Genomic DNA, 72,089 nt, shown 5'->3' on the forward strand with positions numbered 1-72,089 from the left:
AATAATCTGTATTGTTTGATGGCCCGAAATGAGAAACTAGGGTCCAGACCTTGCCCCGTGACTTTGTATAAACACACATGTTCAAGTTCATTCGTACTAGGAATTATTTGGGAAAGATCTTTCATGCTCAAACTGCCTCCTGCCCGCTCCCAAGATTTATCAAAAATACTTGATAGAAATGCAGAGACAATACATCTTGCTATAAACAGAGTTAGGCTATGAAGAGAGGTCAGTCCAGTTAACAGGTCTTGGTATACGGCCTTCTTCCGAACTCCGTTAGCAAAAACAGTCCTTTTTTTTATTCAGGACCGAAGGTAGAATGAAATATTATTTTTAATTATCAATCGAAAGGTAACACAATTTATCTTCTACTGTTGTCTATAGCTATATGTATATTTGCTTTTAAATTGAAAAATGGCTAAAAGAAACTCAAACATTCAAACTTCGTTCTAAATAGACCTGTTGAAGGTTTTCCAATATATTCTCTATAAACACTACTGGATAACTACCGGATTCTTCTTAAATCCTCTTTCAGCTAGTTGTGACTGTTTTCTCGGAACTTGAGTCATTAGATGGCTTAATTTCTGGCTCATTAATACAGACCCATGGAGCATATTCTTTCAGTGCCAATCTAAACCTACAATAAAGATTAAATTAGTGTATTTTTCCTACTAATAGTAACTGTTGAAAAAAAACATTTACTTCACGGACAAACAGGTGCGCACACGCACATGCCAGAGAATCTGGGCATATGCCAGTTTTTATGTTTATAGGTATGACTAGAAAATACCTCGTATAATAACGTCAAACTGCAAATTTTACTCTAAACCTTGATTTCATATGTGTCTGATTTTCAGTTTCGTAACGTATAATAAGGCTCATTTTATTGGAAATTGAAAGTTCAAGATCCTTTTTAAAAGTCAAAAGGGAGTGAAGGGCTACTAGCCCCCTACCCTTTTTACCCCGAATCCATCCAGTTGAGTTTTTGAGATAGCCATTTTGTTAAAATAAGTCAAACGATCAGGTAGCAACAAATCCAGGGTTAACACAACCCCCCCCCCCCATAGCCCGGGGGAAAGTGTTGTATGTTATGCCCTGGTCGAATACAAGGTTTTTACGCGTAGATTTTAAAAATAGTTCAAAGATTAGACAAGCCCGACGAACAGCCCCACTCAAAAAACTTATCGACGAGATTTTGTTCCAAAATTTAAGGAGGCTGACTCTTGGCACTCCCTGCATACCCCAGCCAAAAAAAATTAATCACGACATTTTATTCCTAAAATTACAGGGAACTCATCCCTGCCTCTCCCTGACCCAACACCCCCCCCCCAAAAAAAAACAACAACAAATTATTAACGATATTTTATTCCGAATCTTATATGAGGTGAATTCTGGTCCTTTATGGTCACCCCCCTTCCCCGAAAAAGATATCAATGATAATTTGGGGGAGCTTTAGCACTTTAAGAAAACAAATGACATTACAAATATATTATTTTGTACTTATTGCAACATAGAAAATAACAATAAAAATTGCAGTAAAATAAAACTTTGAACTGGTACATTTTCACCAATTAATATCATTATACATCAAATATTAAGTTCAGTTAATCTTTCAAAGACTGTTCAAGATAAATATAGTTAGTAGTATCTCTATAATACATACCATCATGACCATATCCAAACTTACTACTGGAGTTGCTAATCCGTCGTATACCTATAATGCGTTCGATCACAAGCCCATCTTGGTGTACTATTGTAGCTGCTAACCCATCGTAGACCTATAATACCTCGAATCATAGCCCTATCCTGGTTTACTATTGGAGTTGCTAACCTCTCGTATCCTTTTAGTACGTCGGTCACAGCCCTATCCTTGTGTTAATATTGGTGTTACTAACCCTCGTATAGCCTCTCTACGTTTTGCAAGAGCCCTATCCTGGTGTACTATTTGAGTTACTAACCATTCCTATAAACTTAATATGTCCTGTGAGAGCCTTATCGCACTATTTCTTTCACAATCGTAGTCTTTCTCAGCTTCCGGCTATAAGAACATTTCCAAGAAAAAATTCATGCCAACACTATTTTCTCGGTAAAACAGTACAACAAATACTACAAAAGCCTGTACCATTGTGTAATCTCAACTTCCAGTGATGGAAACATTTGGATGCTAAACATTTAATCAAAGTCATAGACGGTACAATTCTTAACTACTGTTATTGATGACACCATATTTTCTTTTCCAACGACACATTTTTAGTTCCTAAGCAGTTTTTTCATTGATTTTAGGGAGTTTATGTATGGTGTAAGATTCGAACAGGAGACCCAAGATTTCCAGTAGTAAAATGGTGACATATTAGTCGACTGACTAAACCGGTCCTTGATGATATTAAGTTTTTAGAAATAGATTCGAGGCAATCAATATATTGTTTCCGAGGGCTAGCCAACTGGTGTTAAGCAGCACTATATCGTAACATGTTAATTGCACAATCGATTTATCAATTGGAGTTCGATATATAATAAATGCGATCAGTGATTTAGTTTCCGGGTGCCTTTTTTGTCATCATTCCGAAAATAATCAAACCAGAGTGATTTGAGAACTGACAAGCATATTATTTTGATTGTCTATGAAGCTTTTTACAATCTCCAAAAATTGTACTGACTACAAATGGTCAGGTATCATTCTTTATAGTCTAATGGTCCTGAGCACACCGGTTTTCAATATATTGGGGCTTGTGCATGAGTTTAGGTCCCACATATTTCCATCTAGGACCCCGTGTCCCCCTCTAGCGTTTTCATTACAATTTCTCCCAACTTTTGTTCCCCCTAATTTTTCTTTAGACGTTGAATTAATTTTTTAATCACAATGCCTCGCTGTTTGCACTAAGAGGTGAAACCAAAACCAGAGGAGTTATTGAGAATTTACTATCTGTAAATGTTTTTTTCTCAGCTCTTTAGGCTGAGAGGTGAAACCAAGACCAGTGAATTTTTTTTTAGATTTTTCATGGGCCAGAGTTTATTTTTATTAGTGAAATCCTAATAGCATGGAAAAAACTACTAAATGCCTCGTCGTTCGCGCTAACAGGTGAAACTATGACCAGAGAAGTTTTTGAGATTTTTCATAGGTCAGAGTTTTTAACATTCAAATACCATGAGAAAGAATGAATATTTAATGCCTCGCTGTTTACACTAAGATGTGAAAAAAGAACCAGCAGAGGTTTTTGAAATTATTCTTAGGCCAGGGATTATTTTTCTTAATGACATTCTATTAGCATGGAAAAGAACGACTATTGAATTCCTCACTGTTTACACTAAAAGTTGAAACCATGACCAGAGGAGTTTTTTGAGATCTTTCATATGCCAGAGTTTATTTTTCTTAATAACATACTAATAGGGTGGAAAAGAACAGCTATTGAATGTATTGTTGTTTAAACTAAGAAGTGAAATCAAGACCAGAGGAGATTTTGAAATTTTTCATAGTCAGTCTTTGACATTCTAATACCATGAGAAAATGGTATTATTCAAAAGAACATTCAAAAAACAACTTTTGAATGCCTAGCTGTTTGCGTAAAGAGCTGAAACCAATACCAGTGGGTTTTTTTGAGGTTTTTCATAGAGCAAAGTTTTTCCTTAATGATATTCTAATCTGGATTGCAGAGTATATTTTCAATGACATTCTATTACCATGGAAAAGAACGAAAATATTCCTAAAGAAGAGAAATGTTCAACATCTGGTCTAATATTATTTCAAATATATTTGATTTTTAAGCTAAAAAATAGTTTTGAATATTTTTGGTCGCGACATCAAACTCGTCACTCTCGTCCTTGCTGCTGTCATATATTAATTTATAGTCATAAATGGCATCATATTTATTTTAATACCCAAGTGCTACAATCTTTAGTTACTAAAGTTGTAGACGGCAACGCAACTGATTTTTCACTCAGGCTAAATTATGTTAACTGATTTTGAGTTAGGTTCGTTTGGGCTCAGTAAGCGTGCACGCTTAGTGAGCGTAATGTAAGCACGAATAATAAGCGCTCAGTAAGCGTGATGCTGTGAACAAAAAATATCAATCTATTTGTTAGCTTAAAAATCTAATTTATTTTGAATAAATGCAGATTAGAATTTGAACATTTCTCTTCTTTGGGAAAATTCTCGATTTTCTCCTTGGTAATAGGATGCCATTAATATAAAATAAACTCTGGCCTATGACAAATCTCAAAAATTACTCTGGTCTTGGTTTCATATCCTAGCGTAAACAGCGTGGCAATAAGCAGAGGTTTACTTCTTTGCATGCGGAACAGTTTCTGCTCCTTTTTAATCTTAATGTAGCTCTTTACTTCATAGTTGAATTAACGTAAAATAAAAGATGTGTCCCATTTTTGCATCTTAGAAGCTGCTCAGGTCTTAGATTTTCCTCTTAGCGTAACCAGCAAGGCATTTAATAGTCTTTCTTTCTCATAGTATTAGACAGCCATTAAGAAAAATAAACTCTGGCCTATCCAAAATCTTAAAACACTACTCATGTTTTGGTTTGACCTCTTAGCATAAACAGCTAGGCATTCACGATTCGTTCTCTCTTTGGTATTAGGGTTGCCGAAAATCCTGATCTATGGAAAATCTGAAAAGTCTTCTGGTCTTTATTCCGCCTCTTAGCGTAAGCCCTAAGGCAATCAATAGTGGTTCTTTTCCGTGCTACTAGAATGCCATCAAGAAAAATAAACACTGACCTATGAAAAATATAAGGAACAAACTCATTTGGTCTTGGTTTCACCTCTTAGCGTAAACAACGACGGATTTAATAGTCGTTCTTTCCCATGCTTTTAGAATGCCATTAAAAAAACAAGCTTTAGCCTCTAAGAAATCCCAAAAAACTCCTCCGGTCTTGGTTGCAACTCGTAGCGTAAATAGTTATGCATTCAATAGTCAACGGAACAACTTCTGTTCATTTTGGTTATAATTTAGCTCCTTATTTTATACTTGAATAAACGGAAAATAAAAGACATGTCCTGTTGTTGCATCTCTGAAGTATGAACAATTTCATAAACTTGACTGGTCCTGGTTTTCACCTCTTAACGTGAACACCAAGGTACGAAATAGTTGTTCTTTCCCATGATATAAGAATATCAATAAGAAAAATAAACTCCTGTCTTATGGTCTTGCTTTCACCTCTTACCGTAAATAATGAGGTATTCAATAGTCATTCTCTTCCGTGGTATTAGAATGAAATTAAGAAAATAAACGCTCGAATATGGAGAATCACAAAAATTACCCTAGTCTTGGTTTCACCTTTTAGTGTGAACCGCTAGGCATTCAATATGTGCTCTTTCAAATAGTATTAGAATGTCATTAAGATTAAACTCTTGCATATAAAAATTCTCAAAAACTCTTTTGGTCTGGGTTTCACCTCTTCGCGCAAGCAACGAGGCATCCAACAGTCGTCCTTTTCCATGCTGTCTGAATGCCACGAAGAAAATTCAATCTTGGCTCATGAAAACACTTAAAAAAAGACCTCTGGTCTTGTTTTCCTCTCTCAGCCTAAATAGCTATGCACTCAATTGTCGTTCATCCCCATGGCATGGAATGTTAATAAGAAAAAACTCTGACATATGAAAAATCTGAAAAACTCTTCTGGTTTTGGTTTCCCCTCTTAGCGTAAACAGTAAGGCATTCAATAGTAATTCTTTTCCATGTTATTAGAATGTTATCAAGAAAATATAGTCATATATAGAATAGCTCCTGTTCGTTTTTAGCCGCAATTTAACTCCTTACTTTATACTTGAATAAATGAAAAAATAATATAAGTGTTCCACGGTTGCATCTCCGACAAAGGAAAAACTCCCAAAGCTCCTATGATCTTCTTTTCACCTCATAACCTAAACAGTGAGGAATCCAATAGTAGTTCTTTCCCAGGGTATTAGAATGCAATTAAGAAAAATGCCATTTCTTAATATCATTGTAAATTTTTTCGAACTTTCACTCTCATTAAGAAAGCAACGCTGACCTAAGAAAAAATCTCATTAACTCTCCAAGTCTTGGTTTGCCTCTTAGGGTGAACAGCGAGGCGTTCTATAGTCGTTCTTTTCCATGCTTTTAGAATGTCATTAAGAAAAATAAAATCTGGTCGATGAAAATTCACAAAAGCTCATCTTGTCTTGGTTTTACCTCTTAGTGTAAACAGTGAGACATTTAAAAGTCTTTCTTTTCAATGCTACTAGAGTTTCACTAAGAAACATAAACGCTGGCCTTTGAAAAATATGAAAAAAACTCCGCTGGTCTTGGTTTCACCTCTTAGCGTAAACATCGGGGCATTCAATAGTTACTCTTTTTCAGGGTATTAAAAAGTCATTAAAAAAACTCTGACCTATGAAAACTCATAAACTCCTCTAGTGTTGGTTTCACCCCTTAACTTAAACTTTTGTAACTCAAACTCGTAAAAATTAAAAAAATATCAATAGTTCGAATAATTTGAACTCCAAGATCAACATTAAATTTCTTCTTCACAACCTTTTGATTGGCTTGTTCTTTAATAAATATTTCAATTAATAATAATGTGTATTGTTACTGTATGGTGTGTTCAAGAGGAAGATCAGCATAGTTTTATCTTTATCTGGAATAAAATCTTGAATATCTTGAGATTAAAAGTCGAACTGTTCTTATCTAACGTTCAGCCAATGCTGCCTTTATAAGACTAATACTGACCCAACACCTAGTTAGTGGGGGCGCTTCGCGCCAAGCCCCAAGCCCCCCCACCCGCGCGCGTAAGTTGTTACGCACCAATGTAGTTGTGTCCCACCTGTGAATATATATATATATATATATATATATATATATATATATATATATATATATATATATATATATATATATATATATATATATATATATATATATATATATATGTGTGTTTTTAACTACGTAAAACTTCCGAATATACAACATTCTTTGCTGTCACGTTGTCTGTGCACATAAATAGATTGTCAGGTTTACCGAATCTTGAACATGCAATATATAATTGTCCATGTGAAAAACAATCCGTATTCAGATCTATACGTCATTATTCTAATGATTGCCCTTGAGCTTTGTTGATGGTGATTGCTAATCGAACATTCCCTGCGTCCCCATCGTCATTTATATATCCACCCTATGCCCCCCAGCGTCCCCGTTGTAATTGTGTCCCTGTGTTGCGGTCGTCATTTATATTCCATGTGTCCCGGTCGTCATTTGTGTACCGGTGTTCCGGTATGTAATTTCTCTTTGAGTGTCCCGGTCGTCATTTATATTCCCTGTGTCCCGGTCGATGTCAATGATACAATATTGTAATATTTCAATAGAACCAATTTTACATGCGAATTAACAAATTCACTTTCCCGATCTGTTTGAACTTCCCCGCAAGAATCTTTTTCAAATATATATTCAGATGCTCTAGCAAATTCATCGCCTCTCTTTTTGAACGCAGTGGAATAGCATAAACATAGCTGCTAAAACAGTGATATCAAGTAAAATATACTTGAATGGTTTATTGGGACGTCATTGAATCAAACATTTCGTGGTAACGAACTGTAGTAAGGAGTGACCCCGCTAAATAGTAAACGAAACTCTAAAAAACAGAATTTCAATGCTAGAAGATATATCAAAAGAATTGAATTTTTATGCTGATTTTAAATATATAAGTTTCATCAAATTTAGACTTTGTCACCAAAAGTTACGAGCCTGACAAAATTTGCCTTATTTTGGAAAATAGGGGGTAACACCCCCTAAAAGTCATGGGTTCTTAACGAAAATCACACCATCGCATTCAGCGTATCAGAGAACCCTATAGAAAAATTTCAAGGTCCAATCTACTAAAATGTGGAATTTTGTATTTTTTGCCAGAAGACAAACCAGGGGTGCGTGTTTATTTGTTTGTTTTTTTTCCCAGGGGTCATCGTATCGACCAAATGATCCTAGAGTGTTGCAAGAGGATTCATTCTAACGGAAATGAAAAGTTCTAGTGCCTTTTTTAAGTGACCAAAAATTGGAGGGCACCAAGGCCCCCTCCCACGCTCATTTTTCCCCAAAGTCAACGGATCAAAATTTTGAGATAGCCAACTTAACCCCTACAGTCTCTGGGGGAGGGGCTGCAAGTTACAAACTTTGACCAATGTTTATAAACAGTAATAGTTACTGGGAAGTGTACCTACGTTATCAGGGGGATTTTTTCGGTTTGGGTGTGGGGTTCAGGGGAGGGGGCTATATGGGAGGATCTTTCCTTGGAGGAATATTTCATGGGGGAAGAGAAATTCAATGAAAAGGTGCAGGATTTTCTAGCATTACTATTAAAAAACAGAACAATGAAAACATAAACATGAAAAAGTTTTTTCAATTGAAAGTAAGGAGAGGCATTAAAACTCAAAACGAACAGAGATTATTACGCATATGAGTGGTTCTAAAAATACTTTAGCATAAAGAGCGAGGTATTTAGGAGGAGATAATTACTTCGCTCTTTATGCTAAAATTTTTTTAAGTAATTTCAACTATTTATTCTACGGCCTTTCTGATTCAGGGGTCATTCTTAAAGAATTGGGACAAAACAAGATTTAGTGCGAAGAGCGAGGTATTAACGAGGGGACCAACCCCCTCATATATATAATCAAAAATATAAGAATATAAAAGTTTGTTACGTAAGTTAATTCTTAAGTTAGGTATATTTTTTACTAAGAAAAACGTTCGTTAAAAATTAAAAGATCTAGTTGCCTTTTTAAGTAACCGAAAAATTGGAGGGCAACTAGGCCTCCTTCCCCACCCCTTATTTCTCAAAATCGTCTGATCAAAACTAAGAGAAAGCCATTTAGCCAAAAAAAAGAATTAATATGCAAATTTCATTTTAATAATTTATGTACGGAGAGCCAAAATCAGACATGCATTAATTCAAAAACTTTCAGAAATTAAATAAAAAAACAAGTTTTTTGAGATGAAAGTAAGGAGCGACATTAAAACTTAAAACGAACAGAAATTACTCCGTATATGAAAGGGGCTTTTCCTCCTCGACACCCCGCTCCTTGCGCTAAAGTTTGATTCTTTCTCGCAACTCTACTTTTTAAAACAATTAAAAACTTTAGCGTAAAGAGCGGGGTGTCGAGGAGGAAAAGCCCCTTTCATATACGGAGTAATTTCTGTTCGTTTTAAGTTTTAATGTCGTTCCTTACTTTCATTTCAAAAAACTTGTTTTTTCATTTAATTTCATGTAGAGTCAAAAGAGTTGCTTGTAAAATATGCAATGGGAAATAGGCTTTAGCTCTTTTTTATAGTGACTACTGCGGACTCTATGATCTCGATGAAGACTGTAACAGAGTCCATTCTGTCGATACTCTGTCACCAACTACTTTTCAACTCCAGTGACTTGAGCAAGTATGGTGGGGGATTTCAAACTTTTCGCTTCTCCAAATAAGTTCATAAACTTGTTTCAAAACTTGAGCCATTTTGAACGTAAACACGGTGTGAAGTGCCCACCAAACTTTTGCATACTAAATGTGATGGAAAGACACTTTTGTTTAATACTTTTTAACTCACTCCTCCCCCCCACTTGGCTTGCTATCCAAAAACGATATATTATTTTATATTTCTCCGTATTCCTTTAATCGATTTAAAATGTGTTTATTCCCAATAAAACTTTTTGGAAAATTTGATGACTTTAAAAATTTATGCAAATGGATATCAAAGGATTCAATCCTTTTACAATTCGCAATTAAATCTGATACCAAATCGACTAAATTCTAACGCTTGTCGTGGAGTATAACATCATTCTTACTATCATCAAGTTGTACAAGTTCATTTTCAGTGAGATAAGTCAAGAGTCTTTTACTTTGCTCACTATACGATTGAGGCACTAGGTCTACAACACTTGCTAAACCTCTAGATAATTTTTTTTCTTTTTTGGCTCTTTCAAAGTTTCAGAACATTCTGAATATGATGGTTGATCAATGACATTTACTTTGAGCCGTCTTTCAACTAGAGTACATGTTTGTCGACACTTTAAAGGACATGTTGCATCAGCATTAATTTTTCCTAATCGGCCATGATTATTAAGATTATCTTCAACGTGATCTGAGTGAAACAGCAAGTTTTATTGGCGTCATTTGTAAGGTTTAGCCATCTAGAGAATAGTGTTTACAAGGCCCAAGGTTATTGGCAGTAACAATGACAAGAAACTAACACTCGCTTGAAGCTGTTTCCATTTAAATTCTTTTCCTTTCTTTTGGAAATGTAGGACACATAAAAGTGAACGATCTTGCTTTGTCTTCTGCCTAACACCTTCTGATGGTTGAAAATTACCCATGGTTCAGATAGGAGATTAAAATTGTCAATACCGTATTTGAATATAGCTTTCCTAAGTCGCAGTTTTGATTACCTAAGACGGAAAATAATTGTCTGTTTTCATGTATTTTATTCAATGTCTTGATGATGACTAATGACCTTTTTCACTAAACGGTAACTTTATTATGAAAAATATCAGTGACCACACGCAAATCCTCGGGTATGTTTTGATTGATATTCAATAGAATATATTCATAGGGTTTACTTGTAGTCATTATATGCCGAAAGTAAAAAATTTTGGTTCACCGGGAGATATTTGTATTCGTAAAGCTATAGGAGAGCTTAAATCCTGAACAACCCTATAGATGATATATTAAGAACAATACAATGTAAGTGTTCTCATACGTTTACTCTGATAAGAGAGATTGTGGAGAACAACGGTTACGGAAACTTTTTTCATGATAAGACCGGACCGTAAGTAACGGCAATATCTCTGAGACAATTTTTACATTGGCTAAGTTAGATACTCAATAATCAATCACGACTTTGGTGCAATAATATTAAACACGTCAAGAATCCGTATAAATCTTACGTCTTTATTTGATCATAGGACTCTTATCACACACTATAGCAATAATAGATATTTTCGGGCGTTAAAAACATTTTATCGCTATTTTGATTTATCTTCGTTAAAACTGTTGTTTCACAAGACATTGAAGGTCCGCAAAGAAATTTTCCGAATGGGGTTTGAAATTTTCGCTGAAATTCTCTTCTCACTGTCAAAGTGTAACTAACCGAAATTAACCTCAATCTGTCGAAAAAAACTCAAAAACAGAAGACATTGTTTATTTCGCACATAAAAATACACTGAAAATTTAAATATATGTGTATATATGGCTCTATGAATCTTTATGACCTTAAGTCTGTTGGCCAGCATCCAACTCATCCACTGTTGGCAAGCATCAAACTGTTGGCAAGCATCCAGCCGACACTCATAACCCCCCTCACTATGATCTATAAATTTAATATCGAACATTACCATATACACGTGTGTAGGGCGTAGCCTTCTTCACATTTCAGATATTATGATATTCTAAAGAGTCTTAAAAACTTACTAAAGGGGAGATTGTGTCGATTGTTAGGTCTCCAAAAGAGTCCATCAGCAGATCCTTGATAAAGGCTGGTTCATCATCAATGGATACCTTAAAAGGAATAAAGCATTTTTATTCCCTAGAAACAATTATGATTTTAAGCCGTAAAAAGAATATTAATCTAAGGACCAGCAGCATTGGCCAGGCCTACCCGTTATTATGCTAAAAAAAGATTTGTTATTTTAATTATATCTTTTAGGACCGGTAATAGCAGAGTTCGTTACGACTCTTTATTAATCTGATAAGAATGGTTTATTTTTATTGCTATGAAAAACTTATTGGTAATGCCCTCAAACTCCCCTTCTTAGAAGGCAAAGTTTCCAACACTAGAATGCATTATTTCTAGAAGTATGAAGATCCTAGTTATTTCCTTTTTTTATTAACCTGAAAAGAGTGTCTTACTTTTAGCTATTTTTTTCTTAGGACCGCCAAGAGCAACATAGACAAGGGCCCTACAGTAAATTAAAAAAAAATATTTTATCAGTCTTGGAGGGTTGTGGTTGCTCAGATTCTTCAGAACTAGCATCCCAGGGGCGCGTTATTATGCTGAAAAGGAATATTAATCTAATACCCTCAATTCTCCCTTTTAGAGGCAAGAGTAAAACTTTGTACTAAAATACAGTTCCTATACTTAGGCTTTTTTGCAATAAAAGTATACTGGGTAGCGCCCTCAAATCCCCCTCCTTTCGACAGTCTAATTTTACAATATTAGAAGTAGGATCTTAAGACATGTTATCTTCAAAACATTGCTAATAGCCAAAAGGATGGTGATAAGTTGATTTCCCTTAAGACTTAGGGGGTCCTCAAAGCTATCAAAAAGGTTTATGTAGTAAATAAAGGAATGTGCTAATTTTTAAGGATGGAGGATAGCATCACTGTTCTTAATAACCTCTAGAAAAATTTAACTTTTAGCAAAAGTCTGTCAAAGCTTGAAAATAATGAATTGTTTTTAGGATAAGGCAATTGCATTAAACCCCCACTCAGAGCTGGCGAACAAGATCCCCCTACATCCTAGTTATTCATTACCTCCCATGCCGTAAAATCATTAAGTTTTTGACGCTAATTAATAAGCTTTACAAAGAATATCAAAGAATTTTACACTTACATTAAGATTGATAGCTCCACCTTGGTTGGGAGTAGAAGACACAAGATCTTTACCATGGGGCTGGAGGAGCAGAGAAGGCTAATAACTTTACTTCCATGGGGGAGGGTAGAATCCTCAAAACTATCGAAAATGTTTATATAGCAAAAATATAGAAACGTGTTACTTTTTAAGGACGGAGGATAGCATCACTGTTCTTAATAACCCCTAGGAAAATTTAGCTTTTAGCGAAAATCCTTTCAAAGATTGAAAAGAATGGATTGTTTTTTGGATTGGGCAATAGAATTGGGCTCCCTCTCAAATCTGAAGAACAAGACCCCCATACAACTTAGTTATCCCCCCTCCCACGGCGTAGAATCAATAAGTTTTTAACGCTAATAAATAAGCTTTACAAAGATATCAAAGAATTTTACGCCAAGGTGGAGCTCCACCTTGGTTGGGAGTAGAAGACCCAATATCTTTACCATGGGGTTGGGGGAGCATAGAAAGTCTAACAACTTTACTTCCATGGGGGAAGGTAGAATTGTCTACATATTCACCTTCCGTCGGTTCCGCAGGTCTTGACAGCCTGACATAAACAATTACCAAAGGTCTGGAAGGGGCCATGGACGTGCCACCAGTTTTGCCATGTATAAGGTCCATCTTCAGAGTTTGCAGAGTGGTTTCATCACAGGCCCTTGGTATTTTTGGAGGAGGGAGACATTGATCGAAACTTTCCTTTAACAGAAATAATATTTTACTTTTCCATGGAGTGAAAAAAATACATAATATTTTCAACATGTAACCACTTAGTTTTAACTCATTGTACCCCTACCCAACTGAAAAGTGGGGGGGAGGTGGAAGGGAGGGTAAATAAGTAGTAATGATATGGGACTATGGATGGAGAATGATGTGTGAACCTCTTTCCTTTATGAGGAACTTAAACTTCCTTAACCTTAGTAAGGCAAAAAAATTTGAGTAAGGGAAAATCATTGATCGTAAAGTTGTGTTTTTATTCCTGCTATAAAATTGCAAGGAAGTATTCTTCACGGATATTTCGTTCTTGAGCTTCTAGAAGCTCATGGATAGGTGCTCGTGTTCCCCAGGCATATCATCGAAATTCTCGTATTAATTTTTTTTTGTTCTTCCAAATAGCTTGAGCTTAATTTTAATAGGATCCCACTTAAATTTAACTTATTACACCTCCACCTCTTTTATATCGATTCTAGAAAGTCATGGTTTTCACGTCCCGGGACTATAAGACAAAACTTTCTCGAAGAAAAGTAATGAATTCAACTAATCAAAAGAGAATCAAATAATCTAGCCAGGTGAGGCTATTTGGCGAATATAGGTAAAAAGGAAGTATTTAGCAGAAAACTTTAAATTAATGAGTATCTCTGATCGTAAGAATTTTTATTCCTCACTTAAATTTTTGATTTTATTTTCTCTGTGATATAGTAAAGGAAATTATGCGCCCCGTCTTTTCACGTTTAAGTAGCAACAATAGGTTATGTTGAGTGCTTTAAAATGGAACTAACCATAACTTAAATATAAAAAATCAATGTCAGAAATCAAAGATTTAGTGCAAATGTTGCATGTATTTTTTACATAACTATTTGACTGGTTAAAATCCTCAAAGTCCAATTGTATAAGCTCTTATTTTACCTCACAAAGGAAGTATCTGCCTTAAATGAAAAAAGTCCCCTTTCTGCTCGATTATTTAGCGGTATGCATTACTTTACCTACACACAGGAGACTAATCTTATATATGACAGCGGGCTATGATTATGGTTTAACCCCAAAATACCTACTCATGAAAATGTTTAAGCTGGGTTGTTTTCTTGATGGGTAAAATAATTATCCCTCTTTTTCTTATCTTTTTGATGGGGGGAGGGGGTATATAGAAAGAGAGACTTACCTGCATATAAGTAGACATCAAAATTTTTCAAATTCCTTTGGAATCCATATAATAGAGTTAATGTTTTACGTTCAAAATCTAACAGGAGACCGATGGAAAACCTTGTTCTAGTACCTGTTCTTATACCCCCTCGAGACAATAGAAAATTACTCGGTTACAGTTAGAAGAGTGATGGATGACGCTTTTGTTATTTTGGAAATAATAGGACGCTAGGAAGCCTTTAATCATAGGAAAAATCAATACTCTCTCTAACTGTTCCCCACATAGAAAATGGCGACAAAAGCCCCTTGCTTGCTAACAAGAAATGGTGGAAAGTCATGAAAATAATGGAATGATGTATGGTCAAGGATTAATTTTTTTAATCGGGGCTTCCCCGCTTGACTAACGGACTTTAACAAGTCCTGCTATTTAACTACCAAGGAAATTCCGATTTAACGGGGTCTTGTGGGTTTTTAAACACTCTCTATTAGGTAATGTTCGCATCTTGAAGAAAATACGCCTAACTACTTAGCACCTAAGCCCTTTGACTTAGCACCCAAGGAAATTGTGATTTTGCGGGGGGTCCCTGAACGTTTTTTAATGGAAATCTTGATTGGAGTAGGGGTCTTGTGGGTTTTTAAATATAACAAGCAAAGATATCATGATTTGACATAGATTTTTAAAGAATTAGAGAAACTATTAGGGAGCGTTTGCATCTTGACTAAAAGATTCTAACATGACCTATTATGTAACATCCAAACCCTATGACGTAACAACCAAGGAAATCCTGGAGTTAAGAAGCCCCCTGAAGGTTTTTCCCTACACCCTTAGGTTTTACACATGCTTCGTCTAGAAAACATTTCCGTATAATGTAAGAAACCATCTGAAAAAATTCGCTATCACGTAACATGCTCCTGCTGACTGTTGTTTGTATAACAGGATAGGGCTCTCGTGGAGTGATAGGATAAGGGTGTTGTGGAATGGTGGATAGGGATGCTGCTGAATGTATTATGGCTACACTACTCTCGTAACTTTTGATTGGTAAGACTAAACTTTATGAAACTTTTATATTTAAATCAGCATGAAAATCCAATTCTTTTGATGTATCTATTGGTATCAAAATTCCATTGTTTAGAGTTTCGGTTACTATTGAACCGGGTCGCTCCTTACATACAGTTCATTACCACGAATTGTTTGAGAATGCAAAAGAGAGGTCCATTACACTTCCTAATATGATTGACACTAATATTTACGCAAATATGCCGTCTTTGAAAAATTATCATCAAGTAAATTGGCGATCCTAGATAATGGCGAAATTGCGAAAATGTACTATATTTTCTGTTTTGCCACATTCGCTCTGGTTAAATTTGTTATCCTGATATTTAAGGTTCTATTATTTCGTAAAGTCTATCGGTTCAAGATTAAATTTCCATGTTTTAAAACTATCAAAAGTTAATATGAACATTCTCTACCTCTAAAAACAGGACAAAAATAGAATAAATTAATAAAAAGGAGTTTTATATACTCTGAATATAATTTCTCGATTGTAAAAGAAATCATCGAAAAAGAAAACAAGACTTAGTGCTTTCTATATTAGTATTAGCATTGAACACTATAGCTAGATAGATCAAATGAGTTGTAGTTTTGTCAAGGAAGCTAGTAGAGGGGGGATCTGCCCCATGAATCATTTAACTGTTTTAACTTTTACTTCCAATGTTCAATTAAACTCCGATATAGCTACAAATTCGCTTATTTTTAATTTAAAGGCCTATTAAGCGCTGATAACATCCCATTCCTTAAGTTTTGGATTTAAATGCTAACCCATAAATACAGAACTACCTCTGCGTATAATTCCTTGCTGATTTCATACCTTTTTCACTTTGCTAAATATTTCTTTTAATCAGCTCCAAAAAAGCATTGAGATAATTGTACCAAGGATTATTACTGAAATTTCGTATTTCAGACAACACCAGCGCTACTTGTGGGGCATTTATCTCTGCATCAGCATGCTGTACTAAATATCTGTTGCAAGTAGAATAAAATGAATTCAAACGATATGTGTATATTTTTCTCACAATCTGGATATTTTGTGTGTAAAGATAAGTGGTACCAACCAGTGCTGCAACAAGTACTCCAAATTTTTACTTAAGTATCAAGTATTAAGTACTCATTGTTTTTTACTTAAATATCAAGTAATAATTACTTACCAAATTCTTACTTAAGTATCAAATATCAAATACTTGCCAAAATTGTACTTAAGTATTACTTCAAGTATTTATTCTATATATATATATATATATATATATATATTTATTTCTGATATAAAGCCCATACTACCTTTTTTAAAAGCCATTCTGAAGGCTTCTTAGCCTCTTCCCTTGCTTATAAAATGTCCCTGTTCATTCCTCTCTTGGAAATCTTAATCAAGAACCAGAATTTCCGGTCCATCGTTTTTATCCCTTTCCCTTGTTCGGCTGGTACACACTCAATGAAAGAAAATAATCTTAACGAATTTTCAACACAACGACTTGAAAGCAAAAGACTTTCAAAACAATTAAGTGCTGTCAAAAAACTCCTGATTGGATCAGACATGTCACATGACAGAATTAACACAGTGCACGTAGAGTTGAACTTCTAGTGATTAGTGTTCAGTCAAATCTGGCACGTTTGAAAAAACACACGGTTATTCTGAAAAATGTGGGAATGATGAAAAAAAGATTGACAATATTTTTTTCCCTTGTTTGGCTGGTAGACACCCAACAAAGTCCAAAAAATAATCTGAACCAATTTTCAACACAACGGCTTGAAAGAAAAAGACTATCAAAACAATTAAGTGCGGTCAAATAACTTCTGATTGGATCAGACAGATCACATGACAGGATTAATACAGTGCTCATATAGTTGAACTTCTGGCGGTTAGTGTCCAGTCAAATCTGGCACGTTTGAAAAAATACAGGGCTATTCTGAAACATGTCGGAATGGTGGAAAAAATATTGAAAATAGAAAAATAAACTTTGGATTAGCTTTATCACAGATAAAAGGTAATAAAGTAGTTCATTCTCTTATCCAATAAGTAAAAACCTTAGCAACAAAAAACTCAAATTTAAAAGTAAGGAGCCAAGTAAGTCAGTTGCAGACTTTTTCTTAATAAGAGAAACCAAAGCTCAATAATCAAAAATCAATTGATGACATGTCTCGCCCTCGGCACCTTTACAAGGAAACTGCCTCAAGTTCTCAAGTTAAATTTCAGACACGCTATGAAAATGTATGGCATCTATATCCTTTGGCAGGTTTTCACTCAAGCAAGACGCATACTGTGTAGTCAATTGAGATGGTCGGTAAAACTCCCTACAAACATATATTATAAAATCACGGGCCTGCAGCAAGCCCGCTGATTCAGATGCATTCCGTACGACTGGTCAAACTGCAGAATGAATGAATGAATCAATGAATAACCTTTACTATACGTAAAAGTATAAAAAAACAAAAAGTAATGAATATTATAAATAAACAAAAACGATAAAAAGCAAGAAAACAAATTCAAACTAAAAAAAGACAATATGGACTAATTAACCAGCATCAATATGGAAAAAAGGCTGCAGAGGGTCGTAAACGTGAATAAAGTAGATAGTCTTTTTACATAGATCATCACTGGAAGACTGAATCCAAGAAGGCATATCTATTAAACCAAATCGAGCAATTATTTTTCTGTTTTGGTGCTGTCTAGGAAGCCGGAGGAGGAATTTGCAATATCTGAAATAAACTGCAAGTAGAGTATGGGGATTTTTCTTACGAAACAGATGAGCCATTTGTGCAATAAGCATTATAAATCATACACAAACCGTTGTGGTTGTAACAGCTTTTGTTTGGGGATATTTTTCCATAAGCGACGCGAAGGTTTTTCACGGCTTGATTCACTAGAGATGAAAAGGTAGTGGAAAGTGTTGGACCGAGACACAGACCAAGGCAACTAACTAAAGAATAACATGGCAGAATTGCAGTCCCAGCAACGAGTGGAGCGACCGCATAAGGGCTATTAAAACAAATAAACTCGCATTTACACGCATTAACTGACAGTTCAATCTTAGATAGTTCATTGGTTAATATAGTAAAATTGGAAAACAATCCACGGCGAGTCCGGGCAACAAGAAGAACGTCGTCTGCACATGCAACAGAAGACAAACCAATATTACCGTAAGAAACAGAACTTTTAAGGGGACGCAGGAACGATGCAAGCTCACATTTAATTATACTAGAAGACAATACGGCAGAAGTTGCAACCTATCTATTTCTAGCTGCAGTTTTCACACCATGAAGTGGCAAAAACCATGAGACTAAGTCGAAAATCTTCTGAGAAAAAAGGAATAAAACAAGAGCTAAGAGCTCATATGGCACTTGTGACGAGGTTGGAAGAACCGAGAGCTCATATGGCATGAGATCTAGCAAAATTATAAAAATCAATAGATTAATTTAAAAGAAAAATTAGAGGCTTGATGCTGATTGGCATTTAAAATAAGAGCTCTGAGACACAAGGTCCTTTTAAAAATCGAAATTCATTAAGATCCGATCACCCACTCGCAAGTAAAAATACCTCATTTTTCTAATTTTTCCTCTCCCTTCAGCCCCCCCCCAGATGGTTGAATCGGGGAGATCAACTTTATCAAGTCCATTTGTGCGGTCCCTGACACGCCTACCAATTTTATTGTCCTAGCACGTCCAGGAGTACCAAACTCGCCAAAGCACTGGACCCCCCTAACTACCCCAAAGAGAGTGGATCCAGTCCGGTTTCGTCAGTCACGTATCTACGACATTTGCTTATTCTACCCACCAAGTTTCATCCCGATCTCTCCACTCTAAGCGTTTTCCAAGATTTCCGGTTTCCCCCTCCAACTCTCCCCCAATGTCACCAGAACTGGTCGGGGTTTAAAATAAGAGATCTGAGACATGAGTTTCTTCTTAATATCAATTCAAAAATACCTCACGAACGGTCACCCGCTCTTAAGTTAAAAATACCTTAATTTTTGTAATTTTTCCGAATTAACACCCCCTCCAACTCCCCCAAAGAGGGCGAATCCATTTCGGTTATGTCAATCACGTATCTAGGACTTGTGCTTATTCTTCCCACCAAGTTTCATCCTGATTACTCCACTCTAAGCGTTTTCAAAGATTTACAGTCCCCCCCAAATCCCCCCAATGACACTAGATCCGGTCGGGATTTAAAACATGAGATCTGAGTTACGAGGTCCTTCTAATATGAAATTTCTTCCGATGAAATTCAAGATCCGATCACTCCTTCGTAAGTTAAAAGTACCTCATTTTTTCTAATTTTTCAAAATTAACCCTCCCCCCAACTCCCCAAAAGAAAGTGAATTCGTTCTGCCTATGTCAATCCCGTATCTAGGGTTTGTGCTTATTTTTCCCACTAAGTTTCATCCCGATCCCTCCACTCTAAGCATTTTCCAAGATTTTAGATTTCCCCCTCCAATGTCACCTGATCCGGTCGGAATTTGAAGTAAGAGCTCTGAGACATGATATCCTTCTAAATATCAAATTTAATTAAGATCCGATCAAATTTTTCCAAATTAACCGTCCTCCCACTCCCCCCCCCAGATGGTCGAATCGGGAAACAACTATTTCAAGTATAATCTCCTCTGGTCCCTGATATGCCTGCCAAATTTCATCGTCCAAGCGTATCTGGAAGTGCCTGAACTAGCAAGACCGGACTGACAGACCGACAGACCTAAGGAATTTGCGATCACTGTATGTCACTTGGTAAATACCAAGTGCCATACAAAGTAATTTTTCTCTGGGGACGGAGTATTTGGTTGAAGGTTGGCTTCAGTATGACTTATTTTGGAAAAGGGTTATTACCAGGCTTTGGGCAAGCCATGGGTGGAAGTACTTATAGGCCCTACTAAACTGAAGGAAAACTCGACTTTCTTAGAAATTGAAACCCCCTCCCCCTCGCCCTATTTTAGATAGGGCTTGTGATATCAGAGCTCGATATGAGCTCTGATTCTAGTCATCTTTGGTCTAGCTTTCATTTGGATCCGTTGCTCCATTCGCAAGTTATATTAAATTAAACCAAAAGCTTGACTTTTTTCAGCACTTAAAACCCACTCCCCCTCGTTCTATCTGAGCTAGGGTTTTCATCTCAAAACGTGATGCCTGTCACGGTCTTAGGCACCTGTGATTCAATCTTCACTGAGATGCATCAATCTCTCGCAAGCTACACTGAATTAAATGAAAAACTCAACTTTTAATTAAGCTTGGGTCTCCATCCCAGAACTCAATGCATATCATACTCTTAGGCATCTTTAATCAATTTTCATCAAAATTCATCTCCATATGCAAGTTACAGTGAATTAAATGAAAAAACTTGATTTTTTTTTAACACTTAAAGCCCAATTGCCCTAATCGAGCTCAATTTTAATCCAAATAGTTCAATTTCAATACAAATCTGACTGGTGGTTCTCCCGCTATACTCGATTGCACAGACGGGCGGACTGACAGACAGACAGATCTCAAAAACCTATCTTGATGGATATTTTCCACTATCCAAATAGATGATGATACCTGAATGATGATATGCCATTGTTTTCCTTTTTTTTGGATCCAATTAGCCAATATGGCTACCTAAGAAGTTGCAAAATCCGTCCGTCCGTCCGTCTGTCTGTCCGTCCGTCTGTGTAATCACGTATAGGGGGAGAAACGCTGGTTGGATTTGGATGAAAATTTTGATGGCCAGATTTGGTGCCAAGGATCATGACACACATCAAGTTGAAAGACGAAGACCCTAGCTCAAATAAAACAGGAGGGAGAGGGCTTTACCTGCTAAAAACAGTTTTTTGTTTAATTCAGAGCAACTTGCGACTGGAGTGATGGATCTGAATGAAAATTGAAGCAAAGAGGCCTAAGACCATGACACATATCAAGTTTTGAGATAAAGACCCTAGCTCAAATTTAACAAGAGGGAGTGGGTTTTAATTCCTAAAAAATTTAAGTTTTCTGTTTAATTTAGTATAACTTGCAAATGGAGTAACGGATCCGAATGAAAACTAGACCAAAGATGCTTAAGATCAGGGCTCATATAAAGTTCTGGTATCACAAACCCTATCTCAAATAGGGCGAGGGGGAAAGGGTTTCAAGTCTTAAGAAATTTCAGTTTCCCTTTAATTTCGTAGAGCCTATAACTTATGAATGGAGTGACAAATCTGAAGTCAGATTCGTCTGAATACCTGAATTTGCTGAAACGAATTTGGCAAAATACCACTGGATTGGATCTAGCTAGAATTTCCTAGACTTGTTTATTGTATACAACATTTAGACGGGCAAAGATTCATAGCTTCAGTAGCTTTACCAATAATATGGTTCTGAAGATGATGAAATGGTAGAAATCTGGTTCAGTTGACGAGATGACAAAACTTAAACACTAATGTCAGAAATATAAGCCCAAATAGACTACAGTATGCAACATTTAGCACAAAACAAGGGATTTTAGCTCACTGTCGACCAGTGAACTGTGAAATAATTTCAAATTTCTTTGTTATATAACTTTAAAAAAAATTAAACCAAGCGTTAATCATACTATAATTTTGTTTTCGTCAAAAACAAGTGCCTTATTTCATATCCAAAAATAGGGCATGGAGCTGTATCCGAGTTTGATTTAAATCTAAAGGTGATGTTTTCTTGTACATTGCCAAAGCACACACACACAAAATTTTCGTGTCAAAGGTAAAGTATTTGAAAAACAAGTACATTAAAAGTATCTTAAGTAATAAGTATTTCGTAATCTTACTTAAGTATCAAGTAATAAGTACACCCTAAAGTTTTTACTTAAGTACAAGTACAAGTATTGGAAAATTTTACTTAAATAGTACTTCAAGTAAAAGTACTTTAAGTAAGTGACAGCACTGGCACCAACACACGCTTTGCTTATTGTTGCCAGTTTTAACATGCTGTACTAGGAGAATGAGCTTTGCTTAGCGAAAGGAATTTTAGACATAAGAATGATATTTAGTATGCCCCCTCCCCACTCCAGAAATGTATACTCCGATACCCTGATTTGCAGAGGAAAAACTTTTGAGCAAATGTTTTAGACTTCGCTTTTTTTAAAACAACAATGCAAAAGAGAAAGGAAATTTTCAAACTCTAGAAGTCCTATTTTTCCCTTCCGATTGACATTAATGGCAAGCTTTAATTTATGTAAAACTTCTACTGCAATACTACCAGGAATTGTTCAAATTTTCTGGATATTCTTTATCAGACAATGTCCAAGGGGCTAGTTAATAATTCTACTTTAATTTTGAAAAAAATTCAATTCAAAATATTGTCTCTATATAAATGTTGGGAGTACGCGCACATAAATATAACATTACAGAATCTGCGATATTATATTGGATTTGTACTGTAACATTAGTATAGAAGCTGACTGACAAAGTAAAGTGTATACGATATTTACCTTAGCCCACCCAAAAGTTTGTTGACACTATAAAAGTGTTGTCTACAGCAGTTCATTGTTGATCATTTTCATGAAAACTGAGCACCAGGATTGAAGTTTGTTAGTTTAATGTGTGTTTATTGTTTATTACGTATTGTTTAGTACTTGAATTTGAAAAAGAAGCACCTTTGGTAAATAGTAAGTATATGCTATCTTTATTATTTTTTTTGTTCATTGGGTGTTCAGTATCCATTATAAAAAAAAATTCCTAAAATAGGTTTTCAGACATCTTGAAAACATATTCAGGCTTGTGTTTTTCACAAATGATCATAAACCCATTTTAACTTTGTTCCCTGAACATGGACCCCATCCCACCACCCCCACCCGAATAAAAATGTTGGAGGTACATCCCTGGTTACTTTTGGCCAAAGCCAGTCTATAGGTCAGAGCTTCAAATAAACAAATTAAAACTAAGATTTGAGGGCTTCCTTTTTTAAGGGGGAGAGGGAGTAATGCTCAATTTAACTTTTTACTCGGATAAAAAGGTTCTTAGTGAATGCTTATTTACTTACTTTGGGTGAGATATGGCGTATATTAAAGGATTAAAACAGGAAGCAAACTTCGTGGCTAGTGAGGGCAGTTGTCCGACCAATGGGTATACAATTTCTCTGTTACCAAATGCTCCAATCATACTAACTGCCCCGTAAGGAGTCCAGGCACATACCCAAATCAAGACATTTATGAGGGCAACTTTGGCAATTCGAAACTCAGCAGACTGACCTCCAGCTTCCTAAAAAAAACGGTACTTAAGTTTTTTTCCTCTGTTTAATTTTTGTATCAATATTATTTTCGATTATGCTCGTCTCAATTGAAAACTTGTTTTTGTGAATGCTGCTTGTAATATTTTCTGACTCGCTTTCAGTCAACTGAGTAATAAAAACCTCGGTAGACAGATTTTTTCTCTAAAGATAATCAGCAAAAGCCGTCTAAAATGACCGGTCTGATAATTGTACCATTTAAAGAAGCACAGCTAAAAATTTCACTCAGTTAGACACGTTTTTGAATATTGTAATGTTAAGATCAATATCTCAGATTTCGGAATTATGTAGCATATCCCAATGAAACACAAACAGAATTTAATCTTTCAGTATATAGTTTTATATTTGAACTTCAGAATTTGAAGCTGTGGCAATTTGAAGAGTTAAATAAATTTCAAAATAAAAGAATAAAAGTTGCGTCAGATATTTTATTGACTGAGGTACTATAAGGATTAATATCTTAGCTTCTAGAAAATAATTAACTTGTCACTAAAAAACCCAAGGGATTGACAAAATAAAATCCATTAAAAATTTAATTTAGTTTCAATTGAAACAAATTTAGTTCTGGTCTTAAAACCAATCTGTGTGATTCGACTGATCCAAAATTCATTTCTATTGAAGATTTCTATAGAAAACTCCGTTCTGGAGTACGCTGGAGTACTTGGCATGGTCAACAACCCAAAACAGTGTAATTATTTGCACACAAGCTGAAAAAAGTCAGACTAAAATGTCCCTTAATTCTTCCAGTTAACATAGATATGCTTCGTTGAAGAATGAAATTCACTAAACAAAGCATTTTAATGAAACAGTAAGAAATCACTTTCTCGTTTTCAACATTATTCTGTTAAATCCTAAACCGCTCGTTACATTTGTATGCCCATATTTATCCTACATTTACCTATACTCAAGAGGGGAACAATGATAATTTTTACACCAACCAATCTTCTTTCCCTTGAGTTAGCGATAGTAAGCTATATACACAAGTTTTAGATATTTGGTGAGTTCGTTTTCGCCGTTCGATCAACATCAAATCCTCGGTTTTACAAATAAGTCATTCGTTTGTAAGACCTCGGTTTTGCTTAGCACTTATAGGCCGTTCTTTGCAATCAAACTGTCGTTAAATTTTCGTTCTTAGAATGACAAACTGAGCTCCATACGCCATTACACTACTTTTTACTTTCGACCACCAAGTTTTAAAATCAAAGAACATGCTAAGCGAAACAGTCCTTACCATTCTTTATCTGAAGAATGATAAACATTTTGTTTCTTTGTGTGCATTACGGTTTTTACATTTTTAACAAGTTTCTGTCTCCAGTTTTGGTTCTAATTCTTGCATTCTGAGAAAAATACAAGGGAAATAACGCCAGCCCTCAATTACTAAATTCTTGTCTCCCGCTAAGCTGAAAGAAACTAACAAAGAAACCGGTTTCTTCTCGAGTTTTACGCAGCGTAAACTTGAGTGAGTGTCGTATAATAGACAAGTACCTAAATTCCTCCCCCCACGGAAAACAAAAATAAACAAAACTCAAATAAAATTCTCAAATTTAGAAAAGCTTATTTTCCATGGGGGGGGGGGGTATTTTCCACGGGTGGTATTATGCTGGGAGATGTATTTTCCACGAGGAGTATTTTCGTCTGGGGGAAATTTTCCGGGGGTAGTACCCGGGGGGCTTATTTTCTGGGGGAGATTTTCCACGGGGGGATTTTCCGCAGGGGATGTTTTTCGGAGGGTTATTTTCTGGGGGATATTTTTCGCGGAGGATATTTTTGGCGTGTTCTTTAGTTTTACACAATGTAAACTTGTAAAGTTTAGACAATGTAAAGTTCCTCCCCCACACGGAAAATAAAAAACAAAAATCAAATAAAATTACAAACACCAATAATTAGAAGGACAATAGGGAATTTCTCAAGAAAATGGGAAACAAATTCGAATGAATAATTTGGCCCTATGTTCAAGGGTCGACCTCAGCAATACAAATATAAGAAGAAAAAACTTACAACAGGATAAAATCAATAAAACTAAAATGGAAAATTTTCCAAAACAGTCCCAGCGTCCTTACCTCAGCGAAGTTCAACCAGGACTGATAAATAAATTGTGATGAAACGTGGCAATTCATATAAATGAAAGAGAATGATTTAAAAACACGTTTTTAATGCCAGTCTTGCTTTGTCGGCTGCTGATCTCATAGGTCTATTTGTGACAGGTTCTGTGTTAATATCTACTGGTTTTTTATAACATTTCGTAAGGTAATTTTTTAAAATTAAATTTGTATATAGAGCATTTAGTGAATATTCTTCCAAGTCCCTATTGAAGGAAATATTATTATTAATCTTAAGTCTGATTTCAATTGCTTCTCGAACTACTTGCTTTATGCACAGGTCATCAAACAGTTCGTGGTAACGAACTGTAGTAAGGAGCGACCCGGCTCAATAGTAACCGAAACTCTAAAAAATGGAATTCTGATACCAATAGTTACATCAAAAGAATCGCATTTTAATGCTGATTTTAAATATATAAGTTTCATCAAGATCAGTTATACTCATCAAAAGTTACGAGCCTGAGAAAATTTGCCTCATTTTAGAAAATAGGGGGAGACACCCCTAAAAAGTAGTAGAATCTTAACGAAAATCACACCATCAGATTCAGCGTATCAGAGAACCTTGTTGTAGAAGTTTCAAGCTCCTATCTACAAAAATGTGGAATTTCGCATTTTTTGCCAGAAGACGGATCACGGATGCGTGTTTATTTGCTTGTTTTTTTGTTGTTGTTTTTCCCCAGGGGTGATCGTATCGACTGAGTGGTCCTAGAATGTTGCTAGAGGGCTCATTCTAACGGAAATCAAAAGTTCTAGTGTGATTTTTAAGTGACCAAAAAATTGGAGGGCACCTAGGCCCCCTCCCACGCTCATTTTTTCCCCAAAGTCACCGGATAAAAATTCTAAGATAGCCATTTTATTCACCATACTCGAAAAACCTATTAACTATGTATTTGGGGATGACTTACTTCCCCGCAGTCCCCGTGGGAGAGGCTGCAAGTTACAAACTTTGACCTGGGTTAACATATAGTAATGGTTACTGGGAAGTGTACAGACGTTTTCAGGGGGATTTTTTGGGTTTAGGGGGGAGAATTGAGGGGGGGGGGGTACGTGGGAGGATATTTCCATGAAGAAACTTCTCATGGGGGAAGATAATTTCAATGAAGGGGGCGCAAGATTTTCTAGCATTATTTGAGAAAACAATGAAAAAAATAATATGAAAAGTTATTCTACTAAAATTAAGGAGCAGCATTAAAACAAAACGAACGAAAATTATTACGCATATGAGGGGTTTACCTCCTCGTTATACCTCACTCTTTACGCTACAGTATTTTTAGTAAAAGTTACGTATATTTTTTACCAATGAAAAAGTTTGTAAAAAATTAAAAGTTCTAGTTGCTTTTTTAAGTAATCAAAAACTTGGAGGGCAACTAGGCCTCCTCCCTCGCTTCTATTTTCTCAAAATCTTCCGATTAATTGCAATTAATTAATATGCAAATTTCGTTTTAATTATTTATGTGCGGAGAGCCAAGATCAAAACATGCATTAATTCAAAACGTCCAGAAATTAAATAAAAAAACAAGTTTTTTTAAATGAAGGTAAGGAGCAACATTAAAACTTAAAACGAACAGAAATTACTCCGTATATGAAAGGGGCTTTTCGTCCTCAACGCCCCGCTCTTTACGCTAAAGTTTCTTATTGTTTTAAAAATAGAGTTAAGAGAAAGAGTCAAACTTTAGCGTAAAGAGCGGGGCGTTGTTGAGGAAAAGCCCCTTTCATATACGGAGTAATTTCTGTTCGTTTTAAGTTTTAATGTTGCTCCTTACTTTCATTTAAAAAAACTTGTTTTTTTTTATTTAATTGCTAATAAGGGCAGATTCTTCAAAAAGTATTTTGTGGCTGGAACTTTGAAAAACATGGCTGCTTAAAGCAGAATCAAAAGAGACAGAAGCAGTATCAGAATTTAGAGCTTCGGTGATATCATCTTTATGCTTTTGTAGGCATCTCTCGAAATTCTGTTGAATTCTCCGTGCATAGAATTTGCCACAGTCGCATGGTATGTGATCGACGAGAGAGATTACGACAACTCTTTTAACTTGTGGGGGGTGGTTTGATTTAAAATGCAAATTTCTATTGTTTTGCGTTCGTTTTCTGTAAATAGTAAAATTGAGTTTATCTCAGCTACGAATAATTAGCAAATCAAGGAATGAGATTTTATTTGTAATTTTGATTTCTAATGTAATCTGTAAATTCCTATTATATGTGTAGTATATAAGGTTTTTATGGAAAGAGAGGTCGTATATACTGAGGAGGGGGCTCATTGGATATAAAGACAGAACTTCTAGTGCTCTCTTTAGGATTCAAAATGACTGAGGAACAGCTAACCTCCCCACATCGTATTTTAACCAAATGTACCCGATCAAAACTTTGAGATAACCATTTTTTCAAAAAGTAATCCGAAGATCACACGGAAAGGCCTTTGGAGTTGACACATCCCCGCAGAGTCTCGGGGCAAGGGTTTTAAGCAATGCCCTGGGGGCATTTAAGGTTTTTATGGAAGGGATTGACGTGAGAACTTTAAAAGAGGCACATTTCATAGGAAATGTATATTTTTAGTTCCCGTTTAAGAGCCAAAAGTGATGGAGGACAACTACCCTTCCACCTCTGACCTCCTCTTTTCCCCAAACGCATCAAATCAAAATTGCGTAATAACAATGTTGTTCCCAATAGTGCAAGAACATAGAAAAATGTCATCAGGATAAACACAACCCCCAGGGCCAAGGGGCAAGGGTAGCAATTTATGCCCAGGGACACAACCCTAGAGCCAAGAGGCAAGAGTCACAGTTTATGCCCAGGAGCACATAAAGCTTTGATGGAATGGGTGGTCATACAAACTTCAGATCTGATGGAATTCATTTGATTGAAAGTTGGAAGTTCTAGTGCCTTATTTTATGAATCAAAAGTGAATGGAAGGCAAGAAACCCCATGCCTTCTCATAGCCAGAACATAATTGCACTTTATTGGAATTAAGTCACATTTTAAGTGCTGCCTCTTTTCTTAGTTTAAAGAATAAATAAATATTAAAACTTCAAGAAATAAAAATCAGTATATGAATGTTAAACAGACAATCAACGGTCATTTGTTTTTTTCCTTTTAATAGTGTGCAAGAGTCACAGTTTATGCCCAGGAGCACATAAAGCTTTGATGGAATGGGTGGTCATACAAACTTCAGATCTGATGGAATTCATTTGATTGAAAGTTGGAAGTTCTAGTGCCTTATTTTATGAATCAAAAGTGAATGGAAGGCAAGAAACCCCATGCCTTCTCATAGCCAGAACATAATTGCACTTTATTGGAATTAAGTCACATTTTAAGTGCTGCCTCTTTCCTTAGTTTAAAGAATAAATAAATATTAAAACTTCAAGAAATAAAAATCAGTATATGAATGTTAAACAGACAATCAACGGTCATTTGTTTTTTTCCTTTTAATAGTGTGCAAATTATCTTCTGGGGTTGTCAGCCCTACTCATGTTAGTTTTTGCTCATTTTGTGTATTACCCGGTTATTCATTGTAATGAATTAAAAAAAAAATTATTCACTAAATAAGTTTTTCAAAGAAAAGTTAAGAACTAAATTTAACCAAAAATTAGCAAAAACAGGAGAATCGAATAATCTACCAAGTGTAAGACTACCACAAATCAGCGTCAATAAATAAATGAAATTCAAAACGATCAGAAAGTGAAATAAAAAACCGAATCAAACTAAAAAAAAAAATTAATACGATTAGGCTCACAGTCCTTATGCCTTCTAAATGAGAGAACAGAATTTGCACTTTAGTGCTTTGTCCGTTTAGTATACATACACTACTACTACTGTGCTACTACTCCTACTACTAACAGATCAACGTAGCACCTAGCCACATGAGGCCAAAACTGCTACGCAGGATTCTCTTCCTTCCCAATCTATTCAAAGCCTCCTTCTTTACACCCTCCCAGGAAGTTCCCATTTTCTTTAAATTTTTCTTTAGGACATCCTCCCACCCAACTACGGACGACTTGTTGTCCGTTTATGCCCAGAAGGTTGACCAAAAGGACAATCTTTGGCAATCTGTCATCCTTCATCCGTAGAATGTGTCCTAGCCAATTGAACATTTCCCTCATTATAGCCCTAGAAAGTGAGATTGGACAACAGTTTTTGTACAGCCTATTGTTTTAAATATGGGCATTCAGCTTGGTAACCGAAACAATTTCTGGGCAATTTCTCTGGAAAACGATTAGTAAATCCTCATCCACTTTTCGGTGCCCCAGTACTTTAGAGCCATATTTGACCGATGCCATCACTGTAGCTTCCTAAATTTTAATTTTTTAATTAAATAAAAAAACACCACGAGCCTTTGCTATTTTACTGTTAACATCTTCACTGCTCTCACCATCTTTGCTAATAATATTACCAATGTAGGTCAAGTTTTCCGTCCGATCAATCTTTTTGTTACCCAACGTCAACTTCTCATCTTCAGTTATTCCTAACCTTAGTGACTTAGTCTTCTTAACTTTGATTTTTAAACCTTTTCTTGCACCCTGAACTCGCAAAAACTCAGAGAAATACATTTATTTTGCTCACAATTTCATCTAGGATGCTTAAATTATCAGTATAATCAAAGTACAGGTCAGTTTTTCCTTCCCATTTGATTCCATGGTCCCCTATTACCTTTCCTGTGCTGCTTGAGACAAAGTAAATGAAAATGATCCATATAAAGAGGGATAGAGCACAATCCTTTATAACTCTTGATTTAATGCGGAAACAGTTGCTTACGACATTTTTACACATTAAGCGCTATTCATAGCACTAATCACCCTAATACATTTGTCAGTATGATCTTTGCTAAAGCACTACAATCAACAGAATCGAACGCTTGCTCATAATCTATAAAAATGAGGACCAAAGGTGTATGATAGCTCAGGTACTTCTCAATTATTAGCCTAAGAGGAAAAATTTGGTTGACACAGATTTTACCTCTTCTAAAACCGCACTGTTCATCTCTTATAAGTTTTTCTAAGGAATCTCTCAGTCTTTAAAAGTACTATATTACCAAGTAATTTGCTAACTACATAGACTAAACTAGACTAATGTCTCAATAATTACCACACTCATTCTTATCACCTTTCTTAACACAGTGGTTTATTAATATTTTCAAAAAATCTTTATGTACTTCCAATTTTTCATAAATTTATATTTAAAACCTTGATGAACTTATTTCTAGCCTCAAGGCCACCATATTAAAAAAAACTCGGTTACCACACCATCATCACTTAAAGTCTTATTATTTTTAAATCCTTTTAGTACTGTCGCTAATTCTTCCTCACAGAACAAATCTTCCTTAACATCTAAGGTATCACAATCTTTTATATTTTCAGCTACAGGTTTTCCTTTAACTCCATCTCGGTTTAGCACGTTCTCAAAATGTTCCGCCCATCTCTCTTTCACTCTTTTCTTATCAGTAATTGCGGCCCCGTTCCTACCTTTAATTAAACAAAAAAAAAGTTTTTTAACTGGAAGTAAGGAGCGACATAAACACTTAAAACGAACAGAAATTATTTCGTATATTAAAGCAACTGCTCCCTCCTCAACGCCCCGCTCTTTACGCAAAAATTTGACTCTTTCTCTCAACTCTACTTTTTAAAACAGTAAAAAACTTTAGCGTAAGGAGTGGGGCGCTGAGAAGGGAGCAGCCACTTTAATATACGAAGTAATTTCTGTTCGTTTTAAGTTTTAGTGTCGCTCCTTATGTTCAGTTTAAAAAAACTTTTTTTTTGTTTAATTTCTGAACGTTTTTGAATTAATGCATGTTTTGATTTTGGCTCTTCGCAGATGAATAATTAATAATTAACACGAAATTTGCATTTTTTTTTTTTTTGGCTAGATGGCTTTCACATAGTTTTGATCGAATGATTTTGAAAAAAAGAGCGGGAGAGGAGGCCTAGTTACCCTCCAATGTTTTGGTTACTTAAAAAGGCAACTAGAACTTTAATTCTTTACGAACATTTTTATTAGTAAAAGATATACGTAACTAACGAGTTAGCTTAAGTAACGAACTTCTGTATTCATATGTTTTTATCACGTATATGAGGGGTTGACCCATCGTCAGTACCTCGCTCTTTACACTAAAGCTCAAATTTTGTCCCAATTCGTTGACCCCTGAATCACAAGGGCCGTAGAGTAAATAGTTGAAATTACTGAAAATTCTTTAGCGTAAAGAGCGAAGTATTAGGAGGAGATAAACCCCTCATATGCGTAATTATTTCTGTTTGTTTTAAGTTTTAATACTGCTCCTTACTTTCAGTTAAAAATTTTTTTTCATATTTATTTTTTCAAGGTTTTTTTTCAAATAATGCTAGAAAATCCTGTGCTCCGTTCATGGAAATTTTCTTTCCCCTCCCACGGGAATTGTGGGGGGTAAGTCGTCTCCAAAGACATAGTTATAATGTTTTTCGACTATGCTGAATAAAATGGCTATCTTAGAATTTTGATCTGGTGACTTTGGGAAAATAATGAGCGTGGGAGGCGGCCTAAGTGCCCTCCAATTTTTTGGTCACTTAAAAAGGGCACTAGAACTTTTCATTTCTGTTCGAATGAGCCCTCTCGCAACATTCTAGGGCCACTGGTTCGATACGATCATCCCTGGGAAAAAAACAAATAAACACGCATCCGTGACCTGACTTCTGATAAAAAATACAAAATTCCACATTTTTGTAGGTAGGAGTTTGAAACTTCTACAGTAGAGTTCTCTGATACGCTGAATCTGATGATGTGATTTTTGTTAAGATTTTATGTCTTTTAGGAGGTGTTTTCCCCTGTTTTCTAAAATAAGGCAGATTTTTTTAGTCTCGTAACTTTTGATGGGTAAGACTAAACTTGATGAAACTTATATATTTAAAATCAGCATTGAAATGCAATTCTTTTGATGTAGCTATTGATATCAAAATTTCGTTTTTTAGACTTTTGGTTACTATTAAGCGGGGTCGCTCCTTACTACAGTTCGTTACCACGAGCTGTTTGACTGGGACAAGTTCGGATTGACTACTCCTCTCAATTTATTAAAATGTCAGTATAATATTTTACTATTATGCCATATATCTGCATTTTCCAGATCCTCGGCAATTTTAACCATGGCCTAAGCTTTACACCTCCTTAGTTCATATTTTAATGCTTTCTCCATTTTCTTTACATTCCTTTTGTTTTATATGATCTATCACTCAGATAACTCTTGCACAATCCCCTTCTCTTGTCCATTAAATATAAAGCTTTCTCGCTAATAATCCTAGCTGTACATCTAACTTTCTTCTTTATGATGCCATCAGTTTACACTCTCCACTTTAATATCTCAAATTTTAATATCACAAATTGTACACTCTCCAGTTTAATATGTAACTGTTTGTGGAAAGCTTCTCTCAAATTTTCATCCTAGAGTCTACCAGCATAATAACTTCCAGGGGGTAGTTACCCTTCCAAAATTTCAGCTCTAAATTAACCCTAGACACTACTTGATGGTAATCTTTACTTTTGGCATCAATAATAGCACTCCTGTCTACCTAAAATCTTTTGATCCTGCCAGTCTTCGGTTTACAATAACACAATCAATAAATTTTGCTGTCTTACCATGACGCGAGTATCGTGATAACTTATTGGCTATTTTATTACCAAACACCGCATTAGTTATAACTAAACTGTATTCCTACAAAATTGAAGTAGTCTGTGGTCATTATTGTTTCTCTTTTCCTTTACTAAATTTACCTAGACTAGGATACTATCCATCCCTCTTTCTACTGAACTTGGCGTTAAAACATCCAAATTAAAACACCATATTTCTACATGGGACCCTGTATATTTGCTCCTGTAACTGTAAGCAAAATTGATCTGAGTCACTAGCATCTCCATCAGTCGGTTCAGCAGGGGCAATACTACTACAACTGATACCCTGAGCTTAAAGTCATAGAATGGGCGATTAGTATTGTATTATTAATACATTCCTAGCCTAAAGAAGAGTTAGCAGCTCCCTTATTCGTTTTGAGGCCTATTCCCGTTCTATGAACCCCATCCTTCCTGCCTGAGTAAATACATTAAAACATCATCCAATTTCATGCTTCCTACCTCTCGGATATGAATATCTAAAACTCCTAATAAGTCCAGTTTGATTCCTCTGAGTTCGTCAATCAAAATACTGATACGATAGTTATTTGTCAACGTTGTTATATTCCAAATTCAAATTTTCATATTCTTCAAAACATAAAAAATTTTTTTGCCTCAGAAAAAGAATTAGTCCCGAATACCAGTGCAGGAAGGGGAAAACACATCTTCCCAAATCTACACCTACGCACTTAGGCTGGCTTACAGCCAGACAGCAAGAAGTTCCTGGGTCCTCCAATATGAATGGACGCTTTGTGCAATCCTGGGCCCATCTTGGTCTCAACAAGGTCTTCAGCACTCAGTGGCGCTTTTCTATCAACAAGAGTGGAAAGCCTGCACAGACAGTCTCAAGCTTATTACCTTCGATTGTATATATTCATGTCTACCAAAATTGTGTTACTACGGAGAAGGGGCGTCACTAGTCTTTCACCTTTGGTGGGGGGGACGCCTGAGATAGGCCGATGAATCCTAGGCAAGTGCCGATGAAAAAAACAGTTCTCCTGATGTCGGTACCCTTTGTTGAAATTTGCCTATATTAAAATTTTCAAAATTTTATAGGTGAAAGCCCACCTATACAATCGTTAATTAATGATTACACATTAATAGTGGCGACCGTTAGGCAATTTCATTCTAATAAGTGGTGCCAGCAGTGGCCGCAGATATAATTGGGGTGCCATTGGTAGTCTATTTTCACTCCAATAGATGCATATCGGAAAACATGACGTGTGGGGAGGAGGGGGTTGCTACTACCCTCTGATCACTTTGACTCTGAAAAAGGTTACTAGAATTTCTGATCACCAATCAAATAAGCCCCTCAGAAATATATACGAACACATTTTCTATAAGAACATTAGCTGCCCCCAAGGTACAACTTACAAACCTTTCCCCCAATGGCTGTGGGGAGGGGGAGTGTAGTCCTCAAAGATATAACTGCTCTGAACAAAATTGTTATTCCAAAATTTGATTGAATGTTTTTACGGAAATGATTAATAGGTTACTATAACTTCTAATTTCAAATCAAATGAGCCTCGTCTGGATTTTACATGAACACCAATTCCATAAAATCTTATATAACCTAGGGAATGACTTAAAGATATTTCCCCAGGGCTCTCGGTGGTAGGGTCAACCCTCAAGGCATTGTTATATGTTCCTTTGACCATTTTGAACAAAGAGGCTATCTCACGATTTCCTTCAGATGCATTTGGTGAAAAGAGGCATTTTTGGCTGGGGGGGATAGGCTTATTGTCCTTTATCGCGCTTGAATCTTAAAAGGGAACTAGAGCTTCAAATTTTAAACCAAAATCCTTCTAAATCCTTTAAGCACAATTAGAGCTTTATAGCACAAAATGCTTCTAAGTATCAAATTCATTAATATCTGGTCACCCTTTCCTCAGTTAAAAATACCCCAATTTTCAAAATTACTCCCCTCCCCAACTCCACCAATGAGAGCAGATCCGAGCCGGTTATGTCAGTCACTTATCTTAGACAGGTTTCTATTCTTCCCATCCAGTTTCATCCTGATCTCACCGCTTTAAGTATTTTCTAAAATTTCCGGTCCCCCCAAATGCCCCCTCCCCAATTACGCTTGATCCGGTTGAGATTTAAAATAAGAGATCTGAGTTACGAGGTACTTCAGAATATGAAGTTTCATGAATATCCGATCACTCCTTCGTAAGTTAACAAGAGCTAAGAGCTCATATGGCACTTGTGACGAGGATAGAAGAGCTAAGAGCCAAGAGATCATATGGTATGAGCTCTAACAAAATTCTATGAATCAATAGATTGATTTAAAAAGGAAAATAAGAGGCTTAATGCCGGTCAGGATTTAAAATAAGAGCTCTGAGTCACGATGTCCTTCTAAATATCAAAATTTATTAAGATTCGATCACCCACTCGTAAGTTATAAAAACCTATTTTTTTCTAATTTGTCCTCTCCCTTTAGCCCCCCCCCCCCCAGATGGTCAAATCTGAAAAAACGACTTAATCAAGTCAAATTGTGCAGCTCCCTGCCACGCCTACCAATTTTCATCGTCCCAGCACGTCCAGAAGAACCAAACTCGCCGAATCACTGAACCCCTCCCCCATATCCTCCAAAGAGAGCGAGACCAGTACGATTCTGTCAATCACGTATCAAGGAAATTTATTTATTCTATCCACCAAGCTTCATCCCGATTCCTCCACTTCAAGTGTTTTTCCAAGATTTCCCCCTCCAACTCCCCCCAATGTTAAAGGATCTCATCGGGATTTGAAATAAGACCTGTGAGACCTCCATGATTTTAGGTTCCCCCTCCCCAAACTTCCCCCAATGTCACCAGATCCGGTCAGGATTTAAAATAAGAGCTTTGAGAAATGATATCCTTCTAAATATCAAATTTCATTGAGATCCGATCACCCGTTCGTAAGTTAAAAATACTTCATTTTTTCTAATTTTTCAGAATGAGCCCCTCCCCCAACTATCCCAAAGAGAGCGGATCCGTTCCGGGTATGTCAATCATGTATCTAGGACCTGTGCTTATTTTTCCCACCAAGTTTCATCCCGATCCCTCCACTCTAAGTGTTTTCCAAGTTTTAGGTTTCCCCCTCCCAACTCCCCCCAATATCATCAGATCCGGTCGGGCTTAAAATAAGAGCTCTGAGACACGATATTCTTCTAAATATCAAATTTCATTGAGATCCGATCACCCGTTCGTAAGTTAAAAATACCTCATTTTTTCTAATTTTTCAGAAATAACCCCCCCCCCCCAACTACCCCAAAGAGAGCAGATCCGTTCCGTTTATGTCAATCATGTATCTAGGACTTGTGTTTATTTTTCCCACCAAGTTTCATCCCGATCCCTCCACTCTAAGTGTTTTCCAAGATTTTAGGTTTCCCCCCTCCAACTCCCCCCAATGTCTCCAGATCCGGTCAGGATTTAAAATAAGTGCTCTGAGACACAATATTATTCCAAACATCAAATTTCATTAATATCCCATCACCCACTCATAAGTTGAAAATACTTCATTTTTTCTATTTTTCCGAATTAACCGGCCCCCCACTCCCACCCCCAGATGGTCAAATCGGGAAAACGACTATTTCTAATTTAATCTGGTCCGGTCTCTGATACGCTTGCCAAATTTCATCGTCCTAGCTTACCTGGAAGTGCCTAAAGTAGCAAAACCGGGACCGACAGACAGACAGACCGACAGACAGACCGACAGACAACGCTTAGATCCCTCCAATCTAAGCGTTTTCCATAATTTTAGGTTTCCCCAACCCAAACTCCCCCCAAATTTCACCAGATCCGGTCGGGATTCAAAATAAGAGCTCTGAGACACGATATCCTTCTAAATATCAAATTTCATTGAGATCCGATCACCCGTTCGTAAGTTAAAAATACCTCATTTTTTCTAATTTTTCAGAAATAACCCCCCCCCCCCAACTACCCCAAAGAGAGCAGGTCCGTTCCGTTTATGTCAATCATGTATCTAGGACTTGTGTTTTTTCCCACCAAGTTTCATCCCGATCCCTCCACTCTAAGTGTTTTCCAAGATTTTAGGTTTCCCCCCTCCAACTCCCCCCAATGTCATCAGATCCGGTCAGAATTTAAAATAAGAGCTCTGAGACACAATATTATTCCAAACATCAAATTTCATTAAGATCCCATCACCCGCTCATAAGTTGAAAATACTTCATTTTTTCTATTTCTCCGAATTAACCGGCCCCCCACTCCCACCCCCAGATGGTCAAATTGGGAAAACGACTATTTCTAATTTAATCCGGTCCGGTCCCTGATACGCTTGCCAAATTTCATCGTCCTAGCTTACCTGGAAGTGCCTAAAGTAGCAAAACCGGGACCGACAGACAGACAGACCGACAGACAGACCGACAGAATTTGCGATTGCTATGTGTCACCTGGTTAAAACCAAGTGCCATAAAAATACATCATTTTTTCTAATTTTTCAGAACTAACCCCTCCCCCCAATAGAGCGGATCCGTTCCAATTATGTAAATCACGTATCTAAGACTTCTGCTTATTTGTCCCACCAAGTTTCATTCCGATCCCTCCAATCTAAGCGTTTTCCATGATTTTAGGTTTCCCCACCCCAAACTCCCCCCAATGTCACCAGATCCGGTTGGGATTTAAAATAAGAGCTTTGAAACACGATATCCTTCTAAATATCAAATTTCATTGAGATCCAACCACCCGTTCGTAAGTTAAAAATACCTAATTTTTCTAATTTTTCAGAATTAACCCCCCCCCAACTACCCCAAAGAGAGCAGATAATGAAATTTGATATTTAGAAGGATCTTGTGCTTTAAAGCTCTAATTTTAAATTCCAACCAGATTCTGTGACATTGGGGGGAGTTGGAGGGGGAAACCGGAATTCTCGGAAAACGTGAAAATTGGGGTATTTTTATCTTACGAAAAGGTGATCGGATCTTAATGAAATTTGATATTCAGAAGGATATCGTGTCTCAAAGCTCTTGTTTTAAATCCCGATCGGATCTGGTGACATTGGGGGGATTTGGGGTGAGGGAACCTAAAATCATGTAAAACACTTAGATTGGGGGGATCGGGATGAAACTTGGTGGGAAAAATAAGCAGAAGTCTTAGATACGTGATTTACATAATTGGAATGGATCCGTCCTTTTAGGGGGGGAGTTAATTATGAAAAATTAGAAAAAACGACGTATTTTTAACTTACGAAGAAGTGATCGGATCTTCATGAAACTTCATATTTAGAAGGACCTCGTAATTCAGATCTCTTATTTTAAATCTCAACCGGATCCAGCGTAATTGGGGGGGAGGGCATTTGGGGGGAATGGAAATCTTAGAAAATATTAAAAGCGGTGAGATCAGGATGAAACTGGATGAAAAGAATAAAAACCTGTCTAAGATACGTGACTGACATAACCGGACCGGAAATTCTCTCTTTGGTGGAGTTGGGGGGAGGGGGTGATTTTGAAAATTGAGGTATTTGTAACTTACGAAAGGGTGACCAGAGCTTAATGAAACTTGATATTTAGAAGGATCTTGTGCTTTAAAGCTCTAATTTTAAATTCCGACCAGAATCTGTGACATTGTGGGGAGTTGGAGGGGGAAACCGGAATTCTTGGAAAACGTGAAAATTGGGGTATTTTTATCTTACGAATAGGTGATCGAATCTTAATGAAATTGGATATTTAGAAGAAATTCATGTCTCAGAGCTCTTATTTCAAATTCCGACCAAATCTTTTGACATTGGGGGGAGTTGGAGGGGGAAACCTTAGAAAACACTTGGAGTGGAGGAATCGGGATGAAGCTTGGTGGATAGAATAAGCAAATGTCCTTGATACGTGATTGACGGAACCGTACTGGATTCGCTCTCTTTGGGGAAGTTGGGGGGAGGGGTTCAGTGATTTGGCGAGTTTGGTGCTTCTGGACGCGCTAGGGCGATGAAAATTGGTAGGCGTGTCAGGGAGCTGCACAAATTGACTTGATATAGTCGTTTTCACAGATTCGACCATCTGGAGGGCTAAAGAGATCGGAAAAATTAGAAAAAATTAGGTATTGATAACTTACGAGTGGGTCATCGGATCATAATGAATTTTGATATTTAGAAGGACATCGTGACTCAGAGCTCTTATTTTAAATCCTGACCGGCATTAAGCCTCTTATTTTCCTTTTAAATCAATTTATTGATTCATAGAATTTTGTTAGAGCTCATACCATATGATCTTTTGGCTCTTAGCTCTTCTTGCCTCGTCACAAGTACCATATGAGCTCTTAGCTCTTGTTTATTTAGGCAGTGGTATTGTGCTGCCTGTGATTTCTGTTTGTTTTGAGTTTAATTCGTGTGGTGATGGTGATATGTGGTAATTTTACACTTGGAAGACTCTTTGACTTTATTTCTGCTCATTTTTGTATAATGAAGCTCTTTACCTTTCTGTTGAAACTTGTTTTGTGGAAAAAATTTTAAGAATTAATGACACAAAATCAGGAAAACAAATATAATGATACTTACAGCATTTGATCGAAGACTTGCCACATTCATTTTCTTAGCCTGCTCCTTAAGTGTTTTTTCATGTGTCCATACTGCACTTACAATTTGCGAATAAAAGAATACGAGGGAGCTCAAACACAAGACGTACGAGCCAGAAAAAATGAAAAGAAGATAAGACCGGACTTTAAATGTCTCAGTGAGATAATCAATGCCGCAAGTTGTTAGCATTCCTTCTAATGCATAGGATCCCCAAACCTCCAAGAGAGGAGGAAGACTTATTCCAACTGCATAGGCCCAGATGAATATGATAAACATTGCTGCCTTTAACTTTGTTACTACTGGTCCGTTGATTCCCTTTACAATCACATTGTAACGATCATAGCCAATGAAAACCATTGTCAGAATGGCAGCGATGCCTAAATAAAAATACAATGATTAGACAGTAACCATTTGTTGCAAAAAAATGTTAGACTTCAAAATCAACACCTTAAGTTACTTCTCTAAATAGATAATCTATAGCCCTAGGCTGAGATGCCCAATAATCGGACCGCCAATCACCCCTTCAACATTTAAATCAATATGAAATTTATATTACATCACCTAAAAAGCAGATTGTTTTACTTTTATATTTGTCAAAATGTTCTTAATAAATATGCAATTAGCCTTGCAATGAATATTTTAGTCCTATACAACATCAACAATTTTATTCTGCTGATAATCAATAATGTAGCCTAGTCATGGACATACACTTTAAGCTTGAGGTTAAACTTTAGAAATACAGTGTAACTTTTGTTCAAGTTCTAGCATCTTAAAAAAAAACTTTCCCTCATTGTTTCCGTGATTGTAGTTAGCCAATCATAATTAGCCTTGGCTAGTCTTAACCACTTAGCTAGCCCTTTACTTTCTAAAATCATCTACATCATATCCAAGATTCTGAATGAATAGCTCATGAAACACATGTTTGAATCAGAATATTCGTCTGAATTTAGGTGTTGTCTAAGTACTTGGGGTATTTCCCAAAGCTATATAGAAAAGTTCATTGATTATTTTCTGAATTGGAATTATGAATCTACTGTTGATATAAAATTATAACAATAATAACAATAATAATGCAAACCAACAAAACAGGGAGGACACTGTAAGTATTATGCAAAATCGTTGAAGCCATTAAATTAACAGTAATATCTTGTATAGCCTACATCCAGGGGCTATATCTGGTCTTGTCATGGGGAAGAGGGCAAGAAAATAACTGCTTGAATAGACCATTGAATGTAGAACCTAAAAGGTCTAGTAGCCTAGGCTATATATTTTTTCCTATCTTATTTATGCCCTGAAATATTAATTATCTAAAAAGTCAATAGATTTACCCAAAAGGCACGATAGTATTGACTAGGCCTATATATAGAAAAAGTTTTGAATGGGGATTGGATGATCCTACTCTTTAGCTTTTTTGCCTGATATTTAATTATGACCAGGCTATGATAAGAGTGTCACTTTATTTTCGTATTTCAACTCATGAATTAATCAAATAATTTCAAAAATTTACCATGCTTAATATATATTATCAGGCCTGCCTAACGGTAAATTTATTTTTATTCACATAACTTAGCTAGGAAGAAATTAAATAGAGTAAGAAAGTGCAACGATACAACATGGGTCAGAGTTGTAGCGACAATCCTCGGGGCCTTGGCACCATAGGTCTGGTTAATTACTTTGACCTTATCTTAACTGGTTTCTCCAATACCACCTGAATTTTCACTTTATTAAATGTAACTTAAATCATACAATGTAAGGAGTCGTGGGAAATATTAATTTCTCATCAAACAAGGCGATTTAAAGTCGTTTAAAGCCAAAAAAAAAAAAATTAAAAATATGTAACTGGTGTATGAAAAATTAGCTTAAAAATACGTTGAATAAAACTAAATATAAAACAATGACTATAAATACTTTAGTCTATTTCGAAAAATATTATCCTCAAAAATATTTTGAAGATAAGTGGAACAAGAATGTTGATAGAATAGTTCTTTTGAAAAAGAACAACTTATGACTAGTTTTCTTTCGAAAGAAAAGTACCTAAATTAAATATATATATATATATATATATATATATATATATATATATATATATATATATATATATATATATATATATATATATATATATATATATATATATATATATATATATATACAATGCCAATACTAGGGATAATGCGGGATTTTGGGTATCTACCTGTGACACTTCCTGCAAATGCATAGCTCTTGCACCACAGAAAATCAAAAATCCACCACCTGGAGCTAAATACTGTTACAATATACATTGGTGCTTGTGTCTGCATCATGAAAAAATCAGCAACCGCTAAATTGACCACAAGCATGTTAGCAGGACTCCGTAAGTTCTTTGCTCTGTAAAGAGAAGGGTATTTGAAAATGCTTCTTATTCCCCAGTACCTGCATTAGATAGGCGGTTCTTAATACTAATGGGCCCTAGACGGTAGAGGTAAATTCAAATATAGGTTGTGCGTAGCACATGTATGCCTGAAGAAGAGTGTGGGCGTTGCACCCGAAGCGACGCATTTTTGAAAGAGTTTGCAGAGATGCGTTAGCTTTACGGGAGACACTATTAATATGGGTAGTAATAGGTGCAATCAGGTGAGAAAAAGAAACCTGGTATTTTCACCTCATTCACAACAAGGAAAGTAACTTCAGGGGGGACGAAGTCTCTCTTTAGCGGGTTCAGTCTAAGTAGTTTTGACTTAATAGTGAATTTCGTATCATAGCGCTGTGAACTTAGTAGATCGAAAGTGATTTTGGCGAATTGCTTGGCGGGGAAATTTCCATGAATAAGATAGGTAAATAAAAGCGAAATATATATGTATATATAAATACTAATATACTAACATTAGTCATAATTCTTTGCGAATTTACGTCAGTTCTTTTTTGTAGCTGGTTAAAAGGAATATTTAGAAATGTGAAATAGCGAGAAGTCAGCATGGTATTCTACACAGAGGCAGTTCAATTTTTATCTGTTAGTATCTGAATCCAAAACGCAAGGAATAGGAAGTTATCAGTTTTTATTAGGTGATTCAATGACAAAAAATAAAATCGAATTTCAATTGAATACTGCAAAAAACTAAAACAATTAAATGATTCGTGGAACGGATGTCCCTCTACCAAATTTCATGACCAAAGTACAACTGATTTGACCTATCTAGTTATAGCATGAATATCATTATAATCAATCAATTATTTTATTATTACCAAAATGCTATTACAAACGTAAAAAAGTTATTCGGCCCAAGAAGCTTTGCCTGTTACATGTCATACAACAGAATAATAAAACACTAAAAGAACCAAAACTTTGGTCTTTTTTTTAATTATAAATATCAGTAAGTCTAATTTTCTCTTTTAGTAGTTTCTTTTTCATTCAGGAAACTATACTCACTGTATATCCTCCTTCTTATTCTTCAATTATTACATTTCTTTCCTATTCGCAGATGTAGAGGTGGTATTCATTTCCACTTTTAAAAGTCTTAAAACAAGAGAATCTAATCTTGAACTGGTATACTTTAGGAAATAAAACCACAATAAATATCAGAAGAAAAAATTGACCCGAGCAAATGTGGCGAAACAGGAAGCATAAAACGTTGTTCAATTTTGCCATTAACTAGGCTCACATTTTTACTTAATGATAGGGTTTCAAAGGCAGTATATTTGGAAAAATGTTTGTGGAACACATTATGCAGTGTAATGGACTGCTTTTTTCTCGTTTCTTTTATATTAATAACATACATGGACTCAAAAAAAATACTATGTGCTCAAAGTAAAGAGCAAATTTGGCACAAAACAATCAGCAGTTTTAAACCTACTTATTAAATTATAGTTTTTTTCAGATTTGTTGTGGTCCTAATGCCCCTCTTGCCCCTCTCAACAACGTCAATTGATATGCTCCAAGTCAACTTCCTGGGAGAGTTGAGGGGAGGCGAGTAAATGTTTAATAACGACTTAACTATGAAAATTAGATCTAAATAAAAAATTCTATGTGTATCTACGCTATCAAACTCCATGATCTACAATTTCCAGGAAGAAGAAATGGGATAGGGGAAGTGAACTTTTGATTTTTCGTTGGGGGAGGGGCTGATTGTATTTTTATCCAATCATAACGAACGTTCTTTGATTATAAGCTGTTATAGGACTTAAATTGTTTTCCATTGTTAAGTAATGAAGAAAAAAAAGAAGACTCTATATGCTTTAAGGTTATCAAAATACTGCATCTGCAATGTTTTGGGAACAGCCTAGGAGAGTTGGTACTTTCACTTTTTTGAAGAGGGTCATATATACCATGAATTTTCACTTGGAGGAAGGGGCAGAGGAGTGCATTTGTCTCAAATACTGAGGAAGGTTTTGATTTGAGAAAGGGGGACAGGAGAGTTTTTGTCTCAACTATACCTTGAATTTTTAGCTCTTTAAGCCCATCGGGGACTAGAATCTATCCATAGATAAGTAATGATGTCAATCGAGAGAAACCTTATATACCCAAGTTAACACAAAAGGTATCCGTGATGGTTTTAGACGTTTACCCCCCGCAGAAAATACCCACCCCTCTCCCAGAAAATAACACCCGTAAAATACCTTACAAAAAAAGCCTCCCGCAAAATAACACCCCCTTGGGAACTACTCCCCGTGGAAAATACCCCTGGAAAATACCCTCCTGAAAAATAACCTGCAGAAAATGCCCCCTCAAAAAAACTGAGGAAACACCCTCCTTAAAATACCCCTAAGAAAATAGCCCCGCAGACCCCCCCGGAAATTACCCCACCATGGAAAATACCCCCCATCCCACACCACGTTGAGAAGAAATGATTCTCAAAAAATACTCCACACTGAAACATCCCCCCGACTATTCACTCTCCCCTTCCCTCCGCAGAAAATACCCTCGCAAAATGTCCCCCTCCTTCCCAATAACAAATGCTATCTGTGAGCAATGGAAAAATTACAAAACTTAAAAAGGCACTTGAACTTTTACAATGGGGTCCTCTTATTGTTCAGGAGGGAGGGAGATACGTTAAAGGGTGCATTTTAATGCAAAAACATTCTAGCTTTGATTGAGCTATTGGATAAATACATAATTGGATATAACACATAATCTTTAGGTCTAAGGGAGAGACGAAAAGGGGGTGGAGGAAGAAATTGAAATAAAGCTTCCAGGGCCATAACCAGGAATTTTGTTGGGGGATGGGGGTTTTGAAGGGGGACACAAAATAAACTTGAAAAACACATCAAAAATGAAAAATTTATATCTATTCCCTTATAATTTCTGTGAATTTCTATGGTCCATGATGTTATAATGAAAGTAATGAGTAGCATTAAACCCAATAGTAAAGGGTATTTTTGCGGGAGCATTTTTTTTGTGGGGGTGGGTTCTTGGGGGTATTTTTGGTGAGGGGTTTTTACATGGGTAATATTTTTGGCAGGGGCTTAATTTCTTGGGGGGGGGGGGTGAACCCCGGTCACCGTCCAGGCTATTATAACATAAATCCTGCAATATCTCAGGAACTACTTTGTGGGATTCAGTTAAAACTTCCAGGTAGTTTTTTTGGGAAAGAGAGGATAGGTGACCTCAAATTAGGTGTCGGGAAGGGGCCTGCTAAACCACTTTGTCCCCGGTCTATTATTTGTAACCACGCCATCGAAATGGCATTCAATCAGTATCGCGTGAACAGCTCGGGTATTGGTACTAATGGGGAAACGAAGAGGATGGTCAGGACAAGGGGACTTGGAATTTTCGTGGGGTTGGGGGGAAAAGGGAATAACAGCAGCTTATGATGCAGTTCAAAATTTTATTTCACTGAAATTTTATTTTTTGTATGTTGTAAGCACAAAATAAAATATTTGTATTACGATTCGTTTCCAGTGAAGCGCATCGACGTAATAGGCCTCAGACTTTTACGGTTAGGGAAGGGGGCAGTAGTCAAACTCTTTTTTGTTGTAAATTTTGTTTGTTTTAAGCTTAATTTGTATATTCAATTTAATTTTTATTCGTTTTAAGATTTACTTATTGATTTATGTTCACTTATAATTCACTTATAAGTGATAAATAAATTTTAAAAAGAATAAAACTTAAATTGAAAATGCAAATCAAGCTTAAGACGAACAAAAATTACAAAAACAAGGTTCGTTGCCCCCAAAGCCATCTTTTTGTTTTTTATTTTAGGTTCCAACTGTCTTAATAACTAACGGCTTTTACTTTTTTAGCCTACTTCCGGCCCCTATTGAAACTCCTCCTCTTACATTAAAATGCGTAATCCATCTTGCCCTTTAAACGATACCTGAAACTTTTGGTTCAATCACCCTTCCAACATAACTGAGCTTCTTGTGGGGGGGAGTTGAAAAAAAATAGTGGGAGAGAGGGAAAGATAGAAAGAGAAAAAGAAAGAGAGGGAGAGGGAGAGAGAGAAAGAGAGAAAGAAAGGGAGAGAGAGAGAGAGAGAGAGAGAGAGAGAAAGAGAGAGAGAGAGATAGAGAGAGAGAGAGAGAGAGAGAGAGAGAGAGAGAGAGAGAGAGAGAGAGAGAGAGAGAGAGAGATAGCAATAGTTTTTTTTCTATAGAAGCTTAACTTACTTCACAAAGAGGTAAATAACAAGACCATTGCCAAACATGGATATGATATACATTGTTATGTATAGAAGACCGAACATATAGTCCCACGCAGGATTGTTAGGAGGAAACTTATGCCAATGAGGGTGGGACATACTTTTAACAGCTTCAGAAGCACCAGTAATTTGAGTCATCCCTACAAAATAAAGAAAAAAAAATCAATATTTAAGAGATAAATTACTTTTCCTCAGTTTGTTCAAGATAGAGTCGCTCCTGTGGCAGAAAAATGACAAGTTATGGATTCATCAAAATCTATAATCAGAATGCATTAAAGAAGGGATGTGCATCATCACCATCATCAGCGCTAGACTAAGATTTTTTGAGGTCCTCGGCTAAGAAAATCTTATGGTTCTACCTACAGCCAGAGACAAAAGAAATAAATTGTTAAGAAAGGAAACAAAAAGATGGATAAATTTATCAGGACCTAAAATCCCTTTCCTAAGCAGCTGAACATCAGTGAAAACTGATCACTGTATCACTGTAAATAAAAATCAAAACAAAAATATAAAGAAAATGTCAGAAACAGCTAGACTGTTTAGCCCCATCAGGCTGTTAAGGGGACAAATGATAAAAATAATATATTGGTTACACATATATTCTAGGTCCAACTTTAAAGAAGGAATAAATCAAAATAATTTTTTTATCAGAAAGAATTAAATGTCACCCTGTGCTGAATGTTGAAATCAACGAAACGCAAAATTAGTCCAATCTTTTGTTCTTCTCACGAGGAAAAGGACTTTTTTCAGAGTTTGTTATCATTCTGCACTCATCAATACAAAAAAAATTGTTGATTTAAGAGATGATTGTATGGTGCGCTTCCATTTCTGGAGTCTTAAGTTAGAGTACAAATGGCTAGAGTAAGATTTTACTCTAGATCCACTCCTAGGTCTAGATTTGGTTTCCTCAACCATAGTAATTTCTTACAGCTTTCATTTTGACGTCTTTGTATAGGCTAATTTCTACCCATTGGCAGTTTTTACCTCACCCTTTACTTTTCTTGGAGACTCTATTATTTCAAAATTTTATTTTTAAGTTAAAATTTAATATTTAAGTTCAATAAAGAAAATAACAGATGCTCATCCTTACCATGGGACTCAAGGGGAAGTAACTAAATTCGCGGTTTCACGGAGACCGCAAATAATTAAAAAAAACTATTGTTTTAGGTTTTATTTCTTTTTTAGTTTTTCTTTCTTCAATAGTAATTTGATATATCTTTGTTTTGTATTTTGTTTGCAGTTTAGAGGATGTATAAGCCATGAGACTTACGGGTAGACCTTCTTTCAATGATTGTCATTAGTCCTTGAATAACAGCAAAACGTTATCATAGGGACAGGGGTACCAGGCCTGTGTTCCCCCTGAATTTTCAAGATTTTAACTGGCCTTCTGATTTTTGTTATTTCAATTACTATCGTGTTTTTTAAGCTTCCTGTCTCAAGTTCCTACGATATATGACTTCCTTAAAATGCATTTACCCAAAAAGGTGGCTTAGATTGTTATTTTATCCTTACGGCTGGAGCACAGTTGCAGATTCTATGACTCCTGGTATAAAAAAAGCATATAACATAAAAGTTAAAAGGGTTCCGATCGATAAAATTATCTTGGGTTGCGAAGAACCCGTAGCCATTGTCCCAAGGGTGAGGATCGCCTTTGAGATAATCAAAAGAGCTTCCGTTAGACGTGACAAGATAGGAACAAGGGTGTTGTAGAGCAATGGTAACTGCTATCTAAGTTTGAAGGCTAACTGAACTGATATGTAAGAACATTTTCTATTTATTTCGAGGTGTAAGCTCTAACAATGTAATTAGTAAATTTTCTTCAGTTCTAAGAATTTCTAAAGCTCTTAAAGCTCATTTTCTTTTTATTTCAAGGTTTAAGCTCGGAAGATCCAATAAGTAAATTTTCTTCAGTTGTAAGAGTTTCTAAAACAAAGAAAACTAGACCTACGTTGCCCGGGCAACATGAAGTGTTGCAGCAACCTTTGTCCGCCTTCGCCGGCTAAAGTGTTGCGAAAGCAACAGTTTATTGTACGCAATAATTAGACACTAATTATTGCGAAACTACCTCGTTCTTTTACGTTATCGTTTGTACCCATTGCGTAAACACTTAATTCTGTCAGATTTAAAGAGATCGAATACAATGTGCACCAATTTACACAAATTTCTAGCCCAAAGTGAACAGATTCTTACTTACAAGTCCCTCTCCCGTGATAGACATCAGGTCCTCCGGAAACAAATAAATGGGTACACCAACTAGCAAAAGCTGCAAACCCCTCATCGCTGAAGATGGTTGTAGCCCAACAGCCGATTATTATTTACATTTATTACACTGGATTATTACACTGGAAACAAATTAGTTTAACCATCAAATACACCGGAAACAAATAATAGGTACACCAACTAGCAAAAGTGGCAAACCCCTCATTGCCGAAGGTGATTATGAGCTAACAGCCGTTTCTCGCCCAAAGTTAACCGATTTTTATTTATAAGTTCCTCTCCCATGATAGGCATCAAGTTCACCGGAAACAAATAAATGGGTACACCATAGTTGCAAAGCATAGTTGCAAACCCCTCATCGCTGAAGTTGATTATAGTCTAACAGGAGATTATTACTTACAAGTCCGCTACTTGTCTTACCGCTGGAACCGAATTGGTTTTACCATTACCATCAAATGCACTTGAAACAAATAATAGATACACCAACTAGCAAAAGTTTCTAAGCCCTCATTGCCTAAGGTGATTATTACCTAACAACCAACTGTTGCCTACAAGTCCTCTATATGTCTCACAATTTTTATCGGCCTAGATTTCGTTTCAGTATATACCTTACTACTGAAGTTGTCAACCCCTTGAAACTTTCAAACTGGTATACCTCATGAAGGAATTTTTTTACCAGAAAATTACATCTTGCATGCAGACCCACTATACTTTACCCTTCTCACCCCTTAAAGTGCAACTATATAGCCCAAATTTGTTACTAAAGTCACGAAGAAACTAACTGAGAAACCGGTTTGTTCTCGAGTTTTAAACATCGTAAACTTGAGTGAGTGGCGTATAATACACAAGTATAGAAATTTCTTATAGAGAAAGATTTGGATTTCCCAGTATAATTTAAAAATGATCAAAAATTAAAAAGACAAACAAAAAAAACAAGTTTTTTTTCAACAGAAAGTAAGGAGCAAACCTGAACAGAGATAATTACGCAGGTGAAAGGGGCTTCCCACTCTTTAGACCTCGCTCTTTACGCTAAAGCTTTTTTTAGAATTTTAAAACAAAGGTTATTATTCTAAATAAACAGCCATTGTGTTTCAGGAGTAGTTTTTAAAGGACTAGGACAAAAAGTCAAAACTTTAGCGTAAAAGTTCTCGTGGAAGGGACAACTCTTTTCATTTGCGCAATGATTTCTGTTCGTTGTAAACCTAGATGCTGCTCCTAACTTTCAATTGAAGAAACTTGTTTTGTTTTAATTTAATTTCTGATTGTTTTTAAATAATACCGGGAAATCGAACTCTTTCAATGAAAAATTTCGGTACTTGTGTCACTTGTATCTTTAATTAATTTAATTTCTGATCCTTTTCTAAATATTTCCAGGAAATACGGCTCTCTCTCCGCGAAAAACTCCGGTATACACCACTTACTCAAGTTACGATTTTAAAACTCGAGAAAAAAACCGGTTTCATCTTCAGTTTAGAAAATTATTTGGGCTATATACTTTTACTTTACGGGGGGGGGGGGTATAGCGGGTCTGAATGCAAAATGTGCTAAGTACAATCATTCTGAATATTTTGGACTAAGAATTGTTTTCTATGCACACAGAATTGTGTTCCCTATGCGCAAATATATAGCCGAAATTAAATTTACCATATATTCTTTCACTTGAGTTTGTCTTGGGTCAGGCTAAGCTGAAAGAAACTAACGAAGAAGCCAGTTTGTTCTTGAGTTTCACACAGCGTAAATAAAATTCTCAGAATTGGAAAGCTTTAGTTTCCATGAGGGGGGTATTTTCCTCAGAGTATATTTTCCACGCAGGGGTACTTACTAAGGGAGTATTTTCCAGGTTGGGAGGGGGTAAACGCCAGGGGGAGGGGTAAACGCCTAAAACCATTTAAAAACTGGGTGAATTCCATAACTTACAGCTTTTGCCCTGAAATCTGTGAGGGGGGCATAGTTACTTTGTTCTCGGGGATGTCATAGCACCTTAGCCCTCAGGGCAAGGGATGTAAATTTTATGATTTGCCCATTGTATACAAATAGTGTTTGTTGTTCGAGCATTCATGTGAACCTTTCAGAGAACGTTGAGGGTTTTTGATCTGAATCAATCCACATTATGTGCATGCGAGTTATCAAAAGGGCGGAACTCAGGAATGACTAAGTGCATTAATTAATCAGCTGACCAAAAAGACAATACTTGCACGCTACTACTACTACTGCTGTTGGTACTGCTGCTAACACTAAGTGTATTCAAGATAAAAATTTCAAGAAGTGTTGAGGGAGAAGTTGAATTAAATTAAAACCCACTCTGAATGTACAGGTTATCAATAGTGCATTTTGGAAAGATAATAGCAGTGGCTAATTGCATGAAGTTAAAACATTCAGGGCTTGATTAGGGGGATGTGCAATTGACCCAGACGATATGTTAATACTACTGCTACAATTAATGCTAGTGTTATTACAATAAATACTACTGGGCAGGAGCGTAATTTGCTATGAGGCAGGGGTACCAGACCAGGGTTTGCCTCCCCCCCAGACACCGGTTTGTCCGCAGGCTGAAATTTAGTTTCTTAAATTATCTTGTCAAAATTAAGATAAGCCTGCATGATTCAAACATCCACAGAAATGAGTCAGTTTTCTTAAGTTTATCTTTACCTTTATAGTACTAAATGACTCATTTTTCAGTTTTCACTGTCATTAGCACTTGATATGGGAATATTGGCTCCAACTTTGCCCTATCCCCCAGGATTTTGAATATATTTTGCCACTGCTACTGAGCGGTTTGAGGATGGGCAACATGCTAATTGGCGGTGAAACTTTTCAAACTACAAAATTTGAGGCTAAGTTGAGATTTACCACTTAAAACTACTCTTAACTCCACTTTGGTTTCCTTTCTTCTGAATCTTTTCATTATAACTGCATATACAAACTAGTTGGCTGATAAAACTTCCAATTTATGTAATCGATTAATTTTCAGTAAACTGAAAAATTAGACTTTTTTGGTGATGAAAGGAGCGACACCAGCAAACTTATTTATGGTAATTTGTGTCTGTGTGTTTTTTAAGCTACCTGTCTCAAGATGATACGATAGATGACTTCACTAAAATGCGTTTACCCAAAAAGGAGGCTTAATTAGATTTGTATTTTATCTTTAGTGTTGGAGCATAGTTGCAGGTTGTGTGACTCTTGATATAAAAAAAAAAAACATATAACATACAAGTTAAAAGGGTGCTGAAAGAAAAAATTACCTGGGGGTATAAAGAACCCGTAGCCATTGTCCCAAGGGTGAGGATCGCCTTTGAGATGATCAAAATAGCTTCCGTTTGACATGGTAAAATAGGAACAAGGGTGTTGCAGAGCAAAGGTAACTGCTATCTAAGTTTGAAGGCTAACTGAACTGATATGTAGGAACATTTTCAATTTATTTCAAGGTGTAAGCTTTGATAATCCAATAAGTAAATTTTCTTCAGTTGTAAGGGTTTCTAAAACAAAGAACATTATTTGGTTGAAGAAGGAGGCCATTCGTTTTCTTTTCTTATAAATGGATTAGTATTAGAACATCCTTTTATCAAAGTATAGACTGTTCCTTATTTGGCTTCTCCTGTAAAAACCCTTGTAAATCTCAATAAGATTTCTTAAAAGGAATTCAGATTTTGTCGTTCCATTTCAATGGATTTTGAATCAAGGTTATCAAACAGTTCATGCTAACGAGAAGTAAGTATGAGTGACATGTGGCTATAGTAACCACCATTCTAAATAGAAAACTTAAGAAAAATATATAGTTGGTCGCCTGACCAAATAACAGTAGTGACGCCATAGGCACATTTTCGACACACATAGTCACTATTGATTTCCTTCTCAATAGCTTAAGATCACGAACAAGCTTAACGGCGATCCCGCAAGATTTACGTGTTATTAATTTTCTTAAAGATACAGGTGTTTGTTACGCATTATCAGTTGCTTAACTTGTTAAATTTATTGATAGTGACGTAATATTGCGTGACTTCTTGGATCTTACGATTTGCTTTAGTATTATTTGTGCATCGAAAGGACAACCATCTACATCTGTTTTTTTTTTTAGTTGAAGGTGAAATATCCCAAGAAAGTGTGTGTACATGTGGTAATAGACAGGGAAATCACTGGTAAAATAGAATGGACACTAGCAAACATTATCAGTTAGGACATTAAAGATGAATAGATGAAAAACAAACCCCATGCAAAAGTTACTAGATCCAATAATATTTTACCTACGGATATATTTATTAAACAATGAATAAGTATATAAAAAAGGAGCTACTTTGTTACATTTGCTGTTGGATATTTTACTAGCGAGAAGGAATATTCACTCATTGTTAGTCTATAATTGGTAGTGAGTGTCAGGATTAAAACTCTCTGTATTTGAGAAACAAAAAATCTTACGGAATCTAGTGACTTTGGAAAAATGTTTGATCCTAGATAACGATTAGCTAGAGTTATCCCTTCAAAGGAAAATATTTTGTCAAAGAAAGCTGAACGATATAATTAAAAACGATTCTCCGTCTTTGGAATATTGTATGAGACTTTTACGTCTTGGGCAACATACATTTAGGCCTACTTAATTTATTGGCATATTAATTGAAAAAAAATGATATTCTGGATTTACTTTTAAGCACTACCTAGAAATTCTTTCAAGATGGCCATTTTGTATGGGAGCAAAAAATAAGTCGTCATTAAAATAAAACCTGTCTAAAAAAGTTTGATTGATTTGATGCGTAATGTCATTCGATTATTCTCCCCATAAAAGACATTCTTTTTATCAGTCGCTTGTCAGTTGTTTTTGGCAGAGACTCAAAATTGAAAAAAATGTCTTATACGTGTCCATTATATTGGTATACATTTTTCTTATGCTCCATTTGTCACGTTGATAAATGTAATCAATGGGAAAGTACTTACCCTGGTATGATTGCAAAAAACCCTAAACGTGATTTCAGATTATTTTTAAGAGACTGATAACATTCCGATTTAAAATTGTTTTGCGAGGAAAAGTCTGGTATATGCTTCAATAGATAAAATAATAATAGAATCTTGTTTATACGACACCGCTGTGAAGATACTGGCTGCTATGATTATAAACCATCTGATTTTTATTTGGCTGTTGCAGAAAGTGATCTTTCAAATGAGAATATCGTATGTGACATTGCTTCAAATAAACAAATTGAAACTCTTGAATTCTATAATATGCATCCAAATAGTATTATTGACTTTACAAGGAGATATTACAATATTGAAGTTACATTATATTGTGGAAAATGTGACCTTGACTTTACATGACAAGATGAGCAAAAGCTAAACCTTGACGAACTGCAGGCACTTATCATTACCGGTGGTCTCCAGTACGTGGAAGAAGAAATCTAAAGGAGACAGACTTTTATTGTGCATATAGGTTTCATTAATAAAAAGACTCACAAAATTTTTTAAGATATTTCACTCTTAGGGCACATAAATTTATATTACAGAGGTAGGAAAGGCTATTTTAAGCTAGAAAGTCGTTCAATCGAGGATTGTCTACATAAATGCTGATTAATTCACTGTTAGTCTATAAGTGTATCTGTGACATAGGAAACTAAGATATAATAGTGAATGAAAGCCACAGCCTTTAGTTGATAAATATTTTACTCGCTTTTGGTTTTGAATAATAGAGTTCCCATTTTGCTCAAGAAAGTTTTGATTTGATGCACGTAGAATTTATGTAGTAGGCCAAGAGGACTGAAAAATTCAATATCCTTCACTGTTTTAAAGATGCATAGCGAATGTCCCGTCTTTACAGTTGATGGTCTACTATTAACAATGATAACGGTATTGTTCACCCTTTGAATATCGTCGATAAAAACCGAAAGTTTGCAATTGGGTTTGTATTTGGACATGCAGGGTTTCAAATTGAATTCATTGATTATTTTGATTTGTGTTCACTGTGCTAATTCAAATGGAACACTGCCATCAGTGGTAATTTCCAAATAGGTTTTGACACTGATTTAGCGAGATTAATGCTATACTCTCCTCCAATGGTTTGGCAAAGGTAAAATCTAAACGCAAAACAAACATGTTGATATTATTTCCACCTGTTCTTTTTTTCGCAATTGCTAAAGCAACAAAACTCATAACCTGTTGTATTTGTGCATGAAGTATTGCGGAGATGACAGAGACTGTAACATGAGGTGCAGCGAGAACTACTTTTCACAAAATAAAATTGGACAGAAAAAGTTGTTACTTTATATCAATTTTAACATTGGGAGACAACCCTTGAAGTATATTAATTATTTCATGATTTATTTTTCAAGCCAATCTTTAGTTTTCAAATCTATAATTATATTTCTAGTGTCAGTGTCCGTTCTATATTCATATGCATAGCTAAACATCTTATATCTATAGCTAAGCCTCTCAATCTCACATAGTACATGATAGTCATCAACATGAATCGTATATAACTTGCATAGTTTGAACGATTGTTGCTTGTGTTCACCAGCTTTTCATTTATTTAGACACTTATTTGTCTAAGCAAATTGTGTAGCACACAATTTTCACAGGATAACCACTCAACTGAACATGGTTTTTTATTGTTAGATTTTTTGACAACGACATACAAATCTATAAATATGGAAGTCACATCTATGAAATAGATTCACTGGAATAAACTTGAAAATTAGCCATGACCCATTGTCTTGACCAAAGAGTAGCAATATAGCAATCAAAATACCAGGCAAACAAAAGTATTTTTTCTTTTAGCCATGTCGTTATTGAATTCATCGAAAATGACATGTAATCACAGACAAACCTTTTTCTTATTGTTAAAGGATGGCTCAATTAACTTCTTACTGTTAACTGACAGAGTTCCAAATACAAAGTGTTTACTGGAATATATTAAGGCTGCTGTATATTGTAGTGTTTAGTGTGTTAGTTAGTGGTTTCTCGTTGAAAAAAAAAACACCGTAGGCAGACATTGGGATTACCGACTCTCGATGGCTCAACACAGGACGCATAAAGAAATATTCTGCAAAAATAACAATATCCGTCCCACTGATGGTTCCGCTACTTTTAACCACGATTATATTCCGTTTAAAACCAAAAGTGTCTCTCAGATTATCGTTTAAAATGAATTAAATCATTCTCGATGGCAGAGCTAATGTAAACCTTCGACGTCCTTTTGAATAGTTAAAGTGGAATGCATCATTCTTACGAACCGGGATTTTGTATTGATTGCTCAAAAAAAATCAGCTATCCTACCATATTCTTAGCATTTTAGAATGAGATGCTGTATAAATCAGAGTTAAATGATTTTATCAATTCCTCTTCCTCACCACGTACTTGCCAATCGTTTGGTTTTATATCATATTGACTTTTATATCATATATACCATTCTTTCTCAGGACGTCATGTGTATTTTGAAGAATACAATCAACAGGAGCAAATTCATACCTTATTATAGAGAGAGTTATTCTTATTAGAGAATTTTGTCAAAAAATTGGTTATTTCATTCAAATCATCATAGAGGGGGTCAGAGATAATGGACATGAATCTCAAATAGAAAAAATTAGTGCGAACTTCTTCAGCGGCAATCCAAAAATCAAAATCAGAGGCGTATCCTAGCCATTGAACACATAATAATCTCTTGCCTTTGCGAGTTCGACTATTTAATATTTTTTCAATTTCATATTTTCCGCTGGTTTTAACTTTTTGTAATTAATAGTCATAAGAACCACTGAAAATCTCTTAATCTTTCATATCATGCAGATGATACATTACAGGCTTAGTATCTAAAACGTTTGACCCTTTAAAAGTTCAGTGGACCACAAGTAATTATCCTTTTCAAAAATATTAGTTGTTAGATTGATTCGAACTGTATGTATCATCAACATTGAATTTCATCTTTTTCACTTCCCTCCCTTCATTGAAATAATGTTTAGGGAAATATCAAGTGTATTTTCACCCTGATGAACTCAACGGGGACCATGATTACACATGGATCAAAGGGCAAGTTGATTATAAATCAATATGATTTGGTTTAAAGTTTAAATGAAAGCAACTGTATTTTTCAATGTACAATATTTCGAGATTAAAAGTCGAATAATTCTCAATTTCACTAGATTATCAAATTCACTTCCCTGATAAGTTTCAATTTTCCTATAACGATCTTTTTCAAATATAGATTCAAGAGCTTTAGAAACTTCATCACCTCTCTTTGAACGCTATGGAATGGTATATGCATAGCGACTGAAAACACTGATTAGAGGTAAAATATACTTTTACGGACTTTTTTCACGTCTTTGAACCTCGCTTAGAGTTTAAAGATCTGCTTATTATATGCAGATGGAAAAATCTTAGTTTTTCGATAGTGGCTAACGCGAGCTCTATGATTTAAATTAGAGTGTGACTGGGTTCATTTCGTAAATACTCTGTTCCTAATCTCTTTTGAAATCCAGCGACTTCAGCAAGTGTTGTGGGGGGAGCTTAAACCTTCCACCTCACCAATATTCTCATAAACACCTTTTGAAAATTGAGCCATTTTGAACATAAATATTGGGTAAAGTGTCCGCTACCCTTTTGCATAATAATAGGTGATTCACTGATATTAAGACCCCTTCATTTGGTATCTTTTAAATCATAACCACCAATTGGTGTGCTAGTATTTTCAGAAACTGATTTAAAAACATATTTTGATGTTTCTCCATATTCTCTTAATCGATTTATAATATTTTTAATCCCAAAAAAGGGCAAGTCGATTATAAATCAATATGATTTGGTTTAAAGTTTAAATGAAAGCAACTGTAGTTTTCAATGTACAATATTTTGAGATTAAAAGTCGAATAATTCTCAATTTCACTAGATTATCAAATTAACTTCCCTGATAAGTTTGAATTTTCCTATAACGATCTTTTTCAAATATAGATTCAATAGCTTTAGCAACTTCATCACCTCTCTTTGAACGCTGTGGAATGGTATATGCATAGCGACCAATAACACTGATTAGATGTAAAACATACTTTTACGGACTTTTTTCACGTCTTTGAACCTCGCTTAGAGTTTAAAGATCTGCTTATTATATGCAGATGGAAAAATCTTAGTTTTTCGATAGTGGCTAACGCGAGCTCAATGATTTAAATTAGAGTGTGACTGGGTTCATTTCGTAAATACTCTGTTCCTAATCTCTTTTGAAATCCAGCGACTTCAGCAAGTGTTGTGGGGGAGCTTAAACCTTCCACCTCACCAATATTCTTATAAACACCTTTTGAAAATTGAGCCATTTTGAACATAAATATTGGGTAAAGTGTCCGCTACCCTTTTGCATAATAATAGGTGATTCACTGATATTAAGACCCCTTCATTTGGTATCTTTTAAATCATAACCACCAATTGGTGTGCTAGTATTTTCAGAAACTGATTTAAAAACATATTTTGATGTTTCTCCATATTCTCTTAATCGATTTATAATATTTTTAATCCCAAAAAAGTTTTTGGAAAGTTTGATAATTTAAAAAATTTATAAAAATGACTGTGAAATGATTCAAGTCTTTTACAATTTGCAATTAAAATTGATACTAAAACAACTAGGTTCTAACTCATGCCATGGATTATATCATCCCTCTTTTTGTCATCAATTTGTAAATGTGCCTTTTCAGTGAGATAGGTCATGAGTGCTTTACTTTGCTCGCGATACGAATGAGGAATAAAGTCTACAACACTTAATAAAAATTTAGATAAATCTTCTTCCTGGTTTGGTGGCGGTTATGCTTGCGGTGAATTTTGAGGTTAAGGTTTATTAATGGCATTTACTCTGAGCGGTCTCCCACGGTAGGGTTTATGCTTCTCAATACGTCAAAGGGCTTTTAGAACCAAAATTAATTTTTCATCATCAGTAAATGTCTCATTGTTAACAAATTTATCAAGATTATCTTAAAAGTGATCGTTTGGTGAAAGAACGAATTCTATTTGCGTCAATTTGTAAGGTTTAGCCGTTTCTAGAAATGCTGTTTATAAGTCCCGCTATTATTGCCAGTAACAATGAAAAAGAAACTACCACCCAATTGAACAAGCCGTTTTCTATTACAATATTTTCCTTTATTTTTGAAAACTAGGGCACGCACAACTCCTAATAAGTCCAGTTCGAATCGTCCAAATTTATCAGTAAAAATGTTGATACGATAATCATTTTTTGGTCTCGTAACGTTACAAGATCGAGTTTTCATTTTCTTTAAATCATTGAAATTATTTTTACCCCAGGAAAAGCAATGATACCTGATACCAGTACTAGATGGATATGATGTTTTATATGTTTTTTTAATTGATGGCCCTTAGGTCACTAATTTGTGTATAGTCAAGTATGTTAATCCAGAGACAGATTTGTGTCTTGGGAAAGTCCATTTATAGTCCCATGAAACATTTCTTACTTGGGTTTTAATATTTTCTGGTAAATTAGCTAAATCAAACTTTTTAAAAAATTCAGTTTTTGTCATTCCATAATTATCTTGTAGCTGCGGTTTCGCTGGTATTCGATCTTGACGTTTAAGATTAATGCTTAATTCCGAACTGCTCAAAGATTTAATGTCTGTATTTGAAATCTTCTGCTGTTCCCAAGGTTGGCTTATTTAGTTTTGCTTTGTCATTGCTCAGGTTGGATCATTTCAAATATGCAATCCCATTATCAATTTTTAAGATTTGAAAATCTCAGAAAATAGAGGGGTAGTATTTTAGGGTATATCCTCCTGTTATGGTTTCGATTGTTTTAAGTTGACCCTTTTTTCCTATTTGATGTCTCTAAGACTTGAGCCATGGGTCTTCTGTCTAGAGTTATCCTCGCGTTCAATTCTAAATTATACTCTGGGTTATCACTGCTATTGTCCGATTTTACGCGAACTTGTCTATCGTTTGCGTTTGGTTTTACTTTGGTAATATTATTTGTTACTAGATCCCATAAAATTCAATATTTTCTTATTGCGTCTACACCAAGGATGCAAGTAAATGATAGCTGCTGAAGTATTATGGCTATTACCATTATTTACATACTTCCTGTGCTAAATTTTCAGTGAAATTGTCACAAGATGGCTAGTGTATGGCCTGTAACTGAGGTCAGGGTATTAGGATATCTGCTAATTCGATTCTGTTTATTATGATGAAGCTTCCTATAAACTTCCTCTCTAATTAGAGATTTTGAAGCACCGGTATCATCTTTATAGAATTCATCTTTACCATGTGGCTAATTTTTTTAGAAAATCCGCTAAATTAGAAACACAATTCAAAATAAATGGCGCTGCAACATCATTTCTCGAACCTCCGAAATTAGTTGAAAATTTCTTTAAGTATTTCTAGATAATTCTTTTGATATTTATTTAAAAGTTGGTTATAATGAAAACTAAATTTTTTAAATTGCCAAGTTAATTTATTTGCAGAAAAACCTCTTGATATCAATTTTTGGCTTAAGATTTTACATCTATTTTTAAAATCAATATAATTACTACAAATCCTTTCATAACGAAGTAACTATGAGAAAAACACTGAATATGTGATATTTGAGTGTATATTACTTTCAGGGAATGGGAAACTAATCACTTCAAAATCAAAATCATCCGTTTTATTATAAATTTAAAACTTAATTTATTATTATCACAAATATTAATATTTAAATCTAAGAAATGATCTTCATGACCAGCGCCATGACTAGGTTTCAGAATAAGCTCTGATGGATATATATTTTTAGAAATATCAATGAAATCATTACAATTTAAGACCAAAATATCATCTAAATATCTTTTATTATTTGACAAAACATGTTTTAAATTATTTGGATTATTCTTATCCATCATATATTTATATTCTAGTTGACTTAAAAACAAGTCAGCTATAAATGGGCTGGCATTCCCCCCCATGGGAATTCCCACAATTTGCTTGTACAAATCACCACCAAATCTTATATAAGTATTGTCAAACAGTTCGTGTTAACGAACTGTAGTAAGGAGCGACCCGGCTCAATAGTAACCAAAACTCTAAAAAATTGAATTTTGATATCAATAGCTACATCAAAAGAATTGCTTTTTAATGCTGATTTTAAATATATAAGTTTCATCAAGTTTAGTCGTACCCATCAAAAGTTACGAGCCTGAGAAAATTTGCCTTATTTAAGAAAATAGGGAGAAACACCCCCTAAAAGTCGTAGGATCTTAACGAAAATGACACCATCAGATTCAGCGTATCAGAGAACCCTAAAATTGAAGTTTCAAGCTCCTATCTACAAAAATGTGGAATTTTGTATTTTTTGCCAGAAGACAAATCACGGGTGCGTGTTTATTTGTTTGTTTTTTTTGTTTTTTTTTCTTTTCCCCAGGGGTCATCGTATCGACCAAGTGGTCCTAGAATGTCGCAAGAGGGCTCATTCTAACGGAAATAAAAAGTTCTAGTTCCCTTTTTAAGTGACCCAAAAAATTGGAGGGCGTCTAGGCCCCCTCCCACGCTCATTTTTTTCCCAAAGTCAACGGATCAAAATTTTGAGATAGCCATTTTGTTCGGCATAGTCGATAACCATAATAACTATGTCTTTGGGGATGACTTACTCCCCCATAATCCCTGGGGGAGGGGCTGCAAGTTACAAACTTTGACCAGTGTTTACATATAGTAATGGTTATTGGGAAATGTAGCCTACAGACGTTTTCAGGGGGATTTTATTTTGTTTGGGGGTGGGGCTGAGGAGAGGGGGCTATGTTGGAGGATCTTTCCTTGGAGGAATCTGTTATGGGGGAAGAAAAATTCAATGAAAAGGGCGCAGGGTTCTCTAGCATTACTATAAGAAAACAATGAAAAATAAACATGAAAACGTTTTTTTCAAATGAAAGGAGGAAGTAGCATTGAAACTTAAAACGAACAGAGATAATTGCGCATATGAGGGGTTCTAAAAATACTTTAGCATAAAGAGCGAGGTATTTAGGAGGAGATAAATACCTTGCTCTTTATGCTAAAGTATTTTTAGTAATTTCAACTATTTATTCTACGGCCTTTCTGATTCAGGGGTCATTCTTAAAGAATTGGGACAAAACTTACGATTTAGTGTAAAGAGCGAGGTATTAACGAGGGTACAAACCCCCTCGTATACATAATAAAAATATAAGGTTATGAAAGTTTGTTACGTAAGTTAATTCTTAGGTTACGTATATTTTTTACTAATAAAAACGTTCATTAAAAATTAAAAGTTCTAGTTGCCTTTTTAAGTAACCGAAAAATTGGAGGGCAACTAGGCCTCCTTCTCCACCCCTTATTTCTCAAAATCGTCTGATCAAAACTAAGAGAAAGCCATTTAGCCAAAAAAAGAATTAATATACAAGTTTCATTTTAATAATTTATGTGCAGAGAGCCAAAACCAAACATGCATTAATTTAAAAACGTTCAGAAATTAAATAAAAAAAAAACTAATTTTTTTAGCTTAAAGTAAGGAGCGACATTAAAACTTAAAACGAACAGAAATTACTCCGTATATGAAATGGGTTGTCCCCTCCGCAATCCCTCGCTCTTTACGCTGAAGTTTGACTCTTTGCCACAATTCTACTTTTTAAAACAATTAAAAGCTTTAGCGTAAAGAGCGAGGGATTGCGGAGGGGACAACCCATTTCATATACGGAGTAATTTCTGTTCGTTTTAAGTTTTAATGTCGCTCCTTACTTTCAGCTAAAAAAATTAGTTTTTTTTTTATTTAATTATAAAACAAATTCTAATGACTCAAAAATTATATCCAAGCTGTAACATCTCAAGTTAACTGTAGTATTAAAGCAATTTGTCCATATAGCTTTTTTATTATATGTGTCTATTTTTAAGAACCTTTTACTAGATAAGAGGAAAGATTTCTTGATAACAGTTTTTAAATTATCTAACACTACATTAAGTGATAAATTAGTATACATTGTCGCAAAATCGAAAGACTCAATTCTTTTAGCTGAAACCATTGTTAAAGAATCTATCACCTGTATTAATTTTTTAATACCAGAACAATAGGTTTTAAGTTTATTTACAATTTCCTTTAAAATTAAAGAGAGGTCAGTAGCAGCAATGCGGGTTGGACATTTAGCTGCTCCAGCAATAAACCGTGGTTTAGGGGGATTCTTATGAAATTTTACAGTCCAATATAGGAAAGGAAACTTTCTATCATTGTCATTTATTTTACTATTAAAATTTTTAAAAAGTATTTCTTCAGTCTTTTCAATTAAATTCTCATCCTCTATATTTACCTTTTCGTAAATATTAGTTGTGCATAACTCCCTTTTTAAGATATCACAATATAGCTTCTGACAAATTATGGCAAAATTATTATTAGCTTTATCCACTGGCACAATTACAAATTCATTCTGTAGATTAGCAATTGCTTATTTAATCTTCGCATTATAAAATAATGATTTAGTGTTACTATTTTTTAAGTTAGAATATATTTTATTTCTTATTCTACTAATAATTAAATCCTTCCAACTTTGAAAACTCTCTTTATTTTTATTCTCTTTCTTACACCACTTATCAATAAATAAATCAAAATCATTTTCCAAGCCATCAAGAACACTCGATGTTTTCAGATGATGAGAAAGACGGAAATTAGCCCCTTTATTCATTGTAATTTGAAGATCATCTTGCTTTATTATTGACAAGTCCCCTGTTATAACATGTTTGTAAGTAGGATTTACAAATGGGCCAAGTTGCTTACAATTACAAACCGGTTTCCAATTTATATCACTATCTAATCTTTTTAGTAATAAATTATAATTAAAAATAATTTGCCCAATAGTTTTGAAAATTTATAAGTTATATATATATATATATATATATATATATATATATATATATATATATATATATATATATATATATCTATATCTATATTCACAGGTGGGACATAGGGACACAACTACAATGGCGCGTAACTAATATGGCGCGTAACGACTTACGCGAGCGGGGGGGGGGCTTCGGGGGGGGGCACGAAGCGCCCCCACCAACTAGCTAGTATATATATAAAAATAAGTTGTCTGTGCGTGTGTGCCGAGTGACGTCATGTTTGTGTGTCGACTGACGTTATGTTTGTGTGTCGACTGACGTCATTATAAGGATTGAGCTGTATGCGTCGTGAAGTTGTTTGTCGACTGACGTCATGTTTGTCAACTGATGAAATTACATCCCGGGACACCGAGACACAAATGAAGACCAGGACAAAGGGAATATAAATGACGACCAGGAACCTCAAAGAGAAATTACAGACTGGGACACCCGGACACAACTCACGACCGGGACACAGGGAATATAAATGACGACCGGGACACAGGGACACAACTATAACGGGGACGCCGGGGCACAGGCGGGATATATAAATGACGACCGGGACACAGGGATTGTTCGAATAGAAATTACAGACCGGGACACCGGCACACAAATAACGACCAGGACACCGGGACACAGGGAATATAAATGACGACTGGGACACTCAAAGAGGAATTACAAACTGGGACACCGGGACACAAATGACGACCGGGACACAGGCAATATAAATGACGACCGGGACACAGGGACACATCATTAGAATGATGAGGTATAGATCTGAATACGAATGGTTTTTCCCATGGACAATTATATGTTGCATGTTCAAGAGTCAGTGAACCTGACGATCTATTTATATGCAATATATATATATATATATATATATATATATATATATATATATATATATATATATATATATATATATATATATATATATATATATATATACATATATATATATATATATATATATATATATATATATATATATATATATATATATATATATATATATATATATATATATAAATATATATATATATATATAAATATATATATATATATACATATATATACATATATATATCTATATATATAAAAATAAATTGTCTGTCTGTCTGTGGATCAGGTGACGTCATGTTTCTGTGTTGACTGACGTCATGAAATTAGTTGTCGTCATTTTTGCTTTGACGGTGACGTCATTAACGGTATTTAAGACATTTGTTCACGGAAAAATGTTTAATTGTAAAATGACTGAAGAACCTACAATGGCAACAGCCGAGGAAGCTGCTCAAAGAGTTTATGCCAAAAAACTTGCTGCTGATAGAGAAAGTAAGAAAAGAAAGCGTTCCGAGGAATCACAAGAACAGCAAGAAAACAGGCTTGCGGCTAAAGAACGCACAACCGCGCAGTTAGATGAAAATCCACCTGGACAGCGAGAGTTAAAACATATCAAAACTGAAAATGATAGCGATGATGATTGGGTTTGGGATTTTGACTTGGATAAGGTCATCAATGCCTACCAGATTTAAGTTAAAAAAACAAAGGTTCGTCGATATGTACTTCATAGTGACGCTGAAAAATAAAGAAGAAAAAGAAAACTGAAAAAAGAAAAAAGGTAAAAAACTAAAAAAAAAAATAAAAAGAAAAAAACACTCAAAGAGAAATTACAGACCGGGACACAAATGACGACCGAGACAGAGGGAATATAAGTGACGACCGGACGACCGGGACACAGGGATTGTTCGAATAGAAATTACAGACCGGGACACCGGGACACAAATGACGACCGGGACACCGGGACACAGGGAATATAAATGACGACCGGGACACTTAAAGAGAAATTACAAACTGGGACACCGGGACACAAATGACGACCGAACACAGGGAATATAAATGACGACCGGGACACAGGGACAATCATTAGAATAATGAGGTATAGATCTGAATACGGATTGTTTTTCCCATGGACAATTATATGTTGCATGTTCAAGAGTCAGTAAACCTGACAATCTATTTATATGCACAGACAATGGGACAGCGAAGAATGTTGTATATTCGCATATTTTACGTTGTTAAAAACATATATTTATATCTATCTCTATTCACAGGTGGGACACAGGGACACAACTACAATGGCGCGTAACTAATATGGCGCGTAACGACTTACGCGCGCGGGGGGGGGCTTGGGGGGGGGGGGGCGAAGCGCCCCACCAACTAGGGGTTGGGGTGGCGCGAAGTGCCACCCCAACAGCTAGTATATATATATATATATATATATATATATATATATATATATATATATATATATATATATATATATATATATATATATATATATAGATAGCTATTCACAGGTGGGACACAGGGACACAACTACAATGGCGCGTAACTAATATGGCGCGTAACGACTTACGCGCGCGGGGGGGCTTGGGGGGCGTGAACCCCAACAGCTATTAGATACATATATATATATATATATATATATATATATATATATATATATATATATATATATATATATATATATATATATATATATATATATATATATATATATATATATATATATATATATATATATATATATATATATATATATATATATATATAGTTTAAGTATATAGTCGAGTTAATGGGTAAGTAGTTACGTTGAATTCCACGCGAGCGTAAACCCTCACAAGTTTTGTCAAGAGCTAAAGTGTTGTTTAATTTATCACTTTGTTTGTGAATTTGGAATAATAGTAAACTTATGAACTTATCTGGGCTTTAGTTCCGTTTGTATCAACGACCTTTTGAACCCTTTTAGGTCTGTTTTTACGTCTTCTAGTATGCCATTTCTCTGTTGTAGAGCTCTTTTCTTTTAACAGATACTTTATTTGCTCTGCTTTGATACTTCTTTTTGGTCTTTCCTTCGTTTAGTATGCCATTTCTACACTATAATGCTTGATTATCAAGGTTTATAATCGATAGTTTTGCTATTATAGATTCTTGTTGTTCAGTCTGAGACGAATATTTAATGTATAATAACAAAATTGGGGGTCTTATTTTCAGCCTTTTGAGCATACTGTTTAAAGCTTTAGACTATTTGCATCTGTTAAATTTTGATAGAAGTTTATTCTCCTTTTTTGTTAGACAAGATATGCTCCGAAAAATAATTATATTAACATTTAAAGGAATAAGACAGTGATGTCATTTGAATATGAAAAAGATACCCAAGAAAAGCTACTTTTGAAAATCTAAATGCGCTATGTCAACTTGTTTTGGAAGAAATGGCTTTTCTTACAAATTGCATTAAATTTTGATGTTATCAAGACAATTTTATGGGAAGTAAATAGATATATAAATACTAGCTTTGGGATGAGCCGTTAAATAACTCTCTACAATATTCCAGTACCCTACTAGGGGTTCAGAAACAAAAGAAAAAGTGACATATAAGTACTACTAAAGCTAAAATATGGTTTCCTCGAATTGTAATAATAGGAGACTGAAAACATCCACGAAAGGACTTTCACCGACTCTGATTGCAATGGAGCGCTTTTAATTCGAATAGGGTGCATTTTTCAGGAATTTCAGACTATTATTGGAAGTTTCTATGAACTTACCTTGGCAAAAAACTTTGACTAGAAAACTTTATGATACAAATGTCCCTACCAACTGTTACCTTCTCAGCCATCCTAACCTCTCCAGCTCGTCTTCCTCCCCCAACCTACTAGCCATAATAAAATTCAGCAAATTCCCCCCACTAATAATCTTTTGAATTCTTTTGAAACTGAGGTACGTGTTCTGCCGCCCTAATGCTCAGTGGTAGCTTATTCCATACAGATGGACCTAGGTGTTTCATTGAAAATGAAGACCTGGTACGACGACACAATTCAAAACTATATTATCTTTTTGTCTAGTTCCATAATTACGCAGGTCACTATTAATTCGGTAAAATCTCTTAAAAACATCAGAGATTAAACCATTCATACACTGAAACCCAAATACTGCAGCTAGGCAATCTCTTATCTGACCTACATTAAGGAGCTTCAGGGACCAAAAACAAGCACAGGTGTCATGTACATCCTGAACATACCAACAATTGTTCTAACAGCTTTGTTTTGTAGAACTTTCACTCTTCTATAGTGGCTTAAGAAGCTACTGCTCTATAAGAGGCAACAGTAGGAAATATATGGATAAACCAACGAAAAATATATAATTAGAAGTATTCTTTGAGGGGAAAGTGCTGAAGATGTCAATGCATGCCTACCCCACGGTTTATTTCTTATGAAATTGCGGCACTGTGACATTTCCATACCAGATGGCAATCAAGATAAAAACCAAATTAGTAGAGATGATCAACTTGTTTCATTGGATTACCACATAAAGTTACCTGTCCAGACACATCCAGTGGTGTATCAACTCTAAAGAACGTCATTACGAACATTTGCATACAATAGACTTAATGAAGTGAAAATCTCCAGCCTTTCTAATATGAGAAATATGCTTTCCGCGGAAAGCACTTTCCGCGGACACCTAACGACTCTATCCAACTTAGTAGCGTTTAAAAATCAACTGTATTGAATGTTTTGTGAATATCTATAAATATCGACAAAGGTGTTTCACCTCTGTCAATACCTCTACTGATTGATTCCATAAGTTGTTGCAAAGCATTCGTCGTCAAAATTCCTTTGTGAAATTCCTATTGGGTCTCACTCAGCAAACCATTAGCCTATAGGAAATTGTATAGACATTTATGAATAATTTTTTCTAATAGTTTTGAAAACAATATAAGGATCGAAATTGGTCTCCAATTCTCATTTTCTTTTTCAGAGTCATCTTATGAACTGGTATCACTTTCGTAACTTTCAGCTTATCAGGGAAAATACCCTTTTCAATTGACAGGCTTATATTAAAAAGCAGACACGGTAAAATATGATGCATTGTTGCCTTATGCGCTCGAAGAGATGAGCCGGCCACTCCTGTATAATTTGATCTCAGATATTTCAATATTTTAAGTAGTTCATCACTTGTGCATGGATCAAAGGCTACCTCCAATTTCAGCATTCCCACCGGTCACTTCTCTGCTCACGAGAAGTGACCGGTGGGTCACTACAAATGCTCACGGTGCTCTGGTCCCCATATGAACTCAAGTGACTCACCTTGCAGTAACACCCCAAAGTGTGCAAATTGTAGTTGAGATCATGTTGCTTACAGTTTTCGTTGCTCCAAACTAAAGGCTCTTGCTAATTCCAAAGTTCCACGACCTTCTCACTTGCAATCATGAATAAGTATAAAATCTCAGTATGCTCTTTCAACATCAATGGGACAAAGGATAAAGTGTTAAGCCTTGATGAAAAACTAGCTAATCATGGTGTTGTTCTCTTACAAGAACACCTGCTCCCAAGTTGCAGTGTAAACTTTCTAAGGCAAAGTTCTCAACATTCTGTTTTCACCAGGAATGCCCGCCGTACCCGAGGCAGGCCTTCTGGCGGTCTTCCCTGTATAATTAAGCGATCTTTACCTAGCTATTTGTCTCCTAGCTACTACCAATCTTCTGAACACTATCTTGCAATCCGGCTTGCACACGTGATTCTAATCAACACCTATTTGCCCCATCATAGAAGATCTGTTTCTTCCTTCTCCAGTTATGCGAATGCCTGTAGCAAATTAAGACTCTCATATATGGTATTGAGCGTCTGGTATACAAGTGGGTGCTTATAGGCAACTTTAACTGTGACATCACCGTTTCATCGACACGAAAGGAAGGGCTTTTTCACTGTCTACCCTCAGTATTTAAGGTCCGAACGAAAGACCTCAGTTTTACATATATCCACTATAGTGGTTCTGTCTCAAATTTGGACCACTGTATCTGCTATCATTCATTACAAACTTCAGCAGAACATCTTGATGAAGAGGAGAGAGATTATGATCATTTACCTCTGTATTTTGATATTACGGTTACTTCTGACGTATACTCGAACCAACTATCACTGTTGCATAAGTGTTTTGAAAAAGTGATTGGTCTAGTGCGAACATGCATCTTTACCTTGCTACACTTGGAGCTCTACTGTCCACCGTACGTGTCCCTTCCCACCTTCTTTGCGCAAAAGTATACCCGATTATTGACAATGCTCGTACTGATTTGAATCGCTATTATCTTATATATAAAGCAAGCTGAAGAGATGCCCGTCCTGCTGATCCGTGTCAGGCGGAATACCCAAAAACCAAATGGGAAGTGTGATCCTTTGCTGAAAAAAGTCAAGAATAAGGCCAAATTCTGGTTAAGAGTCTGGTCTGCCTGTGGTCTACCGTCTCGGGGCACTGTGTTTGATCTAAAACGAAAGACGAAACTCGAATATAAACGCCATCTTCGTGCTGTTCGCTACTCCGGTGAAACTTTTCCGAAAAGTAATAGTGAGTGGCGAAAAGTGATAAATTCTGCCAAGTTTCCGGATACAGGTTCTAGTGATATTATACCTCGTCCATCTTGGGTCGAATATTATTTTAAAATATTTTCCAAAGTTAATTATGCAGTGCATAAGAGTTTCTCATGTTTGCTCGAAAAAAAATTTGCCGTCACGTCTATGTCAGAGACAGGTGATTCCAGTTGAAAAGTGGGCTATTGTTAACGGTATTAAGGGTTTAAAATCAAAATCGTTGGATATTAATGAGATTAGTGTTTCGAATCTTGTTCCCAATTCTTTTGAACTGCTATTTCATCTTCAACTGTTTTTTCAAATGTGTTTTAGTAGTTCGTGTGTGCCCGACTCGTTCTTATGCGGTAGCGTTACGTCACTTCTAAAAAAGGAAAAGACCCGGTTTCTTTTAGTTCTTATTGGCCCATAGCGGTAGCTTGTACTCTTAGCAAGCTTTTTGAACACCTCATTTACCTTATATCACTAAGCTTGCTCTAAATGATGATAATGAATTTGGTTATAGATCTGGGCTAGGCTGTCAGCATTCTCACCGTTCTTTGACTTCTTTATTAAAGATGTCCATCTGACTCGCGCGATGCTCGCACTCGTATCGCTACTTCATTTCGCAACCCTAGACTTGTCTAAAGCATTTGACAGTGTTTGTCTTACTCAAGCATGGCCAGCATTATGCCAGAGAGGAGTAAATCCGTCGGTAATTCACAAGCTTCGTTTTTGGTACTCCCATTCTTACCTTCACCTTAAGCCATTAGATAATTCTTGTTTCGGTCATATCCCTGTTCGTTGTGGTGTAAGACAAGGGGGAGTTCTTTCGCTGTATATTTTTAATGCTTGTATTGAAAATGTATTCAAAAGTATCGACTACGTGCCTACTTGGACCATCTGATATCTCATATCTGGCTTATGCGGATGACCTTCTTCTGATTAGTCAAACTGAGTCTGGTCTTGCCCGTTCAGTGAAGTCAGTTACTTCTGCTTTCCGTGATATCGGCCTGTACCTAAATATTGACAAGTGCGAGTTTCTTGTTTTCAAAGGTAATAAATGTTCAGAATCACTATACTGCGGTGGTTTTAGTATTTCTCGTGTTAAATCGTTTATGGGCTTCGTATAACAGTTTGTGATTCTAAGAATGCTCTCCGGTCTCGTGCTGTCAAAGAAATTAGTGATAAGCTGAGGCACGGTTACAATTTTTGTGATCATTCTGTACTCTTCTGTTCTAGTATTAGGCCACTTCTATTGACTGGTGATCTAAAACGTATTCGCATAAATTATTACCGGTACTGCAATATTCTTTTATATATATACCTCGTTCTTACCGGAAAACAAAACTTGTTAAAAAGTATTGTGCGACAGATATTACTGGTGCTTTCGAAAAATTATCTGCCAAGCTAGCTATTGAAGCGCTTATAGGCTAGGATATTTTCATTGCCTTATGCGTCTTTTTTCTGTATGAGATTAATTTTTTTTTCGTGTTTTACTTTTTTTGTTTTTATTTTGTATTTACTCCACTTAACCTCTGTTTTGTGAAGTGGGTATTAAATAAATCATTATTATTATCATTATTATCAATTTCAATGTTTCTTTCATATTTCCTTTGCTGCCTGAAAAATTTATATAATGCTTTTCGGCCATAGTTTTGCGGCGTAATTTGTTCACTAAATTGCACTGTTTTTTAAACAGTTCATAAGAATCATCAATTTTATCATCTAGATATCTTTGATAAAGCTCAATCCTTAGCATTTGTTTTCCAGTATTTCACTCGTTATCCATGGCTAATGGGGTTTCTGTTTCTTTACTTTCATTACCTTTATGGAATACACACTATCAGAAATCCACCACAAATTTTTGAAGATTGTATTTTTTCACTAACCTTGTCTTTATTTTCTTTTTCTTCTGTCAATGCAACTGACACTTCATAAAGCTGACCAATGAAAGATGGCCATAACCAGCAAAATCCACAATCAGCATCAGCATAACAAAGCTTCAATTCGGCAAAACGAATAAAAATATTATCAATTAGGATCGCACTCTGTCCATTAATCCTCGTGGATACACTCACAAGCTGGTATAGATCATAAGACATCGTAAAATTTAAAAAATCAACATATCAAGACGTATCAAGCAGGTTAAAA

General features: G+C 35.5%; 1 protein-coding gene across 1 annotated transcript; it reads right to left on the bottom strand.

Moving 5' to 3' along the window:
* Positions 1-315: 315 nt before the first annotated feature.
* Positions 316-52,134, bottom strand: LOC136031213 (compound eye opsin BCRH2-like). Its single transcript, XM_065710585.1, has 6 exons — positions 51,975-52,134; positions 46,484-46,655; positions 42,096-42,268; positions 39,884-40,278; positions 23,433-23,650; positions 316-637 (listed from the first exon to the last, which is right to left on the bottom strand). Exons 1-6 carry the CDS (start codon positions 52,054-52,056, stop codon positions 532-534), a joined length of 1,146 nt encoding a protein of 381 aa, XP_065566657.1. The 5' UTR covers positions 52,057-52,134; the 3' UTR covers positions 316-531.
* Between the last annotated feature and the right edge of the window lie 19,955 nt (positions 52,135-72,089).

The sequence above is a fragment of the Artemia franciscana genome, chromosome 9 (assembly GCF_032884065.1).
Source record: "Artemia franciscana chromosome 9, ASM3288406v1, whole genome shotgun sequence".
Taxonomy (NCBI): Eukaryota; Metazoa; Arthropoda; class Branchiopoda; order Anostraca; family Artemiidae; genus Artemia; species Artemia franciscana.

What these genes read in the sequence shown, in the direction of transcription:
- LOC136031213 (XM_065710585.1), bottom strand. Translation starts at nt 52,056, where the DNA reads ATGTCAAACGGAAGCTATTTTGATCATCTCAAAGGCGATCCTCACCCT. An exon ending in GTTATTTACCTCTTTGTGAA is followed by an intron (nt 42,269 to 46,483) that starts GTAAGTTAAGCT and finishes TTCTCTTTACAG; the next exon opens with AGCAAAGAACTTACGGAGTC. An exon ending in TACGCCATATCTCACCCAAA is followed by an intron (nt 638 to 23,432) that starts GTAAGTAAATAA and finishes TCTTTATTGTAG; the next exon opens with GTTTAGATTGGCACTGAAAG.